The sequence below is a fragment of the Pinus tabuliformis genome, chromosome 8, assembly GCF_031772625.1.
Source record: "Pinus tabuliformis cultivar Carrire ecotype Pingquan chromosome 8, CPIR1, whole genome shotgun sequence".
Taxonomy (NCBI): Eukaryota; Viridiplantae; Streptophyta; class Pinopsida; order Pinales; family Pinaceae; genus Pinus; species Pinus tabuliformis.
The window spans coordinates 1335831665-1335903753 of record NC_142294.1 but is presented as its reverse complement, the minus strand read 5'-3'; the positions used below and the strand labels follow the sequence as shown (position 1 = coordinate 1335903753).

Here is a 72089-nt window from a genome sequence, read left to right as displayed (position 1 = left end):
CAGGAAAGCTGGAGAACGAGAGAGAGTTGTAGCTCTCTGCAGGTTGCAGCGTGCGTACTGGTAAAGACTGCACCAGTACAAAACATTGTAAAGAGAAGTTTCTAATTAAAAAGAAGATAGAGACGAATTGCAACAGGGGGTTCTCACCCACATTGGGTTTCTTCCTTATATCTTGTGTTATTGTGTGTGACTGTCTTCTACTTTATTTCACTGTTTCTGGTACTGTTTATTTGCTGCTGATTCACAGATTAATAACTGACATCTGAAAGATAAATCAAATTATAAGTCTTCTTTGTATACGCGGGTTTCTTTATCTGTAGTTGCGTATATACGCAGGTTTTATTAATTGAAGTAGCGTATACAATCTGGAATTGAAAAAGGAAATATTTGACTTGATAATACTGATTCACCCCCCCTCTCAGTATTATTTCCAACAGTGAGAGCCTAGTGAGATTTGCCGATGGATCTATAGATGGGTCTTTCCAAATAACATCCATAGGTTCATCCTCAGGAGCGAGCACAGAATCCAACTTTATTTTCTTTCTTTGCCTCCTGACGACAACTTTATGTTGAGGGTTGTAGAGCACATCTAGAGGAGTAATCCCCTCTATTCTTAGTACAATCTAGGATGAGGGAGCAATGGGAATGTGCTCCATTTCTTGAGTGTTGACAGCCCTTTCTATTACCATTTCCGTGGTCGTCTCTTTTGGATTTGTTGGTGGCTCTGCGCTTTGTTCTTCTATGTTAAGTATCTTATTAAAATTTTCCCATTCCCCTTCTAGATCAATTACTAGTGGCTTTGTTTTCTTTGTAAGGGGAGTTGAGGCCTCAGCTTGTTTTATTAACGAAGTCTGCTGATCAGACTCTACTGTAGACTGAGCTGTGTCTTTTATTGACTCCTCATTCTTACTGTGTTCATTCTTAGACTGATTGCCAGACTTTTCTGCTGATTCTTTTTTAGAACTTGTTTTGGACTTTTCTTTTGAATCATCACTTATGCTAATGCTGGGAGTAGGATCTCTTATTGGTTCGATGAGTAATTGGTCCAATGGGACCTTAGATAACCTCTGTTTTCTGTAATTCTCAAAAGTTTGGAGACCTTCTTGGTCAAAAAGAATTCGTGCTGTATGTTGAACCTCTTTGAAGGTGTTTTTCTGCAGGAAAACATCATCAAAGGGATCTTTTTCATGAGTAAAAACTCTTATTTTAACCATTGTGTTAAAATCACTTACAACACCAAAGGGATCATATTGCCTTCCTGGGAACTTGGGTAGTTGTAAAGATAATACATTATTAACTTCTTTGAAAGCATGACCTAAGTCATGCAATGCAAATGCTCTGCATGCTACAGGAAATTGAGGCCAAATGGCCTTCTTGGAATCTTTCAGTATTTTTCTCATTCCTCCCTCACTGCATGTCTAATAGGCTATCTCCCTAGCCATCAGTTTGTGTGCGATGTAAAAAGGTAGCACATGGGGTGAAGCAATGCTACCAAACACTTTGATATATGTGAATAATTCTTCCCCAAACCATCTTGCCACGGGGAGAATATCTACCTCAGCTTCTTGGGAAAACCTTGGGGCATCTCTGTTGTAGATCTTTTTATGGATCAGGAGTATAACTTCGTGACAAATTTTGAATAAATGTGGCACAAAATTTGATTCCCACATGGCTTTGTGATAAATTTGAATGGGAAGTGGATTTTGAACCGTCCACTTCCATCCCATAACAGGAAATTTGGAAACAAAACAAATAGCATCCATAACATAGGCGCTCATAAAAAAAGGAGGGTAAACCCTGGAAGAAATGCTTCTTTTTCTTCTGTATTCTAAAATTGCAGTGGCTAAATTATCTGACAGGATTTGGGCCCAATTCATTATTGTGGCATTGATAGCCGCATCCACTGGGGGTAACCATTCTGATGAAAATTTGTTGATGTCGGATGTACCAAATAGTCTACATAACGTTGCGGTGGCAAAACAGTAAGGAGAATAAAAAGAACCAGTGGAGTACATACCATATTTATCTTTCTTCAGTATTTCCTCATTGGGAGACCAATTCTTTGTGCATTCCACCAATTCTTCGTTCTCCTTGGCGAACTTATCGACAAATTACTTATTGTAGATGGCATGGTGTTCTGGTAAGTGGTACATAAGCCTCATATTTTCTGGAGTAAATGACCCCATGACTTCCCGACTTACCATCTTGAACTCTCTATCAAATATGTCTGCATCATCTATAATCCATTTCACCATGTCGGTGTAGGGGAGTATCTTTGGCCTTGCAGCAATGCGGTGTAGAAACGAACATGCAAGTTCAGTTAGGGATGCATCAGAAGAGCCGCATCCATCCGTTGTAACTGTTACTTCCTCCAACAACTGATGCATAGTTTCCCATGTAGATGTCCCTGCATCCTGACTGCAGGTAGTGTCTGTGAACAATGGGGTCATTTCTGACTTCTCAGACACGGGTGCCTTTCCTTTCTTACCCATTTCTCTGTATGTTGTGTTCTGTGTGTTCTTCCTGAAAGTTGCAAGCAGAGAGAAAGATATGATAAGAATGATAGTGAATACAGGAATAACCAATAGAAAGACGAAAATAAGGTGACGGAAGGTTTTTAATTCTAAATCATATCAAAAGATATCAACTTGCGTCAAATAGTCCTTTACACTGATCTTAATCGTTCTTTTAATAAATTATCACTAATGAACTGTTATGCTTAACTTTAATGTTCATAACTTCACATCGAAAGTCGGGAAGTACCTTTTCCTAGAACCCTGAGCCCTTCGAATTGCGATAAAAGCAATTTTGTGATTTTCTTAGCAATATTGCAAAACTTGTTTTCGTTAAAACCCACCACTACATGAGTTACTGCGATATGCAATTTGTGAGATGCTATCACATTTTGCGATTTTTTTCTTATGCTTTATTAAGTAATTCCGTGGGTTTGAAACTGCGATGCGATAAGGTTATAGAATTTTATGATCTTGCATTTTCGCAGATCGCATTTTCAAGGGGTAACGTTTATAAAGGAAGTCCGCCGAAATTGTTTTGTGATGCGAGAATAATCCTCTTAAAGCGGGACTTTTTAAAGGTTTTCTTTAATATTCACAACTTTCTGTTATAAAGTTATTCTTAGGTTTTTGATCATGTGGTGCTTTTTATAAGAAACTTATGGTTGTGAAGTTTTATGCGCTTAAAGTATAAAAAGGTAAATTTCCATGTTTTAGCAAGTTCCACTTTGACATCTTATTTTATTCTAAAAACAAGAAAGGCATGATTTAAATGCTAAGATTTGATTTTTTGGAAGGGTCCCCATTTATTAATGTTATTACTAACACTAATAAATGAGGGGGTTGTTGATAAGCACAACAGGTTATAATCGCAAGACTACAAAATATTCGTAATAGTTATATGGAAGGTTACCGTAGTTGAGTTTGTCATCCGTGGGTGACCAGGTTGCAATGAGTGGTGATAGGTTATATCAATTATATTATAGTTTTAATAATAGGTTGTCACATGTAGGTGATGGGTATATTAAAAATTGTAACAAAGTGTTACAAGTGGATTTGGTGGTTGCAAGGTTTCTTACAGGTTTACGAGAAGCTTCTCACAGGTGGAGAACGCGTATATTTACAAGATGTGACAGAGCATTATAAGTAGGATGATAACGGGCTGATATCAGAATTCCCTACATATTAAGTATAGGTAATCACATATTTTGTCACTAGTAGTTGACACATTAATTACATGTTACAACTGATTAATTGGTCAAAAGGAGTAAAACGGTATATAACAGGTTCTATGACATGTTTATGACTTGTTTATCACAGATTATTACATACCGATTACCACAAGTTTGTCATAGGTTGATTACATGTTAATGTTAGGTTTTCACAAATTTTGTGCAGGTGGATGACAATGACATAACAGGTTATAATATGTTTATAACAAGTCATTTGACGAGATTGTATACAGGTTGTAGCATATCTACAATAGATCTTCTAACTGGCTTTGTATGTAGGATGTGATAAATCATTATAGGCACAAGGACAAGAGAAACAAGCTACTATTTATGAAAAAATATGTATGGAAATGATCAAATTAGCAAGTATGTGACAAGTTGTAAAGACTGATGACAGATTTGATACAACTTTGGCAATAGACTTGAATAAATTTCAACCAAAAGTTTGATCCTTGGTTAATCACAACACTGAATAAAATAGGCAGTTTAGTAGGGATTTGGAGAGACAAATGTTGGAATTTGAGTATAAAGACTAAGAAGTAGAGAAAAGAGAAGCTCAAAATGATTTTCAAAATATAGAATATGAACAGATGAAGGTTTATAGAAAGGAAGAGGGATTTCAAGGAGTTAATGGAATACAAAAGCATAATGACTAGAAAATGTTCAAACTTACTAAATTGCACGAGGAAGAAAACATGGATTTGTCTATTCAAGTGCACCATCAAAAATAAAGTACTGGAAGATACATAGAGAAAGGAAAATTGGATATATAATGTTTTAAAACATATATTGAGACACTAAGAGAAGTGAAAGATGGAAATAGTCTAGAAAATAGGATAGAAGTTTTAAAGAGTGAGCTACAAGATAAGAATGGTGAAATGGAAATGCTATAGGACATGAACCAACAAGAGTGAGGGAATTTGGAAATGAAACAACTAGCATCAAAGAATAGATAGTTTTTTGCATAAAGTTATATGTAGGGCCCATGCTTGTGATTAGGGAATCTGAAAGCTATCTTTGACTTTGGCTTTTCATGTTATATGAAATTTCATTCTTCATAATTCTTATTTAGTTATGATTGTATATATTTGATTGCTGCTACCCTTAATGAAAAGAGAAAAATATTTCCATATATATGTATATATATGTGTTTATGTATGTGAGAACTGACTGCAGATGTCATTATTGCTATGGGTTTGATGTCTTATATGTGTAACAAGGTTGAGAATGTGGAGATGGTATGCTCATCAACATGGGGAAAGGATCTTCAGATCCTGCCAATGTGAAAATAGAACTAGGAAGTAGAAGATGCCCTAGGATGAAGCAATAAATGAAGACATGGAATTTCCATAATAGATCCAGCTTGTGGGAATAAGAGGTATTGAGGACATTGCATAAAATAAGGGGGGAGGAATGCAATACCCCCATCCATTTATAATGTAGATATATGTACTTGTTATCAGGATGGTGAGTTGGATGTATATTGCGGGCTTGTGTGCCTATATGTTTATAATATGTGGCCTGAATACCCATATAGATATGTTATATATTATGGGGCCAACATGACCGAGCATATGTGTGAGTGTTGGTTAAGTGGCTAGAGGTCTCAAATTGTAAATATGATATAATTTGTAAATATTTTAATAATAATAAAAAGACTAGCTAAGAAACCACTCCATGGTAAGAGTATGAGGGGTGGTGCAACTCCATGCTGATGGGAAACAAAGTGTTGATGACAAATTCCATTAACAAAGGCACCTGAGGCCCATGTGGCTTCAAGATCACTACATGGAAAAAAGAGAGTCACATTCATTGAGAATATATATATATATATATATATATATATATATATATATATATATATATATATATATATATATATATCTGTGTGTGTGTGTGTGTAATTGCCACAAACATTATTATTCAATATCATTTTGATAATGATCACACTCTAAGGAGGATCATGGTTTTGGACTTTAGTCCAAAGAAACTAGTTGGTAAGCCTTGAGGTTGGGTTCTGGACCAGCTGAGAGTTTTGCTAGTTTGATGGCTTGGAGGGTGCTTGGAGCCCTACAGTGGCACGGTTGTGGATTGGCACCTTAGCAGTTAGCCTAGAGGGTGTCCAGAGCCATGGAAAACATGGCTGTTGGGTTGGCACGTTGGTCATGGATATATGGTTATTTTTTGTTATTGTTGCATGTGGAGTTGCATCCTTGGCTCAGGGGTGACCCGTGGTTGAAATTGACGAACCATGCAGACTATGGGAGGGTGGAATGTGGAGATCCTATATCCAATCAGTAATTTATGCATAAAAGTATCCATGTGCTTTACTTTTCTAAATTATGAATGCTATGAAGAAACCCTAATTTTGGGGGTTATGTGTTTAAAATTTTGTAATTAATTGGTAATTTATTTACATGCCAAGTTTGATATTTTCGTGCAGTTTCATTGTACACCCTAGTTTGGGATTTTGAGCACTTGTGTGCATTTATTGGTTTTCATATGTATTTATATATGCTTACGTTCTTCTGCTGATAAAATTATAAGTTTAGTTAATGCCATAGGTTTATTAATACTTTCATAGGTATTCATAATTGCTATGCAACAATATATATATATATATATATATATATATATATATATATATATATATATATATATATATATATATATATATATATATATATATATATATATATATATATATATATATATATAATCACATTTGTGGCAACAAAATCTAAGCAAAAAAATTCTCTTGCCATTAGTCGCTAGTAAGGATTCCTTCTCTTGTATAGGAAGGAGGTACATAGGTGCAGGGATGGGTTTATTGTTAATATTTCCATAGATCATAATTACAGGGAGATGATGGGGATCTCTTAGGAGGTTCAAAGTGTTCCTAAGATATTGTCTTTGTCCCAGAAATAAGTCTCCACTTGGGATATGAGTTGGTCTCATGTCAAACATTGTAGGTCATGTCACATGAACACTTGGAAAGACTAGTAGTAATGTACACACCCACTTGAATAATGGGAAGGAAAAAAATTTCAAGATAATGTTGGGTCATACTATATGTTTGTGTCAAGTTAGAGATAGAAACTAAAAAGACTCCTAGATACATTTGGCTCATAGAGAAAGAATTAACTCCTATGTTTACTAATATATGACGTGCTATTGAAGGAAATCTTGGGAAAAATGCTCAACTGCATTCCCTAAACAATCTCTTATTTTTTATTTTAAAAACATAAGTCTCCAACACAATGAAATATATATTCAATAACACACTAAACCTACTGATAAAAACACCAATTGGAAGATAAACTTATCCCTTGGTTGGGAGGCACTCTCCCTAAAAGATGGCATTAATAATCTGTCATGAAAGTCAGGTTGAGAGGATCTAGTAAAAATGCACTGTAGATTTTAACCCCATACAATAATTACCTACATACGAATTCTAAAAATAGTAAGTAAACAATGGCGAAAGCATAAGACATGAAACAAATACACACATAGATTTTCCTCTAGATCCCAAAACCGGGACTACCATAATGATTTTTCATTACGTTCCTTTCAATGTTACAATACATATATATACATGCCAAAACATCCATAAACCCCAGTCCATTAACCCTGGATTAGAACATATTCATAGTTCCCTTGATCGGATCTACAAAATACCATGGACAGAAAACCATCACGCCCAAAACCATGTGCAAAATCCATGCACAAAACCATAGGTAGGTCTGCCCACCTAATATATAATACAACCCAACATGCACAAGGGAAAAGAAGAAGATCCAAACTTAGCTAGGATGAAAAATGAGAAGATTTTAACTAAAGAATGGGAGGAATTCAACCAACAAGAAGTGGACAATTATGAGGGTAATTTATCACTATGAGTTTGAGGTTGATAATGAAGACTATAAATGTAGGTGGTTTAGTTGCTTAATTATTGAAGTTGAGATCCAATCTTTGCACAAATATGATAAAGTTTTGGGAAGATTTGAGACACTGAAATAATTGTTTTTGAACCTAAACAAAATTTAAAAGAGATTAATTATAAGGAAAATAAAGTACAAGGTGTAAAAGGCATGACAACTATCCCTTTAGAATACTTTGGAGTTACCAACTCCTTATTTATGGATCAAAGTTAGGAATTCATTATCCTTAGTAGATTCAGGAGTTTCCCATTTGAAAATGGTCCTTTGATCCACCTAGCCACAAGATATCAACATTTATCTACTTATATGACCTACATATCATGTCTTAGAGAGAAACATGGAGAGGATAAGATAAATTTTAATATTGTCAACATTCATGTGTACCAAGAATCTCAAGAAGTCATCTCTAACTAACATAAGTAGCATAAATAAAGAACAAACACATGGGTTGATCTATGGGAAGGAGAGAATTCCTATACAAGAAATCTACCATGGAGTAAACAAGACCAAAGAATGACCTAAGTAGGTAACAAAGGCAACCTTGTTCAAGTACTAGACATAAATTGAGGTAAACACATTCGTATGTCTAGAATTAGGAAGGGGGGTAAACAACAAGAAAATACCAATTCTAATAATCGTTCTTGAGATGTCGGGAGGCCTCGTGATCATATTCACAATTTGTTTTCAACTTTGTGAAATCCATGAAATACATAAGGAAAATCTTAAGGATGGAAAATTATCTTGAAGTTTAAAAGCATAGGCAAATCTCACTAGTCCCTCATATGCAAATTATAAAAATTTTATTGATATATTTGTAAAATTCTTAAAATTTATAATGATTTTATATATAGCATCTATATAATGTTGTCAATTTTTAAGGTAAGATAATTTTATATTATAAATTTTAGGCTAATCATTTGTATAAAAAAATAAAAATTGGTGAATCCTTTTTATTGAAAAATTATGAGAAATTAGCCCAATTTTCTATAAAAATACATAATTAGAAGAATAGAATGTGAGCCTCTACATATTAGTTTCACATATACATATTAGTTATGGGGTGCATACATATTTATAAATCAAATCTGAAGTGCTTGGAAGACTTCGTTGAAACAAAGGCGTGGCAATGATTAATTCCGTAGAATGCAGAGATAAGGAAAAGCATGGTAAATTGCCATTTAATTTTTGTGGTATCAACTCATACAGCGTTACCGCGGGGAAAATATTAAAAAGGTTCTTTCTCGCTGATAAAGATCAGATTGAGAACACAACACATATTTCTCATTTAAATATTTAAATATATAACATAAAAAATAGTTAAAGATGATATGCATTTCTTTTTTTATTATATCTTGGAGAGTATAAAGCGTCAGTGACGAGATATTTGGTCTTTCAAATTTATGCTTAAATAATATTACAATATAAAACTAGCATTTGCACCTTATGTTGCAAAGGAAACGCCGTAAGGCATAGAGTGGGGAAGAATAGCATAGAGTGGGGAAGAATAGAGACATGTATAGAGTGGGGAAGAATAGGGACATGTGAATGGACATTGTTGAAAGCAAGGGTGGATGATAATGAGTTACAATTGCAATAATTAGTTATGTGTATTCTGAAAATGAATATTTTGTAAATAATAATAGGTTGTGGAAGCATTTATAAAAAGTATGCCTTCAACTACACAATTTATATCTACAAAAATAGAAGGCTAGAAAACAAGAATTTTAATTTATAAGATCCAATTTACATGGTTGGTCAACATGTAGAAACCCTTTGTGTCATCGCTCTGTCCAAGTGGGGAATAATAATATGACAATGGAATCACTATTGTGAATATGCAGAGACATAATACTATGGCATGCTTATAGATCGTTGTTGGATGAATGACTTGCAATTGGCTTTCAAGCTTCTGGTTCACCATAAGTTGGATCTACAAAATATTAGTTGGATCTGAAGAACAAATAAAGCTAGGATAAAAGGTCCAAATTTATGAAATTATTAGTTTCTTCCTTCCCCACCTTTCCATTGTTGTTATTATTATTATAATACTAATCATAATATTATTATTATTACCAGATAGCTCCCTGGATGCCGTCAAACAATTAATATTTATTTTATTAGAACAAATCAAGGTACGGATAGAAAGCTAAAATTTCTGAAATTATTAGTTTCTTCCTTCCCCTCTTTTTCGCTCTTAGCATTATGACACTTCCTTTCACATCCTACAATGGATTGAACTTGCAAGAAAATTCGAGGTGAACCTTATACCTCTGCCTCTTCCATTCTTTTTTGTATAGAAGGAGGTATATACATCTTTAGTTCATATTTCTAGCCATTATCAACACCTAATACATGCTTTTGTATACATGGAATTAAATTTTCATCATGTTTGAACTCAACTATTTGCCTTCCAAGGCTGGCTAAAATGGTTGTTGGGCTGAGGGCCTCCACTGCAATTATTTTTATTGACAATGGCCCTTACAGACAGTTTATTTTCAAGCATTTTCAAGTGGTTTCTATGGATGAAGAAAGTGCAGCAGTAGTTCTAGTAAGTTGATCAGTGTATAAAAGAAATTCCCATCTGAAGCCCTGAGTAGGCTATGAGTGAGACTTTTTGCCTCTACATAAGAGTTCATTAGATAATGTGTTCTACAAACCCCTCTCACATACTCAACTACATGATTGCCCTATTCAAGAAGCCAGCTATTCCAATAAGCATGTGAATGAAAATCACCTATACAATTTACCAATTACAACAATAACCAACCAACAAAAAAAAAATGTACTCAGCAGACTAAGGCAACAAACTGGTCAAGTAATAATCCTCAAAAGGGCCAATATACTGGGACTCTCCATTCAACTAGGTATTACCACCTATATTTTATCTTGATTTAAGTATATTTCCAGTAACAATTCACCAAACTGTAGTCAACCTATGTGATGAAACAATATCACCAAAAGTTCAAACTACACATGTTACCAATAAAACTGTTGGCTAAACCTATAAACAATCTTAATCATCCACTTCTACCTGCCTTCTTAGTATTAGGCTTTTACCAACATGTGTGTGATTAAACTGTTTCTCATCTTTTATCAGCTACCAGGTTTGACAGAAAAGAAGTGCAAATTTCCTGCCTCCATTATCTAACAGATCTGCTAATTTCTGAATCATTCAAAACTTGAATAGGGCCAATATATTGAAATAACACCATGAGATCCTCAGAACTTATGCCTCCATTTATAAGCTATCTTAAATAAGCCATTTATTTTGGTAATCCAAATAACAAAAAAACCATTCCATTTCTTGCCTTTAAAACAAATATTTTCATCCAACAACTTCTAGTGGCAGGCAGAGGCAGATTCATTGAATTTTACCATTCATGCCAGTCTTGGTATGCAAAGGCAGATTCATTGAAATCAGATATTTCTTTCAGCAAAATATAGCAGTGTGATGAATATGTTGGCAACGATTAAATGACCCCTGGTCCACTACAACGAGGAGAACATGATTCAATAACTATTTGAAGGCTCTACATGTACAAATGTAGTACACTGTTTTCTTCTGCCCAAGTTGCATTTATGGTTGTGATTATCATAGTCTTGTTAGGCAATAAAGTTTTTTCTAGATCATTCCCTAAATCAAAGGCATTTACTGATGAATTCAATTCTGAACTCCTTCAAGAGATTGGCTCTTAAGTGAACCGTAATAGCCACGGAAATTTATTTATAAAAAGTATGCCATCAACTACAAAATTGATATCTACATAAATAGAAGGCTAGAAAACAAGAATTATAATTTATAAGATCCAATTTACATGGTTGGTCAACATGTAGAAACCCCCTCCACTACAAATATTTTTATTGACAATGGCCCTTATAGAGAGTTCATTTTCAAGCATTTTCAAGTGGCTTCTGTTGATGAAGAAAGTGCAGTAGTAGTTCTAGTAAGTTGATCAGTCTATGAGTGAGACTTTTTGCCTCTACATAAGAGTTCATTAGATAATGCGTTCTACAAACCCCTCTCACATACTCAACTGCATGACTACCCTATTCAAGAGCCAGCTATTCCAATAAGCATGTGAATGAAAATCACCTATACAATTTACCAATTACAACAACAACCAACCAACAAAAACAAAAAAAATGTACTCAGCAGACTAAGGCAACAAATTGGTCAAGTAATAATCCTCAAAAGGGCCAATATACTGGGACTCTCCATTCAACTAGGTATTACCACCTATATTTTATCTTGATTTAAGTATATTTCCAGTAACAATTCACCAAACCATAGTCAGCCTATGTGATGAAACAATATCACCAAAAGTTCAAACTAAGCATGTTACCAATAAACTGTTGGCTAAACCTATAAACAATCTTAATCATCCTGTGATTTTCTGTGGTTGACTTTTCTAGTACACAGAGCAGCATTGACCAGGCACTTTGACCAACTGTTTGACTGTGACCTGGATGGATTATTACTCTGCCAGCTAGGCTGCACTTGTGAGCAGAGGAACCGAGCACAAACTGAGGTGTTTGACCACAACTCTGAGGCAGGTTTAACCGCAGACCGTTGACCAAGTTTTGACCAGACTTTTGAAGGTTGCCTTGACTGCATTTTGATTGCCTAGAGAGGGTGAATTTCTCTCTCGTTTTACTGAATAGATTGGGCTGATTTGACTGAGCTGTTAACCGTTGACTGCTGACTGGCTAGGATAGCTTTGACTATTGTTGACTTCTGCATATGTGACTTTGACTTTTGGACATTTGATTGGGATCATCTATGGCAAGTCAATAATATTGAGTTTGACTAATATATAATTATACTTATGGATTTCTCTCTCTGTGAACATTTGATATTATCAAGAAGAAAAGATCTGTGGGTTTTCCCCCTTGTCAGGTTTTTCCCTGGCTTTAAGGCTAAATCATGGTGTCCTCTTGTCTTGGCTTGTCTTTTGCATTTATGTTTGATGTTTTTTCATCAGTTACTGTCATGTGATAATGTTCAACGTGATTGCTAATGGATTAATGGAATTAATAATGGGCTAATGGATTAATGAAGTAATTGACCTCTGACCTAAGCAAAGAACATGTTAACTAAAAAATTAACATGGTATTAGAGCTAGCTGAGGTCAAGCCCAAGCAAGAGGAGGAATGCAATCTCAAGAGATGAAGCAGTGGACTGGTAATGTATTTGAAGTATCTTGTTGCAAGCCTTAGAAAACATGAGAGGTCTCGAAAAATAATATAAGTCTAGGTATATGCAAGAGCTGGGCTAAATAGCTCATGAAGGCCATTAATCAAATCTGAAGATGCTAAAGTCCTCCTTCAGTAGCTAAACCACGTGTCATGATAAGAAGTCAATGAAGAGTTTTGTTTTAAGAATTTGTTGATCTGAGTCCAAGCTTCTCATTGGATAAAGCAGTCAACAGTATGTTTGAAGATCTGATCCCTTTGGCACCTCTGCATCAGAATTCTGAAGCTAGAATTCCTTCCATCCAGTCACTGATGCTCACATAAATTCAACTCTTGTAAACAAATATGTCCAATAAGCAAATTTGTTGAGGATCAAATAAGTGACTCTAGGGATACATATATTTATTTGGATTTGATCAATGAATTAAAGAGATTCCTATGGAGCAATGAAGAACCGAGTTGTTGGCCTAGTTCTCTGAACCATTAAGAAGGAGCCAAGTGTTCCTATTGTTCTGAGCACAAGAAACAATAAAGGTCTGCTATGCAATGGAGTTATCTCTCTTTTACATTCTAGGCATAAGTATGCTTTTGGATAAGTCTTTTGAAAAGAAGTTTATTCCCCTAAGAGGCTAAGAAAAGTGCAAGAACACAAGAATATGCCAAAGGTCATTTCATGAAGCCAACCTTGGAGAAAGGATTACTCTGTTCTCGATCTTGTGGTATGGAGGCAAAAATGTTATGGCTCAGTGAACTTTGTCTTATATTCTCTCTCGCTCTTCAATTCAGACAGTGAATCCGACCTATTCATGCCTCTTTGTTCTCTGAGTTATTGAAGAGAAAAAGTTTTGTTAATGTCGATTGTTTTATCTAAGAAGATGCCTACTTATTCCTTGTGCTTGTAATAAGGCCAAGAAGCCTATGTTACATAAAGCACTGCTATATACTATCATGCTCTGTGAATTTGGCTGACCAGTATAGGTCATTGGGGCTGTGATTTCTTGATCTCCGGGTTATAAAAGAAGAAAGGTGGTGGACTTCTCATTCCACATATTTATAAGGAAGCGAAGAATATTTTAAAGGACAGTTCTAAGGCCCTTCATAATTTAAGGAAGTCGAGATTTTGTATGCATATATTTGCAAGCCTTGAAAAGATAATCAACGGGCATCCTATGTCATCTATATTAGTAAAATCAAGGAACCTTATTTTGTGTATTGAAGAAGAGGCCAAGTCCTTATCACTGTTACAAGCGCCTATATATATATATATATATATATATATATATATATATATATATATATATATATATATATATAGATATATATATATATATATATATATATACAAGTGTTAAAAGCCTGTTCCATTCAAGCCAACTTGCAAATCAATAAGGAATATATATTCATGTCTTTGAAACCTTCATAAGAGGTGCGTAGAAGCAAATAAAAATAGAGGATGCAGTTATGAGAAGGGATGGTTCCTTTAGACATCAATCTGAAAACGATTTTTGAAGAATAGTAAAAGCCCTCCATAATGTCATTATCAACCAGTTGATGTGATTTTGTTGAGAAGGTTTAGTGGCAGCCCTCCATGTGATCCTATTTTTGTCTAGTAGCTGAAGCAAAGGAAGTTCATCCAAGACAAGTATGCAACTTCTTTGTGTTGGCACCATTGGATAACGGTGACAGTACCCTTGGAAATTTGGAAGATAGAAGAAGTGCGACGCACTTTGGAGTAGACCCTTGTAGCAGCATGTATGAACATAAAATCAGAGGTATGGTATCTCTCAAGGTGCCTAATGAAGAACACATTGGAAGAAGGATTTGCATGGCTGATCCTATGTCTTGGCGAGCACGATGAGCAGAGGGAACTGTGAGGACCCTGATTTTGGCATCTTGATTAGGTCAGTGGGCACTTTGATGCGTTGAGCCAGGATCTTATGAAAGACGGTCTTATGAATATGGATGCTTGGATGCGAAGGACCCCTCCTCATCATGGATTGGGTAATTTAATGCATATTACCCATTTAATGCAGTAATTTAATTTTTTTAGGTACTTTTGATATGCTATTTGCGGAGGTAATATTTCAATGTTCTTACAATAGGAAACATCTAAACGTTCAAGTGTGCTAATGTTTCCCAGTGTTTCGCTAGAGACGGTTAAATTATAGCGCCAACTCAAATCAAGATATTGAAGACGAATTAAATTACCAAAAGAACCTGGAAGCATCTACAACTGTAGGGAGTGAGACAGACCTATGTATTTTAGGTTTATTAAATTACCAAAAGACTTTGGAAGCACCTGCAAATGAGAAGAGTGAGACAGATCGATGTAATCCAAGCTTATTAAGCACCCAAAGGAATCTGGCAGTGACTTTAGATTTGGGCAACTTGTTAAATCCAATCGTTTCAACGACACCAAATGACAAAATTCATCTAACAAAGTTCTAAGATTAATCTTATGGAGGACAATCAGTTCGAGGTGCTTAAGGTGCCCTATTGATTTTGGTAACTTTGAAAGGGAGAATAAATAACTAACTGTCAAAACAACAAAGCTGCCTACAAAATGTTCCAGGGTTTTAATCATAAGAAAGAATTCGACGATTAGCTTTTGCAAAACCATTTAAATTCGTTGCAGATCCTACTGTGCGAAATCAATAACGAATAAACACATACTTTAAATTGCCAAAATTTTATTTACCTGATATCCGGATTGCCACAATGATTTCAATTTCTTCCCCTGCACTTCTAAAACCCTAAGGTTCTTCATAGGTATCCAAGAAGGCAGAGAAAACCAGAGGCATTTATTCCAGCGAAGCCATCTAAGGTTTGGTAATCGCACCCCCCTCAAAAATCGCTCCACCAAACCACCTTTACTATCAAGAAGTTGCAACTTCTTCATAGCAATGCCACGATAAGCTGTATTGTGGCAAAGCTTCTTCACGCTGTGCTGAAGTAGCTGGTGACTCCAGGGTTTGTAGCATGATATTTGAGAGCTCTTGTCATCGCTATCTGGGTTATCAACATTAACCTATGTCTATCTAATCAGTGTGAAGTACTACAAAACTGAGAGGGGAGGGTTGAGATCTCACCCATTATATGTGTCTAGATCGAAACCCCTTATTTCTGCAACACGAGAAATGGCATCTCTCCAGGTTTGAACGCTAGTGGAGTCGTATCGCGGTTTCCTTTCACCAGTTTGCGCGATTTCTATCCCAATTTCAGTTTCAGAAGGGTTTTAGGGGCATGAGGATACGGGGGATGCCATTGCCAATGCCGATTCGACTATACAAACAGAAATTGGAGCCCGTAAACTGAAACAAGCATAAACTCCACGAAACTATAAACGGAAACAACCATAAACTCCATGAACTCTCCCGGAAGCTCGACGCACAGATGTCAAGTGGAAAGTGAAACGTTTTTTAAGGTTTTTTTAATGTTTTAAAACATTTTTTATTAAATCAGACGGCGGATTTTTGTTCAATCGTCTAACAAAATATATAATGGCTACGATTAGGACAGAAAGGCATTTGGGGGAGTTCATTTCAGAGGGAAACGCCTTACGGCGTAATAAACAAAAGATACAAAGCATTGTGAAAGAAATCTCTAAAAATGTTGCAGTCTAAATACCTCCAAGAAGTGGCGAGGAGCAGATAGAAATTATAAATCCCTATTGAACTTTATTAACTACATCAGATAGCCCCTTAACGACATTAGACAGTTCATGTATTTTTTTCTTATCGGAAGAATTATTTGAATTGTGGAGAATTTTTCATTTCAGCAAATGCTAAAGTTTGTTGAGAAACTTTCTCACTACTAATCCCTTCAAATAATTGTTTTCTAACTATTTCGTGCAACTGCCCTACAAACTGTTTCTTTAAAGCATCGAAAGCAATTTCCAATCTCTCCTACTATTATGTTGCATTGTTATTATACATAAATAAACCATAATAAAGATCAAAGCTATTTCCACAAGTGTTGTCAACATTTTTGAGCAATGTTTCATAGTTTTTAATATTAATTGGAGTAGATTCTAAGTTCGACTTGGATAACATCCTTCCCACAGTCTAGGTTTTAAATTGACTTTTAGCAGCATGGCGATCATCTTCAGCGCATGGCATCTCAACCATCTTGCATCTTTATTTTGCAAGTATAACGAAAAACTTATAACAACATTCTACTCTTTCTTCTTGGCCAACTCTAACCTTAGTCACAAACAAAAGGATGGCCACTCCACCCAAACTTCCCGCTCTCGAGCCCAAACATAGGATGGATGCACAATATACGAAATTCTAGAGGTAATACCTGTAGTTTTTAAATTAACTGTCAGCAGCATGGCGATCATGTTTAGCACATGACATCTCAACCATCCTACATCCTTATTTTGCAAGTATATCCAAAAACTTACAACAACGTTCTAGTCTTTCTCCTTGGCCAACTCTAACCTTGTGATAAACAAAAGGAAGGCCATTCCACCCAACTTTCCTGCTCTCAAGCTCAAACATAGGATGGATGCACAATATACAAAATTCTTGAGGTAATACCTATAAAAATAGATTGCGGCAAACTCTTTGACAGAAATTACATCTGCAAAAAATGTGTTTCTCTTCTGTCTTTGAGTTGGAAATGACCTCAACATAGACTGTGTCGCTAGAATAGATGAAGATAGATATATCACCTCAGGAACACTGCAAATCCTCTGAGAAGGTTCATGTAATGATAATTATGTCTGAGATGAAAATGATGGACTACGTTTATCAGGATTTGGTTCAATGCAGATAATAGAACGCTAGATTTATGCCTCTCCATTCTCTTCAACCTGCAGGTGTAACCTGTTATCAGACCACCATCTAGGTATTTCTTCAATCTAGATGGGCCAAAGCTATGGAAATCAACTTTGATTTATCCTATTTTGAATAAGCCTGAATATGCAGATATTCAATTATTGATTGGAACTAAAGATAGGGACACAACTGGAACTGATTTACCCTGTTATATATATTTCTACAAACAGGGATAGTGACCAAATAGCAGCACTTCTCAAGATTGGGCATCCTTATAGAAACTGTGTATTCTTCACTCGGGAGGATCCCTATTGGGCACCAACACAAAGATGAGGCTATAGCTAAAGAAAAAAACGAAATGAGTTCCAGGCCATGATGAAGAGGACTTGACACAAGAAGAGCTTTCCAATGTTCTTTTGTAAAAAATCTCTTAATGTAAAGTAACACATTTTGAGAAAAAATGCTTTACCTCAAGACATGTTTGGCAATGTTAAAGACAAAAGTTGGGTGTCTATTTTTAATGGTAGTAGTAATCCCTCTATCCAGAAACAATAAGAATACAACATTGCATTCTGTGCGGAGGAAGGTGGAAGTAAACAGAAGGAGGAAACAAACTGTGGGTGCCCTCCCAAACAGCCAAACTGCATCCTCCCTGAATTAGAAACTGCAGCTGGTGCTTCTAAAGAAGCATCTCAGGCTGATGCAGAGATACAAAATATCAGAAAATTGCAGTATCTTTCATGAATTTTCTTGGATGCTTCCATTTCACATATCTACTATGCATAAACGTTAAATGATGATACCTGAGTCTGATGTTGTACTTGGGAAGCAAGGTTGTTCTTCTCAAATAGATTCTGAAAGTTATGCAGAGCTGTCCAGATAGGAATTGGTTGGTAGATTTTGTACTACTTAAGAGTTTACATAGTTCTAGATTAGCGTGTTGAGAATTTGGTGGTGGAATTATTTTGCCCACAACCGATTCAAACAAGACTTGGAGAAGTGACGCCATTACAAATCCGATACATAGAATTAAAGTGTCTAAAAATTGCTCCTTTTTTCAGTTGGGGACCCAGCTCTTTCAGAACCCAGTATATTGAAATCAGGCCTTTCGTATACTCTCTTCAGATTTTAGAGGGGGGTTTATTTTGCCCATAATTGATTCAAACCAGATACAATTAAGTCAATGCGATGGTGTGTATTAACCCATTCGAAAAATAATGCGCATTATCAAATAGATACAATAAATTGGTGTCTTGTCATCAGAAAATGCTTTACGCTGTTTAGCTACCACTTCTATGTTTTCATCACTGTTGTTATCATAAAGAGACCACCTCTGGACACCTACATAGCATGGTAGATGATCCATTCTTTAAGAAATGGAGCTTGGTTCCAAAGCACTAGAACTAAAGGTTATCAACCAGTATTATATATATTATATATGTGTTTGTTTGTGTCATTGGCAGATATACTTAAATTATAATATGCAGATATTCAATTATCGATTGGAACTAAATATAGGGACACAACTGGAACTAATTTACCCTGTTATAGATATTTCTACAAACAGGGATAGTGACTCAATAGCAGCACTTCTCAAGATTGGGCATCCTTATAGAAACTGTGTATTCTTCACTGGGGAGGATCCCTATTGGGCACCAACACAAAGATGAGGCTATAGCTAAAGAAAAAAAAGAAATGAGTTCCAGGCCATGATGAAGAGGACTTGACACAGAAGAGCTTGTTCTTTTGTAAAAAATCTCTTAATGTAAAGTAACACATTTTGAGAAAAAATGTTTTACCTCAAGACATGTTTGGCAATGATAAAGACAAAAGTTGGGTGTCTAATTTTAATGGTAGTAGTAATCCCTCTATCGATAAACAATAAGAATACAACATTGCATTCTGTGCGGATGAAGGTGGAAGTAAAGAGAAGGAGGAAACAAACTGTGGGTGCCCTCCCTAACAGCCAAACTGCATCCTCCCTGAATTAGAAACTGCAGCTGGTGCTTCTAAAGAAGCATCTCAGGCTGATGCAGAGATACAAAATATCAGAAAATTGCAGTATCTTTCATGAATTTTCTTGGATGCTTCCATTTCACATATCTACCATGCATAAACGTTAAATGAGGATTCCTGAGTCTGATGTTGTACTTGGGAAGCAAGGTTGTTCTTCTCAAATAGATTCTGAAAGTTATGCAGAGCTGTCCAGATAGGAATTGGTTGGTAGATTTTTTACTACTTAAGAGTTTACATAGTTCTAGATTAGCATGTTGAGAATTTGGTGGTGGAATTATTTTGCCCACAACTGATTCAAACAATACTTGGAGAAGTGATGCCATTACAAATCCGATACATAGAATTAAAGTGTCTAAAAGTTGCTCCTTTTTTTAGTTGGGGACCCAGCTCTTTTAGAACCCAGTATATTGAAATCAGGCCTTTCGTATACTCTGTTCAGATTTTAGAGGGGGGTTTATTTTGCCCATAATTGATTTAAACCAGGTACAATTAAGTCAATGCGATGGTGTGTATTAACCCATTCAGAAAATAATGCCCATTATCAAATAGATACAAAAAATTGGTGTCTTGTCATCAAAAAATGCATTACGCTGTTAAGCTACCACTTCTATGTTTTCATCATTGTTGTTATCATAAAGAAACCACCTCTGGACACCTACATAGCATGGTACATGATCCATTCTTTAAGAAATGGAGCTTGGTTCCAAAGCATTGTGCAAGCACAGACCTGATGGAGAGGCCTAAACATCTGCACAGGTTTTGAGATCATCATGGATTTAACTTCAACCCTATCTACAGATGGAAGTAAACCACTTCTGGATCTCCATATGAAAGCCTTCATCCCTTCAATTTCATGTATTCTAAGCCATTAGGCTTCTCACATCTGATCACTTGAGCAGCCATCAAAACCTTGGTATGAAAAATCTTGCTGCGCAAATCTATGGTGTCCCTTGTAATTTTTTCTACAAATCTTCCAATAAGAATATTAAACATCTCAAAATACTGTGCCCTACTCGGAGAGGATAACAAGAAACAGACTAAACATAGCACTAGAACTAAAGGTTATCAGCCAGTATTATATATATTATATATATGTTTGTTTGTGTCATTGGCAGATATACTTAAATTATCAGCTTGGTATGTCTAAGTCTTTGAAGAGAATACAATAGCAGAGTATTAAGAAGACAGAGGATTCACATTATCAGCTTCTAACAGCAGCCAGCCTAAAGGTTTTAGTTGTTCCAAGTTGAGGGTCATTAATGATGAATTAATCTTAAAAGACTACACCTATAGATTCATTGTTAAATGGTCACTCAAAGCATGTTAGATTTATTTAGTAACAGTAAAGGTTTTAGTTGTTCCATGTTGGGGGTCATTAACGATGAATTAATCTTAAAAAAACTACACCTATAGATTCATAGATTCATCGTTAAATGGTCACTCAAAGAAAAATAGATTTATTTACTAATAGACAAGTCCTCCTCGCATCCCCGATTGAAATATGCTCAGTATCGACTGAGAATTCCTTTCAGGATCGTTGAAAAAAATTAATGTGACCCCACTGGCATTTGTCTTCTCACAATCCACTTTTCCTCAATTTCAAGAGACTCCAGTTGCTTACACCACCACGTGTTCGAGTATCCGTAGACCATCTCTTGGCATACCAACGGAAAAATTATTTAAAGATGAAGGGTCCAGAATATATACTTTTCAAAATTTTGAACGGACGTGCAACATTTCTTTCAAAGGTAGTGACCCTTCAGCTCATTGATATGCTATTTGCGGAGGTAATATTTCAATGTTCTTACAATAGGAAACATCTAAACATTCAAGTGTGCTAATGTTTCCCAGTGTTTCGCTAGAGACGGTTAAATTATAGCGCCAACTCAAATCAAGATATTGAAGACGAATTAAATTACCAAAAGAACCTGGAAGCATCTACAACTGTAGGGAGTGAGACAAACCTATGTCTTTTAGGTTTATTAAATTACCAAAAGACTTTGGAAGCACCTGCAAATGAGAAGAGGGAGACAGATCGATGTAATCCAAGCTTATTAAGCACCCAAAGGAATCTGGCAGTTACTTTAGATTTCGGCAACTTGTTAACTCCAATCTTTTCAACGACACCAAATGACAAAATTCATCCAACAAAGTTTTATGATTAATCTTATGGAGGACAATCAGTTCGAGGTGCTTAAGGTGCCCTATTGATTTTGGTAACTTTGAAAGGGAGAATAAATAACTAACTGTCACAACAACAAAGGTGCCTGCAAAATGTTCCAGGGTTTTAATCATAAGAAAGAATTCGACGATTAGCTTCTACAAAACCATTTAAATTCATTGCAGATCCTACTGTGCGAAATCAATAAGGAATAAACACATACTTAAAATTGCCAAAATTTTATTTACCTGATATCCGGATTGCCACAATGATTTCAATTTCATCCCCCACAGTTCTAAAACCCTAAGGTTCTTCATAGGTATCCAAGAAGGCAGAGAAAACCAAAGGCATTTATTCCATCGAAGCCATCTAAGGTTTGGTAATTGCACCCCCCTCAAAAATCGCTCCACCAAACCACCTTTACTATCAATAAGTTGCAACTTCTTCATAGCAATGCCACGATAAGTTGTATTGTGGCAAAGCTTCTTCACGCAGTGCTGAAGTAGCTGGTGACTCCAGCGTTTGTAGCATGATATTTGAGAGCTCTTGTCATCGCTATCTGGGTTATCAACATTAACCTATGTATATCTAATCAGTGTGAAGTACTACAAAACTGAGAGGGGAGGGTTGAGATCTCACCCATTATATGCGTCTAGATCGAAACCCCTTATTTCTGCAACACGAGAAACGGAATCTCTCCAGGTTTGAACGCTAGTGGAGTCGTATCGCAGTTTCCTTTCACCAGTTTGCGCGATTTCTATCCCAATTTCAGTTTCAGAAGGGTTTTGGGGGCATGAGGATATGAGGGATGCCATTGCCAATGCCGATTCGACTATACAAATAGAAATTGGAGCCCGTAAACTGAAAAAAGCATAAACTCCACAAAACTATAAACGAAAACAACCATAAACTCCATGAACTCTCCCGGAAGTTCGACGCACAGATGTCAAGTGGAAAGTGAAACGTTTTTTTAAGGTTTTTTAATGTTTTAAAACATTTTTTATTAAATCAGACGGCGGATTTTTGTTCAATCGTCTAACAAAAGATCTAACGGCTACGATTAGGACAGAAAGGCATTTGGGGGAGTTCATTTCAGAGGGAAACGCCTTACGGCGTAATAAACAAAAGATACAAAGCATTGTGAAAGAAATCTCTAAAAATGTTGCAGTCTAAATACCTCCAAGAAGTGGCGAGGAGCAGATAGAAATTATAAATCCCTATTGAACTTTATTAACTACATCAGATAGCCCCTTAACGACATTAGACAGTTCATGTATTTTTTGCTTATCGGAAGAATTATTTGAATTGTGGAGAATTTTGCATTTCAGCAAATGCTGAAGTTTGTTGAGAAACTTTCTCACTACTAATCCCTTCAAATAATTGTTTTCTAACTATTTCGTGCAACTGCCCTACAAACTGTTTCTTTAAAGCATCGAAAGCCATTTCCAATCTCTCCTACTATTATGTTGCATTGTTATTATACATAAATAAACCATAATAAAGATCAAAGCTATTTCAACAAGTGTTGTCAACAATTTTGAGCAATGTTTCATAGCTTTTAATATTAATTGGAGTAGATTCTAATGTCGACTTGGATAACATCCTTCCCACAGTCTAGGTTTTAAATTGACTTTCAGCAGCATGGCGATCATGTTCAGCGCATGACATCTCAACCATCTTGCATCTTTATTTTGCAAATATATCGAAAAACTTATAACAACATTCTACTCTTTCTTCTTGGCCAACTCTAACCTTAGTCACAAACAAAAGGAAGGCCACTCCACCCAAACTTCTTGCTCTCGAGCCCAAACATAGGATGGATGCACAATATACGAAATTCTAGAGGTAATACTTGTAGTTTTTAAATTAACTTTCAGCAACATGGCGATCATGTTCAGCACATGACATCTCAACCATCCTACATCCTTATTTTGCAAATATATCCAAAAACTTACAACAATGTTCTAGTCTTTCTCCTTGGCCAACTCTAACCTTGTGATAAACAAAAGGAAGGCCATTCCACCCAACTTTCCTGCTCTCAAGCTCAAACATAGGATGGATGCACAATATACAAAATTCTGGAGGTAATACCTATAAAAATAGATTGCGGCAAACTCTTTGACAGAAATTACATCTGCAAAAAATGTGTTTCTCTTCTGTCTTTGAGTTGGAAATGACCTCAACACAGACTGTGTCGCTAGAATAGATGAACATAGATATATCACCTCAGGAACACTGCAAATCCTCTGAGAAGGTTCATGTAATGATAATTATGTCTGAGATGAAAATGATGGACTACGTTTATCAGGCTTTGGTTCAATGCAGATAATAGAACGCTAGATTTATGCCTCTCCATTCTCTTCAACCTGTAGGTGTAACCTGCTATCAGACCACCATCTAGGTATTTCTTCAATCTAGATGGGCCAAAGCTATGGAAATCAACTTTGATTTATCCTATTTTGAATAAGCCTGAATATGCAGATATTCAATTATTGATTGGAACTAAAGATAGGGACACAACTGGAACTGATTTACCCTGTTATAGATATTTCTACAAACAGGGATAGTGACCAAATAGCAGCACTTCTCAAGATTGGGCATCCTTATAGAAACTGTGTATTCTTCACTGGGGAGGATCCCTATTGGGCACCAACACAAAGATGAGGCTATAGCTAAAGAAAAAAAAGAAATGAGTTCCAGGCCATGATGAAGAGGACTTGACACAAGAAGAGCTTTCCAGTGTTCTTTTGTAAAAAATCTCTTAATGTAAAGTAACACATTTTGAGAAAAAATGCTTTACCTCAAGACATGTTTGGCAATGTTAAAGACAAAAGTTGGGTGTCTATTTTTAATGGTAGTAGTAATCCCTCTATCCAGAAACAATAAGAATACAACATTGCATTCTGTGCGGAGGAAGGTGGAAGTAAAGAGAAGGAGGAAACAAACTGTGGGTGCCCTCCCAAACAGCCAAACTGCATCCTCCCTGAATTAGAAACTGCAGCTGGTGCTTCTAAAGAAGCATCTCAGGCTGATGCAGAGATACAAAATATCTGAAAATTGCAATATCTTTCATGAATTTTCTTGGATGCTTCCATTTCACATATCTACCATGCATAAACGTTAAATGATGATACCTGAGTCTGATGTTGTACTTGGGAAGCAAGGTTGTTCTTCTCAAATAGATTCTGAAAGTTATGCAGAGCTGTCCAGATAGGAATTGGTTGGTAGATTTTGTACTACTTAAGAGTTTACATAGTTATAGATTAGAGTGTTGAGAATTTGGTGGTGGAATTATTTTGCCCACAACTAATTCAAACAAGACTTGGAGAAGTGATGTCATTACAAATCCGATACATAGAATTAAAGTGTCTAAAAATTGCTCCTTTTTTCAGTTGGGGACCCAGCTCTTTCAGAAACCAGTATATTGAAATCAGACCTTTCGTATACTCTGTTCAGATTTTAGAGGGGGGTTTATTTTGCCCATAATTGATTCAAACCAGATACAATTAAGTCAATGCAATGGTGTGTATTAACCCGTTCAGAAAATAATGTCCATTATCAAATAGATACAATAAATTGGTGTCTTGTCATCAGAAAATGCATTACGCTGTTTAGCTACCAGTTCTATGTTTTCATCACTATTGTTATCATAAAGAAACCACCTCTGGACACCTACATAGCATGGTACATGATCCATTCTTTAAGAAATGGAGCTTGGTTCCAAAGCACTAGAACTAAAGGTTATCAGCCAGTATTATATATATTATATATGTGTTTGTTTGTGTCATTGGCAGATATACTTAAATTATAATATGCAGATATTCAATTATCGATTGGAACTAAAGATAGGGACACAACTGGAACTGATTTACCCTATTATAGATATTTCTACAAACAGGGATAGTGACCCAATAGCAGCACTTCTCAAGATTGGGCATCCTTATAGAAACTGTGTATTCTTCACTGGGGAGGATCCCTATTGGGCACCAACACAAACATGAGGCTATAGCTAAAGAAAAAAAAGAAATGATTTCCAGGCCATGATGAAGAGGACTTGACACAGAAGAGCTTGTTCTTTTGTAAAAAATCTCTTAATTTAAAGTAACACATTTTGAGAAAAAATGTTTTACCTCAAGACATGTTTGGCAATGATAAAGACAAAAGTTGGGTGTCTATTTTTAATGGTAGTAGTAATCCCCCTATCGAGAAACAATAAGAATACAACATTGCATTCTGTGCGGATGAAGGTGGAAGTAAAGAAAAGGAGGAAACAAACTGTGGGTGCCCTTCCAAACAGCCAAACTGCATCCTCCCTGAATTAGAAACTGCAGCTGGTGCTTCTAAAGAAGCATCTCAGGCTGATGCAGAGATACAAAATATCAGAAAATTGCAGTATCTTTCATGAATTTTCTTGGATGCTTCCATTTCACATATCTACCATGCATAAACGTTAAATGAGGATTCCTGAGTCTGATGTTGTACTCGGAAGCAAGGTTGTTCTTCTCAAATAGATTCTGAAAGTTATGCAGAGCTGTCCAGATAGGAATTGGTTGGTAGATTTTGTACTACTTAAGAGTTTACATAGTTCTAGATTAGCGTGTTGAGAATTTGGTGGTGGAATTATTTTTCCCACAACTGATTCAAACAAGACTTGGAGAAGTGATACCATTACAAATGCGATACATAGAATTAAAGTGTCTAAAAATTGCTCCTTTTTTTAGTTGGGGACCCAGCTCTTTCAGTACCCAGTATATTGAAATCAGGCCTTTCGTATACTCTGTTCAGATTTTAGAGGGGGGTTTATTTTGCCCATAATTGATTCAAACCAGATACAATTAAGTCAATGCGATGGTGTGTATTAACCCGTTCAGAAAATAATGCCCATTATCAAATAGATACAATAAATTGGTGTCTTGTCATCAAAAAATGCATTACGCTGTTTAGCTACCACTTCTATGTTTTCATCATTGTTGTTATCATAAAGAAACCACCTCTGGACACCTACATAGCATGGTACATGATCCATTCTTTAAGAAATGGAGCTTGGTTCCAAAGCATTGTGCAAGCACAGACCTGATGGAGAGGCCTAAACATCTGCACAGGTTTTGAGATCATCATGGATTTAACTTCAACCCTATCTACAAATGGAAGTAAACCACTTCTGGATCTCCATATGAAAGCCTTCATCCCTTCAATTTCATGTATTCTAAGCCATTAGGCTTCTCACATCTGATCACTTGAGCAGCCATCAAAACCTTGGTATGAAAAATCTTGCTGCGCAAATGTATGGTGTCCCTTGTAATTTTTTCTACAAATCTTCCAATAAGAATATTAAACATCTCAAAATACTATGCCCCACTCGGAGAGGATAACAGGAAACAGACTAAACATAGCACTAGAACTAAATGTTATCAGCCAGTATTATATATATTATATATGTGTTTGTTTGTGTCATTGGCAGATATACTTAAATTATCAGCTTGGTATGTTTAAGTCTTTGAAGAGAATACAATAGCAGACTATTAAGAAGACAGAGGATTCACACTATCAGCTTCTAACAGCAGCCAGCCTAAAGGTTTTAGTTGTTCTAAGTTGAGGGTCATTAATGATGAATTAATCTTAAAAGACTACACCTATAGATTCATCGTTAAATGGTCACTCAAAGCATGTTAGATTTATTTAGTAACAGTAAAGGTTTTAGTTGTTCCATGTTGGGGTCATTAACAATGAATTAATCTTAAAAAACTACACCTATAGATTCATAGATTCATCGTTAAATGGTCACTCAAAGCAAATTAGATTTATTTACTAATAGACAAGTCCTCCTCGCATCACGCCGATTGAAATATGCTCAGTATCGACTGAGAATTCCTTTCAGGATCGTTGAAAAAAATTAATGTGACCCCACTGGCATTTGTCTTCTCATAATCCACTTTTCCTCAATTTCAAGAGACTCCAGTTGCTTACACCACCACGTGTTCGAGTATCCGTAGACCATCTCTTGGCATACCAACGGAAAAATTATTTAAAGATGAAGGGTCGAGAATATATATTTTTCAAAATTTTGAACGGACGTGCAGCATTTCTTTCAAAGGTAGTGACCCTTCAGCTCATTGATATGCTATTTGCGGAGGTAATATTTCAATGTTCTTACAATAGGAAACATCTAAACATTCAAGTGTGCTAATGTTTCCCAATGTTTCCCAGTGTTTCGCTAGAGACTGTTAAATTATAGCGCCAACTCAAATCAAGATATTGAAGACGAATTAAATTACCAAAAGAACCTGGAAGCATCTACAACTATAGGGAGTGAGACAGACCTATGTCTTTTAGGTTTATTAAATTACCAAAAGACTTTGGAAGCACCTGCAAATGAGAAGAATGAGACAGATTGATGTAATCCAAGCTTATTAAGCACCCAAAGGAATCTGGCAGTGACTTTAGATTTGGGCAACTTGTTAACTCCAATCGTTTCAACGACACCAAATGACAAGATTCATCCAACAAAGTTTTAGGATTAATCTTATGGAGGACAATCAGTTCGAGGTGCTTAAGGTGCCCTATTGATTTTGGTAACTTTGAAAGGGAGAATAAATAACTAACTGTCACAACAACAAAGGTTCCTGCAAAATGTTCCAGGGTTTTAATCATAAGAAAGAATTCGACGATTAGCTTCTGCAAAACCATTTAAATTCGTTGCAGATCCTACTGTGCGAAATCAATAACGAATAAACACATACTTTAAATTGCCAAAATTTTATTTACCTGATATCCGGATTGCCACAATGATTTCAATTTCTTCCCCCACACTTCTAAAACCCTAAGGTTCTTCATAGGTATCCAAGAAGGCAGAGAAAACCAGAGGCATTTATTCCAGCGAAGCCATCTAAGGTTTGGTAATCGCACCCTCCTCAAAAATCGCTCCACCAAACCACCTTTACTATCAAGAAGTTGCAACTTCTTCATAGCAATGCCACGATAAGCTGTATTGTGGCAAAGCTTCTTCACGCAGTGCTGAAGTAGCTGGTGACTCCAGCTTTTGTAGCATGATATTTGAGAGCTCTTGTCATCGCTATCTGGGTTATCAACATTAACCTATGTATATCTAATCAGTGTGAAGTACTACAAAACTGAGAGGGGAGGGTTGAGATCTCACCCATTATATGCGTCTAGATCGAAACCCCTTATTTCTGCAACACGAGAAACGACATCTCTCCAGGTTTGAACGCTAGTGGAGTCGTATCGCGGTTTCCTTTCACCAGTTTGCGCGATTTCTATCCCAATTTCAGTTTCAGAAGGGTTTTGGGGGCATGAGGATACGGGGGATGCCATTGCCAATGCCGATTCGACTATAGAAACAGAAATTGGATCCCGTAAACTGAAAAAAGCATAAACTCCACAAAACTATAAACGGAAACAACCATAAACTCCATGAACTCTCCCGGAAGCTCGACGCACAGATGTCAAGTGGAAAGTGAAACGTTTTTTAAGGTTTTTTAATGTTTTAAAACATTTTTTATTAAATCAGACGGCGGATTTTTGTTCAATCGTCTAACAAAAGATCTAACGGCTACGATTAGGACAGAAAGGCATTTGGGGGAGTTCATTTCAGAGGGAAACGCCTTACGGCGTAATAAACAAAAGATACAAAGCATTGTGAAAGAAATCTCTAAAAATGTTGCAGTCTAAATACCTCCAAGAAGTGGCGAGGAGCAGATAGAAATTATAAATCCCTATTGAACTTTATTAACTACATCAGATAGCCCCTTAACGACATTAGACAGTTCATGTATTTTTTGCTTATCGGAAGAATTATTTGAATTGTGGAGAATTTTGCATTTCAGCAAATGTTGAAGTTTGTTGAGAAACTTTCTCACTACTAATCCCTTCAAATAATTGTTTTCTAACTATTTCGTGCAACTGCCCTACAAACTGTTTCTTTAAAGCATCGAAAGCCATTTCCAATCTCTCCTACTATTATGTTGCATTGTTATTATACATAAATAAACCATAATAAAGATCAAAGCTATTTCCACAAGTGTTGTCAACAATTTTGAGCAATGTTTCATAGCTTTTAATATTAATTGGAGTAGATTCTAAGTTCGACTTGGATAACATCCTTCCCACAGTCTAGGTTTTAAATTGACTTTCAGCAGCATGGCGATCATGTTCAGCGCATGACATCTCAACCATCTTGCATCTTTATTTTGCAAATATATCGAAAAACTTATAACAACATTCTACTCTTTCTTCTTGGCCAACTCTAACCTTAGTCACAAACAAAAGGAAGGCCACTCCACCCAAACTTCCCGCTCTCGAGCCCAAACATAGGATGGATGCACAATATACGAAATTCTAGAGGTAATACCTGTAGTTTTTAAATTAACTTTCAGCAGCATGGCGATCATATTCAGCACATGACATCTCAACCATCCTACATCCTTATTTTGCAAATACATCCAAAAACTTACAACAATGTTCTAGTCTTTCTCCTTGGCCAACTCTAACCTTGTGATAAACAAAAGGAAGGCCATTCCACCCAACTTTCCTGCTCTCAAGCTCAAACACAGGATGGATGCACAATATACAAAATTCTGGAGGTAATACCTATAAAAATAGATTGCGACAAACTCTTTGACAGAAATTACATCTGCAAAAAATGTGTTTCTCTTCTGTCTTTGAGTTGGAAATGACCTCAACACAGATGTGTCGCTAGAATAGATGAACATAGATATATCACCTCAGGAACACTGCAAATCCTCTGAGAAGGTTCATGTAATGATAATTATGTCTGAGATGAAAATGATGGACTATGTTTATCAGGCTTTGGTTCAATGCAGATAATAGAACGCTAGATTTATGCCTCTCCATTCTCTTCAACCTGCAGGTGTAACCTACTATCAGACCACCATCTAGGTATTTATTCAATCTAGATGGGCCAAAGCTATGGAAATCAACTTTGATTTATCCTATTTTGAATAAGCCTGAATATGCAGATATTCAATTATTGATTGGAACTAAAGATAGGGACACAACTGGAACTGATTTACCCTGTTATAGATATTTCTACAAATAGGGATAGTGACCAAATAGCAACACTTCTCAAGATTGGGCATCCTTATAGAAACTGTGTATTCTTCACTCGGGAGGATCCCTATTGGGCACCAACACAAAGATGAGGCTATAGCTAAAGAAAAAAAAGAAATGAGTTCCAGGCCATGATGAAGAGGATTTGACACAAGAAGAGCTTTCCAATGTTCTTTTGTAAAAAATATCTTAATGTAAAGTAACACATTTTGAGAAAAAATGCTTTACCTCAAGACATGTTTGGCAATGTTAAAGACAAAAGTTGGGTGTCTATTTTTAATGGTAGTAGTAATCCCTCTATCCAGAAACAATAAGAATACAACATTGCATTCTGTGCAGAGGAAGGTGGAAATAAACAGAAGGAGGAAACAAACTGTGGGTGCCCTCCCAAACAGCCAAACTGCATCCTCCCTGAATTAGAAACTGCAGCTGGTGCTTCTAAAGAAGCATCTCAGGCTGATGCAGAGATACAAAATATCAGAAAATTGCAGTATCTTTCATGAATTTTCTTGGATGCTTCCATTTCACATATCTACCACGCATAAACGTTAAATGATGATACCTGAGTCTGATGTTGTACTTGGGAAGCAAGGTTGTCCTTCTCAAATAGATTCTGAAAGTTATGCAAAGCTGTCCAGATAGGAATTGGTTGGTAGATTTTGTACTACTTAAGAGTTTACATAGTTCTAGATTAGCGTGTTGAGAATTTGGTGGTGGAATTATTTTGCCCACAACTGATTCAAACAAGACTTGGAGAAGTGATGCCATTACAAATCTGATACATAGAATTAAAGTGTCTAAAAATTGCTCCTTTTTTCAGTTGGGGACCCAACTCTTTCAAAACCCAGTATATTGAAATCAGGCCTTTCGTATACTCTGTTCAGATTTTAGAGGGGGGTTTATTTTGCCCATAATTGATTCAAACCAGATACAATTAAGTCAATACGATGGTGTGTATTAACCCGTTCAGAAAATAATGCCCATTATCAAATAGATACAATAAATTGGTGTCTTGTCATCAGAATATGCTTTACGCTGTTTAGCTACCACTTCTATGTTTTCATCACTGTTGTTATCATAAAGAAACCACCTCTGGACACCTACATAGCATGGTACATGATCCATTCTTTAAGAAATGGAGCTTGGTTCCAAAGCACTAGAACTAAAGGTTATCAGCCAGTATTATATATATTATATATGTGTTTGTTTGTGTCATTGGCAGATATACTTAAATTATAATATGCAGATATTCAATTATCGATTGGAACTAAAGATAGGGACACAACTGGAACTGATTTACCCTGTTATAGATATTTATACAAACAGGGATAGTGACCCAATAGCAGCACTTCTCAAGATTGGGCATCCTTATAGAAACTGTGTATTGTTCACTGGGGAGGATTCCTATTGGGCACCAACACAAAGATGAGGCTATAGCTAAAGAAAAAAAAGAAATGAGTTCCAGGCCATGATGAAGAGGACTTGACACAGAAGAGCTTGTTCTTTTGTAAAAAATCTCTTAATGTAAAGTAACACATTTTGAGAAAAAATGTTTTACCTCAAGACATGTTTGGCAATGATAAAGACAAAAGTTGGGTGTTTATTTTTAATGGTAGTAGTAATCCCTCTATCGAGAAACAATAAGAATACAACATTGCATTCTGTGCGGATGAAGGTGGAAGTAAAGAGAAGGAGGAAACAAACTGTGGGTGCCCTCCCTAACAGCCAAACTGCATCCTCCCTGAATTAGAAACTGCAGCTGGTGCTTCTAAAGAAGCATCTCAGGCTGATGCAGAGATACAAAATATCAGAAAATTGCAGTATCTTTCATGAATTTTCCTGGATGCTTCCATTTCACATATCTACCACGCATAAACGTTAAATGATGATACGTGAGTCTGATGTTGTACTTGGGAAGCAAGGTTGTTCTTCTCAAATAGATTCTGAAAGTTATGCAGAGCTGTCCAGATAGGAATTGGTTGGTAGATTTTGTACTACTTAAGAGTTTAGATAGTTCTAGATTAGCGTGTTGAGAATTTGGTGGTGGAATTATTTTTCCCACAACTGATTCAAACAAGACTTGGAGAAGTGATGCCATTACAAATCCGATACATAGAATTAAAGTGTCTAAAAATTGCTCCTTTTTTCAGTTGGGGACCCAGCTCTTTCAAAACCCAGTATATTGAAATCAGGCCTTTCGTATACTCTGTTCAGATTTTAGAGGGGGGTTTATTTTGCCCATAATTGATTCAAACCAGATACAATTAAGTCAATGCGATGGTGTGTATTAACCCGTTCAGAAAATAATGCCCATTATCAAATAGATACAATAAATTGGTGTCTTGTCATCAGAAAATGCATTACGCTGTTTAGCTACCACTTCTATGTTTTCATCACTGTTGTTATCATAAAGAAACCACCTCTGGACACCTACATAGCATGGTACATGATCCATTCTTTAAGAAACGGAGCTTGGTTCCAAAGCACTAGAACTAAAGGTTATCAGCCAGTATTATATATATTATATATGTGTTTGTTTGTGTCATTGGCAGATATACTTAAATTATAATATGCAGATATTCAATTATCGATTGGAACTAAAGATAGGGACACAACTGGAACTGATTTACCCTGTTATAGATATTTCTACAAACAGGGATAGTGACCCAATAGCAGCACTTCTCAAGATTGGGCATCCTTATAGAAACTGTGTATTCTTCACTTGGGAGGATCCCTATTGGGCACCAACACAAAGATGAGGCTATAGCTAAAGAAAAAAAAGAAATGAGTTCCAGGCCATGATGAAGAGGACTTGACACAGAAGAGCTTGTTCTTTTGTAAAAAATCTCTTAATGTAAAGTAACACATTTTGAGAAAAAATGCTTTACCTCAAGACATGTTTGGCAATGATAAAGACAAAAGTTGGGTGTCTATTTTTAATGGTAGTAGTAATCCCTCTATCGAGAAACAATAAGAATACAACATTGCATTCTGTGCGGATGAAGGTGGAAGTAAAGAGAAGGAGGAAACAAACTGTGGGTGCCCTCCCTAACAGCCAAACTACATCCTCCCTGAATTAGAAACTGCAGCTGGTGCTTCTAAAGAAGCATCTCAGGCTGATGCAGAGATACAAAATATCAGAAAATTGCAGTATCTTTCATGAATTTTCTTGGATGCTTCCATTTCACATATCTACCATGCATAAACGTTAAATGAGGATTCCTGAGTCTGATGTTGTACTCGGAAGCAAGGTTGTTCTTCTCAAATAGATTCTGAAAGTTATGCAGAGCTGTCCAGATAGGAATTGGTTGGTAGATTTTGTACTACTTAAGAGTTTACATAGTTCTAGATTAGCGTGTTGAGAATTTGGTGGTGGAATTATTTTGCCCACAACTGATTCAAGCAAGACTTGGAGAAGTGATGCCATTACAAATGCGATACATAGAATTAAAGTGTCTAAAAATTGCTCTTTTTTTAGTTGGGGACCCAGCTCTTTCAGTACCCAGTATATTGAAATCAGGCCTTTCGTATACTCTGTTCAGATTTTAGAGGGGGGGTTTATTTTTCCCATAATTGATTCAAACCAGATACAATTAAGTCAATGCGATGGTGTGTATTAACCCGTTCAGAAAATAATGCCCATTATCAAATAGATACAATAAATTGGTGTCTTGTCATCAAAAAATGCATTACGCTGTTAAGCTACCACTTCTATGTTTTCATCATTGTTGTTATCATAAAGAAACCACCTCTGGACACCTACATAGCATGGTACATGATCCATTCTTTAAGAAATGGAGCTTGGTTCCAAAGCATTGTGCAAGCACAGACCTGATGGAGAGGCCTAAACATCTGCACAGGTTTTGAGATCATCATGGATTTAACTTCAACCCTATCTACAGATGGAAGTAAACCACTTCTGGATCTCCATATGAAAGCCTTCATCCCTTCAATTTCATGTATTCTAAGCCATTAGGCTTCTCACATCTGATCACTTGAGCAGCCATCAAAACCTTGGTAAGAAAAATCTTGCTGCGCAAATCTATGGTGTCCCTTGTAATTTTTTCTACAAATCTTCCAATAAGAATATTAAACATCTCAAAATACTGTACCCTACTCGGAGAGGATAACAAGAAACAAACTAAAAATAGCACTAGAACTAAAGGTTATCAGCCAGTATTATATATATTATATATGTGTTTGTTTGTGTCATTGGCAGATATACTTAAATTATCAGCTTGGTATGTTTAAGTCTTTGAAGAGAATACAATAGCAGACTATTAAGAAGACAGAGGATTCACACTATCAGCTTCTAACAGCAGCCAGCCTAAAGGTTTTAGTTGTTCCAAGTTGAGGGTCATTAATGATGAATTAATCTTAAAAGACTACACCTATAGATTCATCGTTAAATGGTCACTGAAAGCATGTTAGATTTATTTAGTAACAGTAAAGGTTTTAGTTGTTCCATGTTGGGGTCATTAACGATGAATTAATCTTAAAAAACTATACCTATAGATTCATCGTTAAATGGTCACTCAAAGCAAATTAGATTTATTTACTAATAGACAAGTCCTCGTCGCATCACCCCGATTGAAATATGCTCAGTATCGACTGAGAATTCCTTTCAGGATCGTTGAAAAAAATTAATGTGACCCCACTGGCATTTGTCTTCTCACAATCCACTTTTCCTCAATTTCAAGAGACTCCAGTTGCTTACACCACCACGTGTTCGAGTATCCGTAGACCATCTCTTGGCATACCAACGGAAAAATTATTTAAAGATGAAGGGTCCAGAATATATATTTTTCAAAATTTTGAACGGACGTGCAGCATTTCTTTCAAAGGTAGTGACCCTTCAGCTCACTGTTCCTTGCTTCCCCTCCTTTTTTTTAGTTGGGGACCCAGCTCTTTCAGAACCCAGTATATTGAAATCAGGCCTTTCGTATTCTCTGTTCAGATTTTAGAGGGGGGTTTATTTTGCCCATAATTGATTCAAACCAGATACAATTAAGTCAATGCGATGGTGTGTATTAACCCGTTCAGAAAATAATGCCCATTATCAAAAAGATACAATAAATTGGTGTCTTGTCATCAGAAAATGCATTATGCTGTTTAGCTACCACTTCTATGTTTTCATCACTGTTGTTATCATAAAGAAACCACCTCTGGACACCTACATAGCATGGTACATGATCCATTCTTTAAGAAATGGAGCTTGGTTCTAAAGATGATATGCATTTCTTTTTTTATTATATCTTGGAGAGTATAAAGCGTCAGTGACGAGATATTTGGTCTTTCAAATTTATGTTTAAATAATATTACAATATAAAATTAAAAGAAGGGATGAGATGAATATAAGATATAAGATGGGTAACAATAATATTTATATTTATGATTTGGAAAAAAATAGAATAATAGTAAAAGTTTAAATATCAAGAGATTTTTAAAATTATTTCTTGGTGCGTAATAGGTTAATTTCTTAATAGATATTGCATCAAATTATATACACATATCATAAATTTTTGATAATATTTTTTTTTATTCTTTTAATGAAAACCTTCTTAAAGTAGGATTATAGAAGTGAATTAATACTAATGAATAAAGCCATGTTCCTAACCAATTATTGAAAAAAAATTACACCTAATTTTTTTGTCTTCATTCCCCAAGTGGAATCTATATTTTTTTGTAACTGTGTCACATATTTCCAACTCTATCATCATCTTTTTTTTTTCTATCTTTTCAACTCACAAAGTTAGAAAAAACTTAAAACCTCATAATATGGTAACGTTCTCATTACGAAAAAAATTCCCCCTTTTCTATCCCCGCTTGAGTCAAGTCAATACAAATAGAAAATAGCCCACATGCATTAAACTACATTATTAAAAAAATCCTCTAATATTTTTTGTCCCTATGCCCCACTCAAATCAATTCAACATGTAAATATTTGATCTTCTTCCTTCATATTTTCCTTAACCTTTCCAACTTTCAACTCCATCAGTATCTTTCAATTTCCAAAATTTGTTTTCTTTCCAACTTTCCAACTCCATCACTATCATTCATTTTTGGAGATTTGTTCTATCTTTCCAACTTATAACCTCTAAGGTACAATGAACTTTGATAATATTCCTATAATTTTGTTTGCCTCTATACCCCACTCAACTCGAGTCCATATGTACATATATGAACTCTTTCCTTTGTATTTTCCTTAACCCTTCCAACTTTTCAACTCCAGCACTATCTTTCAATTTCCAAAATTTGTTTTCTTTCCAACTTTTCAACTCCATCACCATCTTTCATTTTTTGAGATTTGTTTTCTTTCCAACTCAGAATCTCTAATGGACTTTGAAATTTGATAACATACCTCTAATTTGTTTTGCCTATACCTAACTCAACTCAAGTCAATATGTACATCTTTGATCTCTTTCCTTTGTATTTTCATTAATCCTTCCTACTTTTCAACTCCATTACCATCTTTCAATTTCCAAAATTTGTTGTGTTTCCAACTTTTCAACTCCAACACCATCTTTTAATTTCCAAAATTTGTTTTCTTTCCAACTTTTTAACTTCATATCGTCTTTCATCTGCCATGATTTATTTTCGTTAAATGATTTTTTTTTTTCTTAACTCATAGTCTCTAAAAGAAAATGAATTTGATAATATGTCGTATTTTTCTTTTGTCTATATGGATGAGCTATATACCATTAATATTTATAATTAAAAATAATATAAAATAAATAAACCTATGAAATAAAATTTAAAATATTTTTGTAATTATATTATAAATTAAATTAGAATATTTAATAATAATAAAGAAATGATAACATTATAATAAAATGAATGAGATGAATATCAAAAAAATAATTGATAGTAATAATTTAAAAATAATTTAAATATGAATAAGAGAAGTAGTTTTTTTGGGTTGTGGAAATTAAAAGATTTATATATTTATAATGATAAATGAAAAAAATAATCTTTAATAAAATAGGAATTTTTTAACTAATGGAAAATTTATATTTATATTTCTTTTCAATTGATTCTATGAAATAGAAAGATAGAATTAAATAAATATTGACTATTGAAATTAAAATTAAAGTAAATTTTTTAAAAAATCTTCACCTAATTATTTTGTTTATATTCTTCAAGTAAAATTAAACGAAATTAAAAAAAAACATTAAAACTATAATAATATTATTTTTATGAACAAAATACCCATTTCTTTGCCCCAACTAAAATCAACTTAACATAAATAGATTGCATTCTCTAAAATAATCAAGGTAAAATAAATAACCTGCATGCTTTGGAATATATTAAAGATAAAATTTGTTGATTTATTTTTCCTATACCCCACTCAACTCAAATAGACAAACATTTTTGTTATCTTTTGTTTGTAATTGTGAGGGTGAACTCTATCACCGCCTTTCACTTTCCAACTTTTTCTCCCCTATAGTCCTTAAAGGACCATGGATCCAACTACTACTCTTTAAACAATAGTGTATAAGAATATCATAATTTATTTGTATCTATGTAGAGTACTGTAACATTAATATCTATAATTTTGGAAAAATATTATAATATTTAAAAATAAATGATTTTTTTAATATTAATAAAATAAATTATCTAATATAAAATATAGTGTAAAATAATTCATTTTTAAATATATATAATTAAATTAAAATTATATATATATATATATATATATATATATATATGAATTTATTGTAATAATAGAAATTAGTTATAAATTTATGTTTGAAAATCTGATTTCATATATAAAAGAGTTAGTAATTTTACTAGTGAAAGGGGGAGGGACATTAAATGACTCGATTCAAAAAAGTTAAAGAAAAGCCAAGTGAATTACTCAAAAGTAGGAGGGCATGGGGAGGGTGCCTTTCTCATAGTCAAAATATGCAAGCCAAAGGAGTTATCATCTTTGGTAGAGACATGTCTCCTTTCCCAAACTTGCATAATTTAAGCCTTTGCAAGACCTTGGTTAAGGCTTTAAGGCTACCCTGGATGTATGTTGTATAAAGGCTCATATGTGGTTCATTATATAAATTATAGTAGTATCATTTCTTAGTGTTCATTGTAGTATCATTTTTTAGTGTTTAAAATATGACACAAACATCTACAGTCATAATAATATTTATTATTATGAGAAAATATTTAATAATATAAAAATTTAAATTTATTTTGTAATTTAATTAATACATTTTTATATTTTCTAAGTTAAAATTCTATTGATGCTTCAAAATAATTATATATCTAGATAGTTTGTGCACACCCTAAATTGCCACTTAATAAACTAGATTAGTGGTAGTGTATAGAGTTCTCGCTTCTCAAAATTTGGGTCTCAAAAATCCAAACAAGAATAACAATAGGAACGTTTCAAAATTGACAAGTTCTAACCACCTTGCACGCCTAGACTTATAACTAGTAGATTATAGTAAAAGAAAACTAAACCAAGAAAAAAACATGAAAATTATGTTGAGTCAGATGGCTCCACCTTTATGCATCGATTTTCCTTTTGAGTGGAGTTTCTTGGTAACTGGGGAGGGAAAAAATGAGTTTCAATTCTTTCCATATGCCTATCTAATTCCTTCACCTAGAGATGGAGCTCATCTAGGTACAACAAGATTTCCAACAACAACTTAGCTATCCAGGATTTCATTTGATAGTATAAAATTACCATATTCAGATATTGATTCTCTTGGCTCTTTTTTTTCCTTTATGCCGAGTTTCTAGGAGGGGATTATTGTTGCAAGTTTTGAATCTAACAAGCAACCACATTCCCATACCACCTCCTACTTCATATATTGGTGGTCATGCTGAATACCTAGTGGATTTTGGCCACTATACCTTTTGAGTTGATGACAACCTGATATCTAGCTCTAGAACTTCCTCATGCCTTGTAGTATGAAAATCACATCAATAACAAGCATATTGATATAACATGGGTGCAACAGAGTTCTAAGACTTCTACAGAATGATATTTTTATGAATTGATATTTCAATGCAACCTAGAGATGACAGAGAGGATCCACACCCCTTTATCTTCTTGGATGGATAGTAAGACAACAAATAATATTTTTCTGCACCCTACTAGAATATAAAAAACAACCATTCTAGACTTTCCCACTATTAAAAGCATAAAGTGTGGGGGAAACAACTTAACCAATATCCAAAGAAAGTGTGCTAAAAGATTTTCTCCCAAATCATACCTACAACAAACTTCAAAATCCATATATATATCATCGTTAATAGAACTGATTACAATGGATTTCCTTATATCATAACCTTACATAGGGTTCTACACTCACAATTCTCCCCTGTAAAATATAAACACATGAGGTGATATGACATCTAAGTGTAATAATTTCTCATTATGTTGCATACATAAATAGCCTTCATCCACTTTTAATATGGGAGGACACTATGGCACATCTCCTCCCATTATTACTTGGTGGGATGGTAACCATGCACCCTCCCATCATAAAATAAAATACCATTCCTACATGGGTGAGGTTGAGTGATGTAACATTAATATATATACTTTTGAAAAATATTATTAGACTTAAAAAATTAAGAGAAGAATTATAAATCTTAATAAAAAATTAATTAATTATTTAAATAGTTATATAATTAATTAATTAATTAATTAAGCTAATAATAAAATTTAAACACTAACAAAATATAGAACTTTTAATTATTAAAAGATTTACTTTTATTTATTTCAATACTTAATAGATTAAATTTATACATTTGAAATGTCTTAGTGATTTTATGCACAAATATTGCAAATTTAATCATGGTTTTAGTCTCTCATTTTCTATTGAAAGAAAATTTAAGGCGGGGTTGTAAAGATAAATAAATACCAATGAATAAAACCAAGTCTCCAAATTTCCTTACCTATTTCTTTACATCTATTTCCCAAGTGAAGTTAAGGATTTGTCCTTTCCTTTCACTATCTCACAATTTTCCAATTATATCGTAATCTTTCTTTTTCTTCCACTCTCTCACTCCATTTCACAAAGTTTGAGACGAAGTTGAAGCCTCAAAGTAAGGAAATATTCACATCAAAGTGATTTTCTCTTTATTGAAACAATGACCCCTTTCTGCATCCAATTGAAGTCAAGTCAATACAAAGATCTCATCAACTTTGGTGTTCATGTAGCTCCTACAACACCCTCCAAAATTTTGGGTTACACTCAATTTCAAAGCCTTCCTTGGTCTTGTACATTGTTGTCGCAAACATTAGAGCTTATTTCATGATATTTCTCGAAGTGTTTTGTCCCCTTTTGTATGTTGGGTTAACTTTTGTCTTTTGGCATGTTTAGCTGTCACGCAATGTTTGCAAGCCTATTCTGATAGTTTCAAAGGTCCATATTTGTGGATATGAGTTGTTCTAAATATGTAAGTGTTTGTTTCACTCATGCACAAAGTCCTGAGCGTCGTTGCACAAGTGTTGTTATGGTCATCCCAAAGTCTATCTTAAGTGTCGCAGTTGTCGTATTTTTTCATAAATATGTCACATAGAGGGAAATTATTTGTTCATGCATTCAAATGATCTATTTTGTCATGTCATCAAATTATTGTAAGTGTGTGATCACATTCAAGGTTCATCACAGTGATCACCTATCCCACACTTAGCCATTTTTGGAAAAAAAAATCCTGACTGAGCCACTTAGCTTCACCACGTCCCTTCTGAACTGTGGACTTCGCAGTCTCATCCCTCTAAGATGGGACCTTGTTGCTTGCCACTGCGTAATGCACAGTTCCTATCTCCTAGGACTGTTGCATTGCGTAGTTATGGTGCCCAAGCCCCGACCTTGACCTCCATAATTGCATAGTTATGTCCTTGAACTCAACTTAAACTGCACACTTCGAATCCTCAAGCCTTAATCTCGTCCCCTGAGTCCTTGAATTATGCAGTTTCACAATATCCAAACCTCCCTTGACTCCCAAAACTGCACAGTTGGCTCTACCAGTGTCCATTCCCTCAGCCTGTCCCCACTGACTCTAGAAACTGTGCATTCTTGTCCTTCAAGCTTGCCTGAGCTATGCATTGCGTTGTCTCAAATCTCAAGCTTTTCCCCCTTACTTCTAGAATTGTGCATTGCGTAGTCACTGAGTCCCTCTCACTAGCTTGTCACTTGTTTTGGGCTCAACTGCTGGATCAGAATTATTCATCTTAGACTAGGGGGTTTTCGGAATGATGTTGTCTCATCATGAGTGAATTGCAGGAACATGTACCCTATCATGTCATGGAAAGATGATGGAGAAGGATAATAAGGAGTAAATAATGTCTAAATACTCTCTTGTAGCTGAACTTACAAGTTGATCGATTAAGAGAAAGCGAAGGGACACTAGTTTTTGACCACTATCCAAGACTGGAGATCACTCAAGATTCTGCATCATCAATCCATGTAGAGGTGAAGAGAAAGAACCATCAAGAAGACATCCAACACTTAGCAGAAACAATTACTTGACATTTCCACATCATCAAGTAGTCCATGTCAACAGTGTCATGTCATGTCATGTCATGTCATGAGCGGTCATATGCCACATCACTATTGTGGATCATGTATATTGTATTCAAAACGTATTGTAGAGTAGAAATCCAAAGGATACACATGGAATGTAAAGAGTCATGTAAGTTGAAAAGTCAATTTAATTCAAATAGTCATGAGGGTAGTCAAAGAGTCACCCTTGGTTATATATACTCTCTCATTGTATGAGCATGGGATGTTTCACCTTAGCTCCTCCTGCAAGGCATCAAAGAGATAAGCTAGTTCTTTGAGGAGCAAGGAGTGGATCCATTGCCCCACTACCAGAGTGAGTGATGTACATTGTAAACATGTGTCTTGGAAATTTTACTTAATAACAAAAGTTTTCAAAGCCAGCACATTCTTCATTGATGGACTACGAATGTTTGTAAAACTATTATGTAGATGTTTTTATTTCATGTTTTCTTTCACATGTGCTAAGATAGTTTAAATATTTCAGTTATTTTAGTACTTATCTTATTGAGAATGTGTTGTAATGGTTATGATTTTTGTCCCATCCTTTTGGACTATTCCGTGGGATATTAGAAAAATATTTCTTCATTGGTTGGTTGTAACGATCATCACATCCATTGTGGACTATTCCTATGGATGTTAGACAAAACCTTATGGTTCATGTGTGTCTCTTCTTGGGTGGTACTACTACCTCTCACTTAGAGGCTCACTTTTATCCCCTCTCAAAATTAGAAGAACCTTGAGACAATTACAACTGAACACTCACCAGGCACACTTCTTACTTTTTGAAGACACCATTGCACCCCTCTCTCTTGCTATTAGTTAGAGCCAAGGCATATCTTTAGGATATATGGCAACGAGGCCAGTATTCCAGATGGGGCTCCTACACCAAATGATGTGAGGAATAATTGGGACTTCACATCGGCGAGACCCTCAGTTGAAATATTTCCAACACCTTCAATAGTGGCACTAGAAGGGGGGCTAAATGACAGGTTGAGCCCATTGAATCTAGTTTGAACCTCTTATCTAAAATGTCTCATACTCAAATCTTACTCTTGGGGTGTTTCTCTAATTTTTCCCTATATCAATTTTCGATCCCCGATGAGCCTCTCTATCACTTGTCCCAGTTAAAGTTTGATGGTGAGGATGGAACATCCATAACCGAGCACATTTCTAATTTTCTTAAATTTTTTGAATCTGAAGAGCTTGCGTGTGTGCTCTTATTCCTCATGCTGAAAGGTCGTGTTAATTGATGGTGCCATACCTTGCCACCTACTTCCATCAATTCCCTTCATCATTTCCTCGGGGAGCTTTATCAAGCCTTTGAAAGGTATAATTATTCAGATGTATGTAAAAGAATCAATCTCTTAAGAATGAATCATAATGAGTCAGTTGAGGAGTTTTTTGATCGATTCCTTCACCTTTGTTGTGAAATTCCTAAAAAGGACATGAATCAGGACTTCTTGAAGAAAGAGTTTGAGCTCTTGGTTCTTATCTCTTTACATGGTGAATCTGAACCCACTAATTTTACTACTCCCTAAGCTCTTGTGAATCATGAGATACCTCTAATTTCAGAGGAGGAATCTATTGCTCTTTTTTCGTATCCTCCTCCTTCTCTAGTCATGACGAGGGTGCCTCCTTGTGTAGTTTGTAAAGTTGGGAAATCTCCAAATCAAATTCCCAATCCATCTTCTCATTTTCCTTCTGCTTTTCATGATTCAGATGCAATGGAGGAAATTCCAGAATGTCTCATGAAGCCTACGACAAACACTAACTCCTCCATTCCATAAGATGTTGTCACTATTCATAGTTCAAGTCTCGAATTTGATCCAGATTTCTGTTATCCTCTATGATATACATGACATGACTCTTTGTATCATGACCCACTCAATCAATCTAATCCACCATCTAGTTTTTCATACTCTCTTTATTTTCATGTTATTGGTCCAAATTTCAATTAGGTAGAAGGTAGTCACATTACGGAGGTAGAGGAGCAGGAAAGTGGAGATGCTTTCAATATTTCCTCTCTTTTTCATAATCATCCATTTCAAAACAATGTGCTTCCATTCTTGGATGATTCTCAATATCCTAATCTCAGTAGTGAACAAAATGTAATCAATTCTTTCAATCAATCTATAGCCTCAGGCAACAATCATTCCAACGATGATCACTTTGTTGATGTATATGATCATGATTTCCCACGTGCATCAGCTGATATTTTGGTTTCTCATGAAGATTTTAGTTTGGATCCAGAATCTGACTCAGTCAAAAAAGATGTTCTTATCAAAACTTCCTCTCATCTAACTAACCCTTGTTCTATATCGTCTGCGATGTATCTACTGGGGATGGGGGTACTCTTCAATTCCATCATCCAATGAACTAACCTCTCAATTAGCATAAGTTGGTGATATTATCTATCATGAAAATGAAAACAATCAAATATTTGAGTACTCTTCCCATCCCTCATCATCTCTCCACTTGCATTAAGAAAAAATTTCAAATCAACTTACTCATGAAAATTTATCTTTGAATTTGCGATCAGAAGGATCTTTTGAATTGAGTAATCTGGTTGTTGAAGTTGAGTAATATGGTCAAACGAGTGAAAGAGGTGGCTGCCATTTGGTGAGAAGTGGTTTTATTGAAACCAGTGGTAGCATCTATCCTCACACCATGCACGATTTGGTTTAGTCTTCAAAATGTGATTTTACAATTTTGGAAAGTTATCGGACCTTCCAGGGAGTCGAGGCACTTCAATTCCCGTTGATGGTTATGTCAGGATCTTCCGACTCTGGTAATCCCCCCGAACTAAGCCAAATCTGATTTCTCCGACACAAACCCTTCTCTCTGCATGGTTTCACTCGATGTAATTTTTTTTTGAAAAATGTTTGGTATTTCGGGTATGATATTTCAAATTTTAAAGATTTTACTTCTGACCGAATTTAGGATTTTTTTCAGTTTATTCATACTCATGCAAATATCTCGCATCAAAATCAGGTTTGAAATGTGTATCTCTCATAGAGTTATGCAATTTTGAAGTTAATCATTTCAAAGACTACCTTTGGACAAAGGAATCATGCCTATCAGATTCATATTTCAATAATCAGCTACCGGTTTTTCTTGCAAAGGTTATGTTGGGATGGGTTCCTCGGGATCTATTTTGGGGTTAAAGTAACCCAAGTTTGGATGTATTTTTTGTAACTAATGTAAATTCTCTGCGATTTTTGGATGAGGAGCATGTAGATGATTAGGAGTCAAAGGGGTTTGTCGAGCAGTAAAAAGGGTCTTTTTCACCTCTATTTACCATACATTAATTATCAATCCAGGAACGATTTGTTATCTCAAAGAGTGTACTCAGTTTGAGGCAGTCATTTGTCAGACTAATGCTAGTAGTATAGTGCTTTAAATACAAGAGTAAACGGATGCTTGGAATAAAATCTACTTACAAAAAGAAACTAAAGACTTAAATCATGCACTCAGAAAGCTACAACAATTTAGCAATCAAGGGTACAGTAACGGTAACTCTTCCCTTTGTAAACTAATGCAATTAAAAAGAAATTAAGGAAAATATCATCAACCTGGGAACTGGACAACATATGTCAATGTTCACTACAGTTTCAGATCGTTCTACACACCAAAGCAATGATAATTCAAATGACAGGAAATGGAACAGTGACTAATCTATTTAACAAGATTGAACAGCAAAGTCTTAACCTACAGAAATGAATGAGACAGTAATCGTAATCTACAGGAATTGAGTAACAATCTTTACTTTAGAAATGATTTGAACAACAAATGGAAATGGGACAGCAAACTAAAGGAAATGAAATATTGAACAGCAACCTGAATCAGATGTAAATGCACAACAAACCCAAATCGAATATTACACACGGTGCTTCTATATTGAAAGAAATAGTAATCTGAGTTTCGGCATAACAATTATTAATCACAGTTATGAAGAAACAACAATTGTGATCACGGTGGAACAACAATCCCAAATGAACAACAATCACGTTTAAAAGTAAACCGTAGATAAATACACAGTAATACTGATTTATGAATATACAACACTGTTACTCTGTAATCGAACAACAATGGTAATCTGGAAGGAACAACAATGTTATATGATAATATTAGTTTGTTAAAGGAACAACGATGCGATATATATTTAAAATGAATAGCATAACATTCCTGTTGCAAAGAATAACATTACTTATTCAAGTAGAAATGAAATACAACATAACTGACATGTGAAATAATAAGGAACAACAAATTACTGAACAAAGCGAATAAGAGAAATCAAACCACACACAAATTAGAAAATAATGGTACAGGAGCAAGTGATCCACCAGGGCCAGGCCCTTAGCCTCCAGGGACGCACTGCTTAATATTACTCCAGAATCAAAGATGGAACAGCAACAAATTTTATATATTAAGCATCAAAACAGAGTTACAGTAATCACTCTTTTAAAGAGAGTTGATGATCAAAGTTTCAATTACAACAGTGAATTTCATAAAATCAACAATAATCCGTCCCCTGTGCTAGCAATGATGCCCCTTCTTATAGCAGCTGAGTGGAGATATCAATGGTACAGAGAATTGTTAAGGTAGTGATCCCTAAGGTAGTGATCCCTCAGGATCAAAGGATCCTGAGGGATTCGCCATACTGTTAGCTCTCAGTTATCTTCTTGTTCTCTTGCGCCGATTTGGTATCTCCTCTTCCTTTTCCTGGCTGATACGCTCCAATTTGGATTGCCTTGTTTGGATGCAGTTCCCTGTCAAAGGGACAATAGTTAACTTTGTCTTGTCTTTTCCTTTGGAATGGCGATCTTCCGTTTTTCCCCTTTTTCTGCATAGGAAAAGGGTAATTATTAGTCATTTTACATTGCACACAAATCTTCTAGACTTTATCATAATCTTTCACCATATACTTAGTTCATAATGTAAAGAAGTTATGAATTTAAGGAAAAGATGACAAAATAGGTGGTAATTACATACCTTCTCTAGTGCTCAACACACCCCCCTACTTACCCTTTTTCATGCCCTCATGAAAACATTGTAATTGACATGCAAGGCAGTTAGGGAATAGGCTAGAGAAGGGATATCATGAGGTGGTCTACAACCATGATTGCTAGCTAGGAATTCAAAGAAATGTCTTGTCTGTTCTTCAGGAATTTCATATAAGGCTTGATATCCTGGTGCACGGTGCCAAATAATTGGACTTCTGAACCTACAACCTAACCAAGACGGGCCTTCTCTCAAAACGAGGTCACCATAGATACCCAAGTGGTCAGCAGCTAGCTTAAAGTTCTCATAATTGAATGGTTCTCGGTTTTGGATGTTTGGATTAGAAGTCTGCTATCGAAATTTGGTTGCTGCTATGGAAAGGTCTTTAATAGTAAAGAAGTATTCTACCCCTTGCCATATGACTGCTGTGTGGATAGGTCCCAATGCCTCGATCACTCCCCGAGTTCTCATTAGGCTCCTATGTTTATTCCATAATTGCTGTGGGTCTCTAGGTTCACCTCTTACCCATAAGTCTAGTCCATTCTCTTGTCTTTGAAAGATATTATAGGCTTTAAGCCACTTTATTTGATTAACACCAAAATAAATGAATGCTTGCAGTTGGACATCACCCACAAAAGGGCTAGGGTTCTGATCTGTTTCTCCATCTAATACAAGATTGTGCAAATAGAATTCACATAACAGTCGCTGAACTTTCACTCTATAATGCTTACAACAATTTATGAAGTCATCAATGGTATTTATCTCTATAGGTACTCCTGCTTTGATAGCTTTAATTTTCAATTGCAAATATCTGTCCATTAAAAAAAAAGCATAATTCCTAGCAGGTGCCCTACATGCTAGAACGTCAATATATAGAGAGCATAAAGTATCCATTTGTTTGATGACTATGTCTGGTCTATGAGTTACCTTTTTGACTCTTTCTTCTTCCTTTCGCCATCCTTCAAAGGCCTAGCTTTCAGATATGTTAATGTTCCTCAGCTACTATTGTAATTTCTCATATTTTTCTCAGGGGACAGCCTGCTCTGTAAGTTTCTCTATTGTTTGCTGGGCGTGTGCCAAATCTGTCCACAGAGTTACTATCCTCGGGTCATTATCCAACATAATAGTTGTAGGCGGGAGATCTACTTGGATCTTCTTATTACAGTGTCTCATCTTTATGGTCCGAGAGGACGGTGCCTCTGTCTAAATTTCCTTGTCACGGGCCGATACATTATCTGTTTGTACTTCGACATGGGCAACAACCCGATGTTGTTCCTTTCAATTTTGAATAGCAAGTTGGACTTGCATCCTCTTGATATTTTTCTTAAGGGGTTTTTTCTGAGCAGTTACCTGCTTTACCAGAGAGGTTCCTTTTGACTTCTTCCCCATTTTCAAAACCCTTATCTGTTGTCGAAGTTGCTTAATCACGTTAAGCAGTCTCTGCTGTTCCTTTCACAATCTTTTAATTTCCTTTGTTTTCTTGGAAGGAACAACAGTTCATTTACTCAGGCTGGACTTTGTACCTCAAGTGTTGTGCCTTCGTCTTGGCCAATTTCCTTATTTTATTCTCGGGGTGCTTCTTTAGTGTTATGCTGATCAGGTTGTGCAGGGGTAGAAACCCTAGCTTGCTCTGCTACTTCCTGGGTAATCTCTTCTTCTACCCCTTCTTCATCAAGAAATTCTTCTGGTGTATTCTGACTAGGAACAGATTGTTCCTCTTCTTCATTCTCGTCACTCTTTGTTCCAGATACACTCTCATCAGAGTGATCCTCTTCTCCTTCCTCTTCGTCGCACAGTTCTTTAGGTGCATTTTTGTCATGGGCAGAGTGCTCCTGCGGTCCTTCTTCCTCATCACCCAGTTCCTTGGGTGCACTTTTTTCATGAACAGAGTGCTCCTGCAGTCCTTATTCGGTGTGGGGGTTAAGCAGGATATGCGCTTGGACATATTCGCCCATATTGGCCAGAATCTAGACCAATTCATCTTTCTGTAGCGGGTTTTACAGTGGAATTTCACTGCGCTACTCTGCTTCCTCTTCCTCCTGACCGGATTTCTCAATCTCTTCCTCCAGTTCTCCTTCATCGTTGTCCTCCAATTCCTTTTCATTCTCCCCACCTTCCAATTGTGGGGGTTCTTTGTCTCCTGAATCATGTATCTCCACAAGTTGACTGATGTTTCCCTGGGAATTTCCCAGCATTCCTCTTATCCATGCCAACCTAATAGATTTTCTCCACTTCAGTGGTCTTCTTAATGTACTGGCAACATGCTTTCGTTTTGGGCATAGCAAAGCTAGTCCTCCGTCTATCGTGAAAATCAGTTCTTCCCAACTACTCTGTTGTTGGGCAAGTATGTGGCTAACTATCAGTCGTATTAACCCATGGTGGCTTAATACTGACTCTCAATGGCTAGATTTCTTCATACTTCAGGCAACAACGTGTAATAAAGAATTTAAAAACACAGGAATATTCACAGCGCACTTTTGCTTTAACACAGCTAAAAGTTTAAGATGTCGTGGTCTTACCACGTCTTTCCTGCCATCACAAGTGATGTAGCTCTGGATAATTCTCGCCAATTCCGCCCATGGCTCTCCCAAGGTTGTTGGTAAAACTCCCTTCCCTTTTACAGTTAGGTTCTGCCCTTCATCCTGGAAGATTTTCATGGCATCTCACAGTCTCACCTTTTTTAGAGTCCACACAGGTCCAGTGGCTGGCAGTCCCGAAACCTCTGCAATTATATCGTCAGTGACTGTTATCTGTCTCCCTCTCACCATGGAATGATGTTCTTGCAAGTTCTGTAAAAACTCAATTGCCACCGTCTCGTTGGATTGTTGTAGACGGTTAAGATAAACTATCCATCCTGCCCTTGCTAGGATCTCTTGTGTAGCATCGAAGACCATCAACACCTGTGGCTCACTGTGAATTGATCTTCCTCCCATGCTTAGCACACTGTAAAAAACACAGAGACGACAATGGAACAACAGGCTGTTCAAATTTTTAGCAAACACAGAGAAGATGACGGAACAACAAGCTGTTCGAATTTCGAATTTACTGCTAATTTTTGCAGAGCAAAACACGAAAATAGCTTCAGAACAGCAAGCCATGCATATTGGGAAACAAAATACTGTTAAGCTTTGCTATTCCCAAGTCATTAATTCTCCGAATGATAAGCTAACACGTATGCCAGCGAATTATGGGGATCACCTAGTCACCTTCGCCCCCCCTGCAATGTGATAGGCTGACCTCGGCCGTCAAATGAAGAAGTAGCGTGTTGAACTGCCATAGTACAGAGTCATAAAGGAACAACATATGCAGAAATGCCATGTTTACAATGATGAGTGGATTGCCGAAATCGAGGTGTATAATAGAATCACTTAATAAATAAGGAAATGCCATGATATGATGCGAGAATTGGAGGATAGTACAGTTGACGTGCATAAAAGGTCTTATGCGATCATTATCAACTTTTACCATCATAATTGATTTGTAATTGATTTTCATGTATCAAAGGTTCATAGGGGTTACATACATAGTCTCATTTGAATCATTTATAAAGATATAAGAGGAATGGTTTTATAATTACTATTGGTGTATAAGAAATAGGACTTCAATACCATCAACAAAGCTCTGTTTCTCACAGGTGTCCATAACCTTGAAAATGTTGTTTATTTCACCCTTGGAATCATAATCCTTTGTGTATGCCTAGGAAAGTGTTGTGCAATGTGAGAATGGAGGCCATTATGCTGGCTTGGTAACCACATGAATCATAATGCCATTCACCAGGAAGGAGTGAAAGGTGGGCAGGTTGGCTCGTGATGAGACCTCCTGTTCCAAGGACTCTTTACTTTTTCTGATGTGCCTCTTGGATCATATCCCTAGTGTGGTGGCCATAGTGGGAATGCCACTTCACTTTCTTCCTTATGATCATGGTAGGTTGGCTCTTGACGAGAACCCCTATCCTTCATCTAACAAATCATGTTAGCAATCATATAAACATTTTTCTTTTTCTTCTTTCTTCTTTTATAGCACTTTTCCTATTTATATACAGAGGGTGGTTCAACACTCCTTAGAGTAGGGATGGTGGAAGAAGTCTTAACATCTCAATAGAGAAAAATATGCCCTTATTCTTATTCAATAATAATGATCAAAGAAAATTATGGGGATCTAGAAAGAACCATCATGATAAAAATAATCAATCATATCGGTATTAGTAGAATAATGATAGCAAGGTGATCAATAGTTATGTCCTTTCCTCTTTTCTCTCATCAATTCAAAGCAATTTCTTCTAAAGATAACGATTTTTATGTAATTTTCTGATTTTAGTATCCTCTAGTTTTTGTATTCATTGCATAAATGTGTAGCTGTGCTTTAGATGACCATGACTTTCAAAAATTATCTAAATGGTAAAACACACAAAGAAGAAAATGCACTCTAAAAAGATAGAACAACTATTGTACACAAAATCGCAAGAAAAAGGAAAAATATACTTGAAATTGTTGTTCATTGAGAGGAACAATAGATGTCCCTTAATTGGAACAAAAAAAAAAAATTAAGCGCAAACAAAAAATGCGAAAATGTTGTTCCTTCACAAAGGAACGACAGAAAAATGAAGGTGTTGTTCCTTCGGGAAGGAATAGTAGAAAATGAAAGTGTTATTCCTTCCGAAAGGAATAGTAGAAAAATGAAAGTGTTGTTCCTTCAGAAAGGAACAACAGAAAACGAAAATGTTGTTCCTTTGGAAAGGAACAGCAAAAATGCAGAAGTGTTGTTCCTTCAAAGAGGAACAACAAAACGTAAAAGTGTTGTTCCTTCGGAAAGGAACAGCAAAAATGCAGAAATGTTGTTCCTTCAGAAAGAAACAGCAAAACATGAAAGTACTGTTCCTTCGAAAAGGAATGGCAAAACATGAAAGTCTTGTTCCTTCGGAAAGGAACAACAAAACGTGAAAGTACTGTTCCTTCGAAAAGGAACAGCAAAATGGAAAAGTGTTGTTCCTTTGAAAAGGAACAGAAAAATGGTGGAACTATTGTTCCTTCGGAAAGGAACAGCGAAATGGAGAAGCATTGTTCCTTCAAAAAGGAACAACAGAATGGTGAAAATGTTGTTCCTTCCGAAAGGAATAGGAAAATGCAGAAGTTGCAGAAATGCAAAAATATGTAAAAAAAGTAATTTATAGAAACAAAACAAAAGATATGTACAAAATGTAAAAGCAATCAAACCACTTAATGACCCAAAGGTGACGAATATTTCTCTTCCTCAACCAGAATCTACATGTCGGAGTCTTCGCGGAGTTGCTGGTAGAAGGATTCCCGAGTAAGTGGTTTGCGGTATAATCAAACTCGGTGGCCGTTTGCCTTAAAGGTATGTCTCGATCCATCAATGGTGGTTAGAGTAATGGTGCCATTATCATGTACCTTCTGGATTTCGTATGGTCCCAGCCAGCGAGTTTGAAGTTTCCCTGAAAAATCCTGAAACCTGGAATCGTATAGGAGTGCCCAATCTCCTTCGTGAAAGACTTTCTTTTTTATGAGGGCGTCGTGCGATTTGGCTCGTTGTTGTTGGATTAACGTGGTATGTTGAAGAGAAGAGAGTCCGATTTCATTTAGCTCATTGATCTGCTATAATATATTAATCTGGGCCTCGTTTAAATCTAGACCGACTTCTTGTGTTGTTCACAAGGTCTGTATTTCGAATTCTGTTGGAAAGATGGGTTCCTTTCCAAATACTAGCTGATATGGTGAATAACCAGTAGCACTTCTCCATGTTGTTCTGTATGCCCACAAGGTTTCCAAAAATCTTGTAGCCCAATCGCATCTGTGTGATGCAATGGTTTTTGTCAGTATTGCTTCTATTACTTTATTTGTGCTCTCTACTTGGCCATTTGCCTGTGGGTGGTATGGAGTAGTAATTTTATGCTGAATATGATAGTTTTTTAGTGTTGCAGAAATTTTATTACCAGCAAACTATGGTCCTCCATCCGTGATTATGTCTCTTGGGAGGCCATATCGCACAAATATGTGGAACAGGAACTGAATGACGGAATCCTCTGTAGCTCTTGGCAAAGCTTCTGCTTCAACCCATTTGGTGACATATTCTGTTGCCACCAAAATATATGTTTTCTAGTTTGATAATGGACTGATCAGACCAAAAAAATCGAGCGCCCATCATTCGAATGGTTCAATGACTAGCTATGGGTTCAGGGGCATTTCGTCGGACTGTCTAGGGCGTCCTGCTCTTTGACAACTGTCACAAGCTTGAACAAATTTCTTTGCTTCTTTGAAAATTGTGGGCCAATAATACCTTGCTTGTAGAACTTTGTGACCAGTTCATTGATCTGCGAAATGTCCACCACATGGTCCATCATGACAGGCTTTCAGAATGTCAAAAATTTCATCTTCACGGATGCATCTCCTAATGTGCATATCTGCCCCTGTATGAAATAAGTAGCCCCCAATCCAATAAAATCGAGTACTTGCTAGATAATCTGCTTTCGTTCATTGGGAGTCAGATGTTTCGGTAATTTTCCTACTACTAAATAATTCGCAACATCAGCATACTAGGGTGTTTTAACATTGACAACGAACAAATGTTCATCTGGAAATTGATCTTCAACTGCTGCTACGTCCACTACTTTGGCATTATTGAAAGAAAGTCAGCTACAGGATTTTCTTTTCCAGGTCAGTCTTTTATGGTGATGTTGAATTCCTACATTAAAATCAGCCATCTTGTTACTCTACCGTTTGGGATTGGTTTATTTTCTAAATATTTTATGGCTGAGTGATATGTATATACAACAACATGATATCCAGTGATGTAATGCCAAAATTTATTTACAGCATGTATTACAGCTAAAAATTCCTTTTCAGTAACAGTATAGTTCAACTCAGCAAGAGAAAAATTATTGCTAATATAATAAATTGCATATGGTTTTTTGTCTTCTTCATGCCCAAAGACTGCTCCAATAGTTGTGTCTAAAGAATCTAATGAAATTTGAAATGGCAGGTCCCAATTTGGACCTCTAAGTACTGGGGCTGTTGATACAAGATTTTTCAGATCCTCAAAAGCACGGTCACATTTATCTGTCCCAACAAAGTCAACATTCCCTGTTAGTGCATATAGAGGTGTAGCAATGTGAGAAAAATGTTCTATAAATCTCCTCTAATAACCAGAAAATCCAAGAAAATTGCGTACCTCTGTCTGTGTGGTAGGAGTAGGTATTAACAGAATTATTTGAATTTTGGCTGGATCTACCTGTATTCCAGCTGCTGAGATATAATGACCTATGATGAGTCCTTTAGTCATCGTCATATTGCATTTTTCATGGCTCAGGCAGAACCTGGTAGTGATACATCGTTGTAGCACCTTTTCCAATGTGTCTAGTGCTGGGTCGAAATCATCTCCATATGGTGTGAAATCATCCATGTATACTTCGAGCCCTTCATTTATTAAATCTGAAAAGATGCTAAGGATAGCCCTTTGAAATGTGGCAGGGGCATTGCATAGGCCAAAAGGTAAAACTCTGTAGGCAAACGTTCCCCAAGGACAGGTAAAAGTAGTTTTGTCTTGGTCTTTAGGGGCAATCTGAATCTGATTGTATCCACTGAAGCCATCTAAGAAAGAAAAGAATTTCTTTCCTGCTAATGTATCTAATACCTGGTCAATGAATGGAAGGGGAAAGTGGTCTTTCTGTGTTGCTTTATTTAATTCTCTGTAATCTACACAAATCCTCCACTTCCCATTCTTCTTTGGCACTAATACAAGTGGAGAGACCCATTTGCTATCAGAGATAGGATAAATAAAGTTTACATCTAAAAGTTTTTGTAGTTTAGCTTTCACAATGTCTTTTAGATGAGGGTTAAGTCTTCTTTAGGGTTGGTGAACAGGTCTTGCATCGTTTTCTGTATAAATGTGGTGTGTACATAGCTGGGGATCGATTCCCTTCATTTCTATATAATCCCATGCAAATGCTTCCTTGTATTTTCTCAGTAGTTGGATCAGTTTCTTTTCTTGTTCAGGACTTAGGTTACTATTAATGTTTAAAGTTTTTCCTGGCTCAATCTCTACAGTTTTGCTATTTGAAACAGAGGCAGTAGGTATTGTTTGATCATGAGTGTCTTTGAGAGGATCTTCTTCCAATTCATTATCAAACACTACCTCTATCATGTGACATTGTATGTGGGATCTAGATTCAGCTTGGTTAATAAAGTTATTAATAACATCATCCTCTGTTTGATCTTTGAAATCGAGGGCATCTTCTATAGTTAATGGGGATCTAATGTTTTCAGTAAGGTATGATACAGGATGTTTGTTATTTTTTATTATTGTGACACTTGGCTGGGCTGGAGGGTATAAGGCTAGATTCTTGATATTAGTCCCTCTAGTTATGGTCATACTTCCTTGTCGGCAGCCAATGTAAGCATTAGTGGTCGCAAGCCAAGGTCTGCCTAAAATTAATGGGTGTCCATCAAGTCAGTTTTTGGGGTTTATTATCAGAAAGTCGGTAGGATATTCCCAGGAATCAACGAATACCATGACATCATGTAGTGTGCCTTCTAGCCTAACCACCGATTGGTCAGCCAGTTCTAATAAAGTGGAAGTTGGTTCTACTGATGTAATTGCCAGTTTTTGACAAGTGGTGGTTGTTAAGATATTAATTGCAGCCCCTAGATCAACTAAGGCATTTGAAAAGGTTTGTCCATTGATTTGTACTGTTACTATTAGATTTCCTGGGTTTTCGTATTTGACAGGTGCTTCTTTTCCTGATAAAAGGTCAGATAAGGTGCCTACTACTTGGACTATTGGGTTATTTTTTATTCTCCTCCTTGGTTTTTTTATACATAGCTCTTTGATGGTCTTTGCATATATTGGAATGTCTTGGATGGCTTGGAGGAGTGGGATTTTTATGTACAGGTTTTTAAGTTCTCCTAGAATGTCAAAATCACGATGTTCTATAGGTCGTGGTATAATTAATCATTCTGGGATTGGGGGAGAAGATTTGGTTGCTTGGTCATGAGTCTGTTTTCTGATCACATCTTCTTCTTGTAATGGTTTTTCTACAGGTAACTGATTTTCAACTTGAACATTTTTATCTCCCTCAGTCTCTATAATGCACCCAGACCTCAATTGAAGGTCATTGCACTCCCTTAGGTCGGTTTCTAGCTCTGGTGTTTCAATTATTTGAACAGATTGGACCAATCTATTATTTGGGTTTGGGTTGGGTTGGGCTGGGAGTTGCGGTCTTAAGTTGGACTAGGGGTTTTGTTGCAATGTTGGCAGTGTAGGTTGAGGGAGTGGAATAGTTCCTACTGGCTGATTCATCGGTCTTTGCCAGTTTGTCTGCCAAGCTTGACTCTGTGAAGTAGGAGGGGACCATTGTGCTGGATACACATTGTTTTGCCAATATGGTGGGGTGTAGGGAAAATTTGGCCAATTAGATTGGCTTGCTTGATTTGGCCATGGTGATGATGAAGGAAATGGTTGTTGTGACCAATTTGAGAAGGGAGGTTAATTTTGCCACATTGTATTATATTGCTGAGCATGATATTGTGGAGGCTAAAAAGAAGAAGGTGGATCGGGGAACATACCTGGTTGTCACGGCTTCCATTGATGGCGCTGATTAAGTAGGTACACCGATTCTGGTTCTTCTTCCACTTCTTTGTATACTGCTTTCAAACTAGGAAGTGAGGGACAACTTTCTGTAGAGTGGTATTTTGTGCAAATGGCGCAAACTTGAACCACATCTAATGGGCACTCTTTGTGGCTGTGTTTCTTTCTACATCTGGGACAGAAGATTTCCAGATTCTGCTCTGCCTCTGCTTGTTTCTGCTTGGCTTGCATAATATCGAGCTGCGTTGTTAGAGTCCCCAATATGTCAGTTTTGAAATTTTCTAATAAATTTCCAATTTCCGCGTGAGTTACTCCTTCTGTAGAGGTCTTGTTGTCCCTTGTAAACCTGTCATGCTCTGCTGGTTTTAGCGTTGTGCTTCCTCGTGAGCTCCTGATACATAAATCAGTGATGTTAGCAAAATCCTCTTGATAGATGTCTCATTTTCCCATAATATTCAATGTTTCAATCCATTGTTCCTTCATACCTTTAATTAATGTTGTTTTTAATACATTGTCAGGTAAGGGTAATGATGCATAAGGAGATATTTGAAGATTATACTGAAAACGTTTGACATATTCTTCTAGGGTTTCATTAGGTCTAGCTACCATCTGAAATATTTCATCTTTTAACTCTCTAGATCCACAATAATCTTGATATTTCTTCAGGAAATCACCTTTCGTCTGATCCCAGTCATTGATAACACCTCCACCCAACCCCATAAACCATCATAAAGTAGCTCCTTTTAATGTAGAGGGAAATAATTTCAATTTTTGAGGGTCGGTGGTATAGTCATATCCTTTGCATAGCACATCAAATTCAAATAAAAATGCATCTGGGTCTTCTGATGTTAGGCCATGAAATGTAGGGATATGTTGGAGAGGAATTTCTTTCATAGGTGCATTGGCTGCAGTATCTACAATGGGATATTGCAGTGTGGAGGTTTGGGTGTTTGGCTGGTTCTGGGCCATTTGGTCAAATATGTGCCAATAACCTTCCGGGATTTCTAGGAGGGTATTCTTAGGTTGGCTAGATGGAGCAGGGATGGCCTTAACAGGAATGGCCTTAACAACACTTCCTTTGTCTAGGATGATGAGAGTTCCTAATGTCTGGGGGGATTTTGACTCTTGAGGTTCTTCAACTTCATTATGAATGATTTTTGTAGCACTTCCCTTATCTGGGCTACTTAATGGCTGAATTATTCCAAGAGGAGATCTTGGTTCTTTAGTTTCCCATGTTTCTCCTCTTCCTTTGCAGAGGTTGCTAAGGTTCCCTTATTGCAATGATTTTGGGCTAGAATTCTCAATTTCTTGAAAATATTGCTCCTCAGTTTGGCTATGCACCTTAGCAAAGGCTAGTAGGTTGTCTAGAAGCAACTTTTCTAGGTCCTACTAAAGGCTGAGATTCTGCTTTCTTAAGGATTTCGTCTATAAAGGTCAATCGGCCAAGAGTCACCGGCCCCTTACCTTTATCAAGCTTGAGTAGTGGTTTTGGATTCTTTTCAAGCTTTTTCTGCTTAGTCATGCACACAAATCAAATGCTGATTTCTACCCAAAAACAACAACAAATCTGCAGGAAAGTGGGCAGGGGAATAAGGCTGTTACATGCTCCGTACGCAGGTTCTTACCTTGCATTTTTAAAACCCAATTCTCTCCTAGCAGGTACTTACACTACTCTGAAAAAGAAACAAATGGCTACACTCTTCCCCGGCAATGGCACCAAAATGTCGAGCAGTAAAAAGGGTCTTTTTCACCTCTATTTACCCTACATTAATTATCAATCCAGGAACGATTTGTTATCTCAAAGAGTGTACTCAGTTTGAGGCGGTCATTTGTCAGAGTAATGCTAGTAGTATAGTGCTTTAAATACAAGAGTAAACGGATGCTTGGAATAAAATCTACTTACAAAAAGAAACTTAAGACTTAAATCATGCACTCAAAAAGCTACAACAATTTATCAATCAAGGGTACAGTAACGGTAACTCTTCCCTTTGTAAACTGATGCAATTAAAAAGCAATCAAGGAAAAGATCATCAACCTGGGAACTGGACAACATATGTCAATGTTCACTATAGTTTCAGATCGTTCTGCACACCAAAGCAATGATAATTCAAATGATAGGAAATGGAACAGTGACTAATCTATTTAACAAGATTGAACATCAAATTCTTAACCTACAGAAATGAATGAGACAGTAATCATGATCTATAGGAATTGAGTAACAATCTTTACTTTAGAAATGATTTGAACAGCAAATGGAAATGGGACTACAAACTAAAGGAAATGAAATATTGAACAACAACCTGAATCAGATGTAAATGCACAACAAACCCAAATCGAAAATTACACACGGTGCTTCTATATGAAAAGAAACAGTAATCTAAGTTTCAGCATAACAATTATTAATCGTAGTTATGAAGAAACAACAATTGTGATCATGGTGGAAAAACAATCCCAAATGAACAGCAATCACGTTTAAAAGTAAACCATAGATAAATACACAATAATACCGATTTATGAATATACAGCACTGTTACTCTGTAATCGAACAGCAATGGCAATCTGGAAGGAACAACAATGTTATATGATAATATCAGTTTGTTAAAGGAACAACGATGCGATATAAATTTAGAATGAATAGCATAACATTCCTGTTGCAGAGAATAACATTACTTATTCAAGTAGAAACAAAATATAACAGAACTGATATGTGAAATAATAAGGAACAACAGATTACTGAACAAAGCGAATAAGAGAAATCAAACCACACACGAATCAGAAAATAATGGTACAGGAGCAAGTGATCCACCAGGGCCAGGCCCTTAGCCTCCAGGGACACACTGCTTAAGATTACTCCAGAATCAAAGATGGAACAGCAACAAATTTTATATATTAAGCATCAAAATAGAGTTACAGTAATCGCTCTTTTAAAGAGAGTCGATGATCAAAGTTTCAATTACAATAGTGAATTTCATAAAAACAACAATAGTCTGTCCCCTATGCTAGCAATGCTGCCCCTTCTTATAGCAGCTGAGTGGAGATATCAACGATACAGAGAATTGTTAAGGTAGCGATCCCTCAGGATCAAAGGATCCCGATGGATTCGCCATACTGTTAGCTCTCAGTTATCTCCTTGTTCTTTTGCACCAATTTGGTATCTCCTCTTCCTTTTCTTGGCTGATACGCTCCAATTTGGATTGCCTCGTTTGGATGTGGTTCCCTGTCAAAGGGACAACAGTTAACTTTGTCTTGTCTTTTCCTTTGGAATGGCGATCCTCCGTTTTCCCCTTTTTTTGCATAGAAAAAGGGTAATTATTAGTCATTTTATGTTGCGCACAAATCTTTTAGACTTTATCATAATCTTTCGCCATATACTTAGTTCATAATGTAAAGAAGTTATGAATTTAAGGAAAAGATGACAAAATAGGTATAAATAGGTGTGTCTTAAGGAGTCTAAGACATGTTTTATGTGGATAACAAATGGAGTCTTAGAAGTGATAGCGCAGAGAAGTGGGTCAGATAGGAGAGAAAGGTTGTACAGCTGAGTTCGCCCACCGCTATAGCTGAGTGTGCAGGGTAGTTTTGAGTCTATAAGGATGAATTAAAGATAAATAAAGAAAGTTATTGAAGAAATCCTATGTATATTTTTTTATCTCTATCTACTAATGTTTACAATATATGATGTGAATGAATAATGTGTTTATAAAATATTGATCTAATGATGCACGATTCTCTTGAATAAGTCTTAATAGATGTAGGCAATGTATGTTAAGTAATTTCACGAACCTTGTGATAAATTCTATTATTTTTACTAAATAACTTAAGTAGATCTGCGCAAACACTAATTTAGGATTGTTCTCTAATGTGCCTCAGTGGATAAATCAACTGTTAAGGGTCCGCAACAGCTGATCATAGACTTTTAAGGAGGTCTGAAGTCTATTTTAGTAGAGTTGCAATCCCAAGCCCTAAGGGCTTATCGATCTACATGAAGGCAAATCTTAAGGCACTAAAAGACATCACACTCATCTCTGGGTGTAGAAACTTTGTTCTTGCATCCCCCCATACTACTTCGGGTGAGACTGTAGCCTGCGCTACGTGGGTTGTTTCTGAAAGGGCTAGTAGTGTAGGGATTTATTGGTTGGAACAACTAACTCTGAACCTGGGTCAAGACCCCCTAATCCAACAAATGGTTCTGTTGCAGTGTGGAGAACGCGGGGTTACTTAATCTATTGCGGGTGCCCCATTGTCACCGCATGATCCATGTGGATCTTGGTGGCCACCCAACTATCCCATTTGGACCCCCATGACTGTCTCTTTCAGTTTTTCAGTTTCTGTAATTGTAGCACAATTTACTATTTTTAGCAGTTTTTTCGGGTCCTGAACTTCCAGAGTCGTTTTGAGGCCCTAAATGATGTTTTTTGGGAAATATGGGAGCAACATCGGTCCATGGACCGATGATTCTCTTCCCAAAGTTTAGTTCTCGGATAGATCTTTCTAACGATCTATTATATGCATCAAATGGAGATCGGGTGCCAAAGTTACGACCCCGGGAAATTGATGTACCAATTTACCCAAAAGGGGCCCACAATTTGGCGTATCATCTTCTAGGGTTAGGTTTTGGGATGTTAAGGGTTTTCCATTGTTTCTCAACAATAAATAGGCCTTCGAGCCTCATTGTAACATAGTTGAGAGGCATGTAGCTGCTACATCTCTTCTCAGAGATAAGCTACCATCGCCCTAGCTGGTTTATTCCCATTTCTGTTTGTAAGCGTATTTCGGTATTTTACATTAATGAAATGAAGTATTACTTCTGCTGCATATCTGTATTTATGGTTATATCTGTAATCTATTGCATTCCTATTTAAATCTGGATCAGTGGTATCAGAGTGGTCTGCTTTTTCTCTGTTTTTTTTTTGCATGTCCCTAACGAGGTTGGGATATAAGGAGTTAGGGATTGAACTGGTCGAACCTTTGCAAGACCAGGCTTGCAAATCCCGACAGCCTCCCATAGCGGATGAGAAGAAAGACAAGGGGGCAGGAGATTGTTCGCATTATGATGCATGTGTTGTACTTGATGGCAACCCTCTCATAGAAGAACATCTCACTTACATATAACTAGATCAATCTACAAATGTGACTAAATGCATGGGATGCAGGACAGCTCAAAGGAACAAGAAGATCAAGTTCTAAGTGTGACAAGTTAGCCTTGCCATCAAGTCCAAAGGGGGAGATTGTTGGCATTATGACACAAGTGTTGTCCTTGATGGCAAATCACACTAATGACAAATCATAGTGCAGAAGGATAGAAGCAAGGAATTGATGATCAGACTACAAGTATGAAGAGAAAATATATATACGTAGGTTCACTATATACCAAGTAGGGTATACACGCAGGTTCACTATATACCAAGTCACGTATACGCAGGTTCGCTCTATAACAAGTAGGGTATACAAGCAGGTTCACTATATACCAAGTCACGTATACGCAGGTTCGCTATATACCTAGTAGGGTATACACACAGTTTTATGCATGGAAAAGCGCGTACATGTCAAAAAGCTTACTTTTGGTCCGTGGTAGTTAGTCCTCGGTATTTGAACCTATGGTTTTGGACCATGGTATCTTGACAAGTGTGTTGATCCCAAGTACAATTGGGCTCTTGGTATTGATTTATTATGGTTTTGGACCGTGGTATTGAGCAAGGCCTAAGACTATAAAAGGAGAAGAAGATCATTAGGCAAGGGCATCCAAAAAGTCTTGAATATCTAAGGAAGGATGAGATCCAGTATACAGGTTATGGGTTGATGATGCATTGCTTGATCTGAGTTAAGGAGGGATCTCATCGGTTGATGGAGAACAAGATCTAAGGATAGATCGGGATCAAATGGTTTGAAATGAACTATCTTTATATGGTTGATTATTCTTATTCTAGATCTGCATACTGACGCAAGTAATGTTCTATAAATGTTATGAGTATGACTGATGTCTGGTACAGCTGCAAAGTTATATTTTTAGATCTGTACGCGGGTTGGCCTTTGAATAAGCGCGTATATACGTGGGTTTGATTCATCGTAGTAGCGTATACATTGTAAAGTATGATATTTGAAGTTGTAGTTGGGTTTAATTGTTATTACAGAGTTATGTGTCTTCTCTGTGTTCTGGTGACGGTGTTGTTAACAGGGTTTCAGTGATTCAGAGTTTGATGATGCTAGTAGTGATTGTTTTGAGCTTCAATGATAGTTATGGGTCTAGTATGAAAATTTGATGAAACGTGGCCTTCAGATTATGTGTTGTGCTTCAGGAGTATCCAGTCTGAAAATTTATGAAACGTGGTACCCGGAGGAGAGAAGATTGTAGGTCGGCGCCTACGTACTAGTATCTTAGCTAGTACAAGAGCAAAGGGGGTTGGAGCTCCCTTCCAGAAGAGTCTGGAGAATGAGAGAAGGTTGTAGCCTTCTGCAGGTTGTAGCCTGCGTGCTGGTAAAGGACTACACCAGTGCATTGTAAAAGAAGTTTCTTAATAAAGGAAGATAGAAACGAATTGCAGCGGGTGATTTTCACCCACATTGGGTTTCCACCTTATATCATGGTGTTCATGTGTGTTGATCTATCTGTTTTACTGCTACTGTTGACTATTAATATGGCTAATAATGTTCTGATGCACCCATTGAAGATCACATAACTGAATCATGAGTTTAATGGTTATACGCTAGTTGCAATAGACAGAATCGTGTATATACGCGAGTATACTTAACTGAAGTAGCGTATGAAAATGAAAATGTTTTATTGATTAGATAATACTGATTCACGCCCCCCCCCCCCCCCCCTCTCAGTATTATTTCCAACAATTGGTATCAGAGCAGGTCCTTTGGTAGAAGCTTGATCGCTTGAAGGAGATCCGTGGAACTATGGGAAAGAAGCTTAAGAAGAAAGCACCTAAGAAGAAGAAGACATCTCAGAAGAACTATGATAGTGGGAGAATCGATTAGGGATTAGGTATAAGAAGCTCTTCAGATTCAGAATCACTTCAGAATGAAGATGAACTATCAGGTATGAATTTTCTATCCTCTGATGTTCCAACTATCTATCCATTTGGAAAAGATGAAAGTGATAGTGAAGCAACTGAATTTGCTTTTATGGGTGAGCAAGACAAGTATCAAATAGAGGCAGTATTTAGAAGGCTTACAGACAAAATTAAAGATCAACAAGATCTATTGAACAAAAGGGAATGTGCTTTCAAATAAGAAGTTACCAAACTAAAAGCTCAATCAGAGGAAGGAAACAAGGTAAGAAAGTTACTCAAGGACAAGGAAAATCAATGTCAAAAGTTGCAGGGTGAAGTGACATCATTAAGAGATGAAGTCAATGAAAGATGCACAACCATCAAGAAACTCAGAGATAGATCCAGTTACTATGAAAGTCTTGAAGCCAAAATCCACTCGCTAAAGGAAGATCTTGAAGAATCAAAGAAGCAAAATAAAGATCTACTCCAAGCTATTGAAAAACAGGTAAACGGAGATATCAGCTTAAAATCTCAACTGGAATGTGCCTTCAGAATTCGTCAAATGCAGCAGGATCTGAATGAAGAACAAGAAAAGGAGATTCTAAAACTAAGGCATCAATTGGAAGAAGGAAGGAAAGCTGAAGAAGACATGAAGAAGCAACGTCTAGAAGAGGAGGAACAACTTCAAGTTGAGGTAAATATCTTGAAAGGTAAATTAGAAGAAAAGGATAAACTGTTGAGATTTCAAGATAGTACTAAAGCCTTGGATGATATTCTTAGAAGTCAAAAGTCTCCTGCTATCAAGACTGGTATTGGTTTTCATGAATCTGTTGAAGGTGAATCTAGTTCACAAGGTGAGGCAAGGAACTCTAAAGATAAATCTAAAATGATCAACAAGGAGATGAAAGGTCAACCCCATCAACAATCAAGGAAAGAGACTCCTCAAGGAAAATCTTTTACTCCTCCTATGAATAATGTTGAATGTTATGTTTGTGATAATCTTGGACATGTTGCAGCTAGATGTGGAAGAAGAAGGGTTCAAGACCATCATGTAGAAAGATCATCACATTCAAGGTACTTTAATGGATATTGCTTTGCTTGCAATATGTTTGGTCACAAAGCTGCTAATTGCTACAGGAGGAATATGAAACATGTAATATGTTATGCATGTAACAAGCTTGGACATATAGCAAAGGAATGCAGGAACAAAGGACGGACATCATACCAAAAGGAGAAAACATCATCACACTTGAAGATATGGAAGAAGAAGGAAGTACAGTCAGACAGATGTGGCACAACACAATGTACTCAGATACAGCACAGCACAGACATAACAGACTCAGAGGGAGCTGAAAGTATAAAACTTTAGTATCCTGAATCTCATACGCAAGTTCCATAAAGGGAAGTCGCGTATATACGCGAGTTAGTCACTGCAAAGTCACGTATATGTCAGTCTGAAGAAGAGCAGTGGGGACAGGCTCAGAAAAAGTGTCTAATATGATTCAGTCCATTATTTTCTCTATTGGTTAATAGTCACATTCTGCTGAGGATGTGTGGAAATGTTTTTGATACTTGTAAGATGTTTAGAAGTGTTTTGATCCTATCTTGATGATGGATGATGCCTTGATGCTTATTGCTAATATATGCATGATCAGATCTAATAGATGGCACAGAGCATATGCCTTTAATAATTCATTGTTGGCATTATGGTTAATAGTCCTTGGTGATGATGCTTATATGGCTAAATGATATATCTTGCTATGATAAAATCTCAAATGATTCTTGGGGTTACCTAGGAGATATTTAGATCAGATTTGTGGTTGATTCTCTAATGGTGCTTACATGGTGATCTTCATAAGGATAAGGAGCAGTACATAATTCACATCTTCTTTACTTGATGATGAGTCACTCATATGCTGTTGTCATCATATGCATAAAGATCATACAGTTATGATGCAAGCACTCATGTGGATAAGGATTGTTGCTGTTGTTTTGTCAAAAGAGCTTGAGCACAAGATACATAGTGCTGATACATGGATAACTAGTCAAAGTCGCTTTGTTGGAGACATAATGATGAGTTCGTATCTATATGATGATAGGTTGATTCTTACATATGTTGATTGATGCAGATGTTCCCAAGTAATGATACTTGGATCATGTAGAGCTTGATGTTGATGAAATGGCTATGGTGGTTTCACACATGATATAATGTGAATGACTCTGAATTCTGTTCAAAGGGATGAATTGATGCAGACATACCTTGTTATAGGTTGATGACTTACAGGACATTTATAGGTTGGTGATCTGGAATTAGTTGTACGCGAGTTTCACAAGGAGTATCCGCGTATATACGCAAGTTTCTGTGGATACAGTCACGTATATGTTGGTTTGAATAAAATCAGTGGGTGAGAAGAGTCTGATATGGGTCTGACAGAGACCATCTGGCACAGGTTCAGGGGGAGCAGATTAACTTCTAATAATGCATTGTTGGCATTATCTTAGAAGCTCTTGGTTCGTGTACACAAGCTGTTTTGGTTAGAACAAAGGCAGAGAGAGAACAGAAGGATCTCTTGGTTGCTGATCTGTATGGTGATTGACAGATGCTGGCGATATCAGTTATTGGTGACTTTCATAAAGTCTTGCTCTAGATATTTCGGTCATATATCTCTTTTGTGATATCTCTTTCATGGTGTCAAGGTCATGTAACGGCCTATATTGGTTTCCCCACTATGCCTGGGATGAAGATGTAATGTTCTTGCTTTATCATGTGTAAACTCTTCATGTATCCCCACGTGGTTGGGAAATGGATGTATGTATTGAGTCTTTTGGTGATAGGAAGGTCTCTTATGATGTATAAGTCATGGTTCTTCTTGAAGAACATCTTTTTGCAGATCTTGCCTTCAGTCAGGAAGAGCATGAACAACACACTTCAGCAGTACAGAGACTTGGCATGGACAGATTGGTACACTTTGGCATATACAAAGGGGGAGCACATTTGGAGATTTCAGCAGGTACTCAGGGGGAGTATGGACAGCAGAATGATTATCAAGGAAAGAGAATATCTTGGTCCACCCTTTGCCCTTGATGTCAAAGGGGGAGAGTGATTTGGTGTTGTTGCCATCAAGTCCAAAGGGGGAGATTGTTGGCATTATGATGCATGTGTTGTACTTGATGGCAACCCTCTCATAGAAGAACATCTCACTTACATATAACTAGATCAATCTACAGATGTGACTAAATGCATGGGATGCAGGACAGCTCAAAGGAACAAGAAGATCAAGTTCTAAGTGTGACAAGTTAGCTTTGCCATCAAGTCCAAAGGGGGAGATTGTTGGAATTATGACACAAGTGTTTTCCTTGATGGCAAATCACACTAATGAAAAATCATAGTGCAGAAGGATAGCAGCAAGGAATTGATGATCATACTACAAGTATGAAGAGAAAATATATATACGCAGGTTCACTATATACCAAGTAGGGTATACACGCAGGTTCACTATATACCAAGTCGCGTATATGCAGGTTCGCTATATACCAAGTAGGGTATACAAGCAGGTTCACTATATACCAAGTCGCGTATATGCAGGTTCGCTATATACCAAGTAGGGTATCCACGCAGTTTTATGCACAGAAAAGCGTGTACATGTCGGAAAGCTTACTTTTGGTCCGTGGTAGTTAGTCCTCGGTATTTGAACCTATGGTTTTGGACCATGGTATCTCGACAAGTGTGTTGATCCCAAGTATTGGGCTCTTGGTATTGATTTATTATGGTTTTGGACCATCGTATTGAGCAAGGCCTAAGACTATAAAAGGAGAAAAAGATCATTAGGCAAGGGCATCCAAAAAGTCTTGAATATCTAAGGAAGGATGAGATCCAGTATACAGGTTATGGGTTGATGATGCATTGCTTGATCTGAGCTAAGGAGGGATCTCACCGGTTGATGGAGAACAAGATCTAAGGATAGATCGGGATCAAATGGTTTGAAATGAACTATCTTTATATGGTTGATTATGCTTATTCTAGATCTGCATACTGACGCAAGTAATGTTCTATAAATGTTATGAGTATGACTGATGTCTGGTACAGCTGCAAAGTTATATTTTTAGATCTGTACACGGGTTGGCCTTTGAATAAGCGCGTATATACGCGGGTTTGATTCATCGTAGTAGCGTATACATTGTAAAGTATGATATTTGAAGTTGCAGTTGGGTCTGATTGTTATTACAGAGTTCTGTGTCTGCTCTGTGTTCTGGTGACGGTGTTGTTAACAGGGTTTCAGTGATTCAGAGTTTGATGATGCTAGTAGTGATTGTTTTGAGCTTCAATGATAGTTATGGGTCCAGTATGAAAATTTGATGAAACGTGGCCTTCAGATTATGTGTTGTGCTTCAGGAGTATCCAGTCTGAAAATTTATGAAACGTGGTACCCGGAGGAGAGAAGATTGTAGGCCGACACCTACGTACTAGTATCTTAGCTAGTACAAGAGCAAAGGGGGTTGGAGCTCCCTTCCAGGAGAGTCTAGAGAACGAGAGAAGGTTGTAGCCTTCTGCAGGTTGTAGCCTGCGTGCTGGTAAAGGACTACACTAGTGCATTGTAAAAGAAGTTTCTTAATAAAGGAAGATAGAAACGAATTGCAGCAGGTGGTTTTCACCCACATTGGGTTTCCACCTTATATCATGGTGTTCATGTGTGTTGCTTATGTGTGTTGATCTATCTGTTTTACTGCTACTGTTGACTATTAATATGGCTAATAATGTTCTGATGCACCCATTGAAGATCACATAACTGAATCATGAGTTTAATGGTTATACACTAGTTGCAATAGACAGAATCGCGTATATACGCGGGTATACTTAACTGAAGTAGCGTATGAAAATGAAAATGTTTTATTGATTAGATAATACTGATTCACCCCCCCCCCCCTCTCAGTATTATTTCCAACAGAGATCCTATCAAAATCTTGCTCGAAGAAGCCCTCGAGCGACAAAGGAACGCGATGATGGATAGCTTTGCGCAGATCCTTCAGCGGCTACCCAGAGGCGACGCATCGTCTTCCAGCAGCTACTCTGGAAATGCCACGCCCTTTAAGGTACAAGTTAATTTTGAAATCCCCATATTCGACGGTCAAATAGATGCAGATGCCATAGATAAATGGTTAAATCTGCTAGAAGGGTATTTTTCTGTTCATGAATTTTCGAGTCAGGAAAAGATTGTTTTCGCTCTTCTCAAAGCAGCCCCCCACGTGAAGGACTGGTGGGAAACCTACTGCGAGTAGCAGGATGAAAGTACAGGCTCAATGTTTTTAGCCGGACCCACTTGGAATTCCTTCCAGGATGCCATCAAGGAGCAGTATTACCCTGTCAAAAGATATGAGGACAAATACATAAAGTGGACCACGCTGTGGCAGGGATGAGACCAAGATTTGTCGGAGTTCACAAACATTTTTCATACCCTTGGCACACAGTTGGGTATCAAATATTTTGAGCTACATCCAGTACTCAAATATCGCGGCTGCCTACACCGATACATCCAGGAAGAGATGGAGCTCCTAAACATCGCCTCGCTCGGCACGGTGTACCGATACGCTGTCAAAATGGAGAAAAAGTTCAAACAAAAGAAGCGAGACTTTGGATCTGCAAATCCAAAGAGCAAAGGACAAAGCCAAGGTGGGGTGACACAAGACAACTCGTTGAAGCCAAAGGAAATGAACAACACCACGAAGTCAAAGAAGGACACAGGAAAGTGGTGTGAGTTCCACAAGAGTTCCACTCATAACGCAAGTGAGTGTCGGACCAAGCAATTGCTGGTGGCCGAGTTGAAGGCTTCAGAATCAGATGCATGTTCCGACCCTGAGCCAGAACCCGACGGGGGGAATGGGAAAGGGAAGTAGATCATTGATGCGGAGCCCAGCGTCACTATTGCCACCACCAAATCTAGAAGAACGAGCCTGAAGATCCAGAGGAGGGGGAAAGTCTTTTCCACTCACAGATGTGGATGAAGGGTTCACCGCTACAATTCATTGTCGACAGTGGCAGCCACAAGAACGTCATTTCAGCAGAGGTCATGAAGCGGTTGGGCCTACCAACTACACCACACCTGCAGCCGTACAGTATTGGGTGGCTTCATGAAGGATGGGATCTCAAAGTTCGCCAACAGTGCCACCTTCCCTATAACATCAAGCCCTTCACAGACGAGGTATTGTGTGATGTTACACCTCTGGATGTTTGTGATGTATTATTAGGCCAGCCATACTTGTGGATGCAACATGTTGTGTATCAGTCAAGGCCTCGCGTTGTCATTATTTCTTTGTGTAATTCATTATACAGGATACTGGAGGTAGCCCCACCTACCGCCACCTCTTTGATCACTACTAAGAAAGGCATCAAGCTCATCTCAGAGACTAGGAAATTTATCTTCTATCTGGTTTGCTCCCAAAGTAAGGGGAATATCATTGCTACATCCATGACCCCTACAAAGGGTTCCTCCACGCAGCAACAACAACAAAGGGATACGGTCATGATAGGACACAAGAACAACTTCTACTCACCCACAGGGGTACCAGACAAGTTTCAGGTGGGCGACAAAGTTTGGTTACATCTGCATAAGGAATGCCTTACAAGATCCCATCTGAAGCTCAAACAACTCCGACATGGTCCTTACAGCAGTACCAAGGCTGTGGGGAACAATTCTTTGGAGCACAACATTTCGTCATTCCTTTGCCTGCACCAAGTGTTCATTGTGGACCATCGTCGACCATGCTTCCCACCATTACTAGACACATCAGAGATTGCAGAACAAGTTCAGCAGATGGAGGAACTCAACGCAATGGGGACCATTGCTTCCTAAGGGGGGAGGAATGATCCAGGTGGATGTTGGTGGCCACCCACCTATCCCATTTGGACCCCCACAACTATCTCTTTCAGTTTTTTAGTTTTCTTAATTGTAGCACAATTTACTATTTTTAACAGTTTTTCGGGTCCTTAACTTCTGGAGCTGTTTTGAGGCCCTAAATGATGTTTCTTGGGAAATCTGGGAGCAACATGGGTCCATGGACCGATGTTGCTCTTTCCAAAGTTATAGTTCTCGGATAGATCTTTCTAACGAGCTATTGTACATGTCAAACAAAGATTGGGTGCCAAAGTTATGACCCCAGGAAATTGATGTACCAATTTACCCAAACGGGGCCCACAATTTGGCATTTCATCTTCTAGGGTTAGGTTTTAGGATGTTAAGGGTTTTCCATTGTTTCTCATCAATAAATAGGCCTTCGAGCCTCATTATAACACATTTCAGAGGCATGTGGCTGCCACATCTCTTCTCAGAGATAAACTACCATCACCCTAGCTGGTTTATTCCCATTTCTGTTTGTAAGCTTATTTTAGTATTTTACATTAATGAAATGAAGTATTATTTCCACTGCATATCTATATTTATGGTTATATCTGTAATCTATTGCGTTCCTGTTTAAATCTGGATCATTAGTATCAGAGCGATCTTCTTTTTCTTTGTTTTTCTTTGCATGTCCCCAATGAGGTCGGGATATAAGGAGTTAGGGATTGAACTGGTCAAACCTTTGCAAGACCAACCTCACAAATCCCGATGGCTTCCCATGGCAGATGAGACGAAAGACGAGGGTGCAGGAGATCCTATCAAAGTCTTGCTCGAAGAAGCCCTCGAGCAACAAAGCAACGCGATGATGGACAACTTTGCGTAGATCCTTCAGCGGCTACCCAAAGGCGACACATCGACTTCCAATAGCTACTCTGGAAACGCCAAGCCCTTTAAGGTACAAGTTAATTTTGAAATCCCCATATTTGAGGGTCAAATAAGTGCAGATACTGTAGATAAATGGTTAAATCTGCTAGAAGGGTATTTTTCTGTTAATGAATTTTCGACACGGGAAAAGATTGTTTTTTCTCTTCTCAAAGCAGCCCCCCACATCAAGGACTGGTGGGAAACCTACTGCGAATAGCAGGATGAAAGTACAGGCTCACTATTTTCAGCCACACCCGCTTGGAATTCCTTCCGAGATGCCATAAGGGAGC

The 72089-nt window shown here is 36.8% G+C and overlaps 3 pseudogenes; all 3 read right to left on the bottom strand.

The window, feature by feature from the left end:
• Positions 1-16625: 16625 nt before the first annotated feature.
• Positions 16626-22652, bottom strand: LOC149240408 (arogenate dehydrogenase 2, chloroplastic pseudogene; annotated as a pseudogene).
• Positions 22653-23133: 481 nt separating this feature from the next.
• LOC149240407 (arogenate dehydrogenase 2, chloroplastic pseudogene) lies at positions 23134-24438 on the bottom strand (annotated as a pseudogene).
• A 5211-nt stretch (positions 24439-29649) lies between these two features.
• Positions 29650-49639, bottom strand: LOC149240406 (arogenate dehydrogenase 2, chloroplastic-like; annotated as a pseudogene).
• Positions 49640-72089: the final 22450 nt, after the last annotated feature.